The following is a 72,089-nucleotide window of genomic DNA, read 5'->3' on the forward strand; positions in this document are numbered from 1 at the left end:
TAATTATCTCATATGCAAAAGTACAGCTATATTTTGCATGTGCAAAAAAATGAAACACCCCCGTGAATGAATGTTTTTTAAAACATTTGAATTGAAAATTTCTGTATTATTAATTTTTTTTTCATCTTTTTCATCTTCAGCGAGCCAGATAGAACCTATAGGTTGGCCACATCTGGCTCGTGGGCCGTAGTTTGCCCATCAGTGATATAGTATATGGTACCCACGTATAATTTAATGGTCATACATTGTATACGATATATTTTTCTTTCGTGTATATGTATATATTTACAATATTCTTCAGCAAGTTGACGCAATTCTCTGTCTTCAGTGTCTAGGGCCGTATTTTGCGCAAGAAAATAGATTACCCTCACTCAGCCAACAAACGATCTTAAAAGGCACCACATATTAAAGAAAACGGCTGAGAGTTTTCCTTGACCATCAAAACCTTACTTCAGTACAAGATATTTGGCCTCATCTCCACTCGGCAACATTTTCTTACTCTTTTCTTTTTTCCAGTGAAGTTCCTTAGGCTTTCGAATACTTGCCTCGTATTTTTATAGCGGGAATGACGTGGCATTAAGGTATAGTACATTTCTATAGAAGTGAAAATACGGAGGAAACATCCCTTGAAAATAGGGTCATCTAGAAAGAAAATATGAGAAGAAACTTACGAGAATTCCACTATGTTACATCTCGAAAAAAAAGTCAGAGAGGCAGAGAGAGAGAGAGAGAGAGAGAGTGTTTGTGTATACACAGTACGTATGAAGGAGATAGAGGTAGAGAGCTATTCGCACACTGCCTAAGGGGGTCTCACACATCTGGAAAACCCACTTATACGAATGCTGGTTTTTTTTTTTATTCTTTTCGTTCTTATGCTGTGGAGAGGTTGAGGAAGGAAGAGTTGTTCGTTGTAGGTGCATTAACAACATTCTTCCTACGAAATGGTCTGTTTAGAGATGCTTAGCGCGATATAAGGCTCAGGAGATACGTGAGAGAGAAAATACTTTTATTTTATATGTGCCAGTGGGTAAAAGTCTTCAGGTGCGAATGGAGTTTATTGTACGTTTCTCTTTTTATTTTCCCTAAATTTCCACGATTCTTCTGAGTTCTTTTTCTCAGCCTCAATTTTCATAATATTGTTAAGTTTCCTTGTGTGATCTCTACCAACCAAAAATTCCATCTTAGTAGCTTAAAAGGGGAAAAAAATTTTTTTTTGGAAATTTACATGCGTCGCTGTAAAATAGTACTGTATCTACATTACAATAAACATTCTCATTTCACATTCATGTCATGATTGTGGAGTATATTTTCATTCTACTATAGCGTGTCCGTTGAAAAGCGTTGTGTAAAACTTTGGGATGTTTCACTGGGTGTTCTTGGAATCAAAACTGTTATTTTCATATTTTATTTTAATACGGAAGGCTGCGCTATCGACGCGGTCTAAGTTTGAATGTGACTAGTCTTTTGAATCTTGCCACAGTGCAATGTACCCTGATCTGGTGACCAAAACAAGATATGTACTTAAATAAATGAGGTATACAGGATTCATCAGAACAAGATCTGTCAGGAGGTAGACTTACGTTACCACACACTAACTCCGGCGATATCGCTGTACCTAATTTACTGCCTTTAACGAGTTGCACTTGAAATGAAGGTGTCATCTATCGGTGGTCGCCTCAAGTTCATTAGGGGAAAATATCTTGTTATCTATATTATTCCCTCTGTTCCAAGGTGAGACCTGACGGGAACCTTCACGGTGGTAGACGAACATCTTACCACCATCCCATTCGCGCGCAGGAGGTGCCACTACTATATATACCGCACGCCAAGTCCGGTCATATATCGTCATACAGCAATTTCCAACCAGTGGAGTTGGGTGGGAAATGAAGAACCATCTATCGGCGGTCGCCCCAGGCTCGATAGGAAAACAACTTGTTTCTGATTTTCTATGCCCCGGATTCGAACCCGTGTACCTTGAGGGTAACCTTCACAGTGGAAGATGAGCACTGCACCACTCTGGCGCGAGGAAGCGCCCCTGGCTTCTTAAACGAGTGTTGGCCGTTGTCATTTTCAGATGACACCGGACGAAAAAAGCCTACGAAAAATGACAAAAACTCAATTCTGCGGCAAACATAAAAACATAATGGCCTGTAACGCATAAAATTTATACTTATGTGCAGCATGGAAATTTAAAATATACATGTTATCATACACAAAATGTTGTTCATTTTGGTACTGTACGCCGATTTTAAAACAGCGACCAATTTTACTTCAATAATTATAACACATATAGTTCAGTTTTAATTCCATGGATAGCAGTAGGCGTCCCAGTGCAACGCGTTTTTTCTCTCGTGTATAATAACTCAGCATATCATTGTTACACTGTAACCACTGCTCTCAAGAAAGTGTCTCGCAAAATATCCTATACCCCGTTAGTTTTAACTAGACATATTCACATTTAGTACAATAAAAAATAGTTGCTGAAATTCTGCAGTGCACATAAAAATATATTAACCGGTACTTTTACCTCATGCAATGTACACCATTGTGCATCAAGGAAACAAACAATATATGACATTATACAAGATATTGTTCATTTTGATGCCGCACACCGGTTTTATACCAGCATACTTTCTTTTTGTTCAAAATCAGAACGCAACAGACAGTTTTCTTCTTATCCGACAGATAGCAGCAGGTCCCACATGTATAATAATAGAAAATAAAGTTCTAAATAAATATGTGAAATATGCTAAATGTCTGAAGGTTAATCTCGCCCCATTTATGCCGGTCCACGAAATTGTTCAGTTCATTTCAACGGTCTGCAAATATTAAAGACCACGGTTTTTTCTGATCATTTTGACTTCTCTTCTCACTCTTCATCTTTCTGAAATGAAGTGTAAAAATAATTAGGTTACAACCGTTTCCTATCCACAGCTAATCATATCTGTAAGGTATCATTGGTTTTTGCCTAAATGAGATCTGTTTGAAGACACCAAAAGCTTTCGTATATTCCGGATATTTCTCGAGTTCATGAGAATTTCAATTATCCTCGTTACGCTAACATTTTAGAAAAATTCGAACTGTTGTGACAGGTAGCCTAAAATACCTATTCACATCAAAAAAAGTACCAAGAAAGTAAATATTTATTTCGAGAAGATATGCATAAACGTATTGGTTTGAAGATGATTCTTGAACTTCAACTCACATTAATGCAGATTGTAATGAACGGTCTTTTAAAAATATCTTCGTTTAGGAAATACACATTTTTTTTTCTTTTACCGTCAACCGTGCTCTCATAATGATCCGTGTAAAAATGAACTGCTTTGCTTCCCGACCATGCAGAAAATGCATTTAAAATCTTCTTAATCATTTCCTAATGATTATGCAAATATGCGATTTCATTATTTTATACTTTCTCGAATGTAATTTGAAGAACTCATTCATTATGATTAAAGCTCCTCATTTATAACAAGAAAACAACTAATGCATTTAATGATAGGGGGAAAATAGAAGAAAAATTATCGTTAACAATGTTCCATTCTTCGATATTAGTGTTTATTTTATATAATGACTAATTCCAAAAATATACTTTCTTACTGAAAACCACCGCGAGCGAAAAAAATGTAAACTTAATGTATGTAAATTTTAATCAGATTTAATACTTTGTGAAGAGCCTCGTTGCTTTTCTTTCGGTTTTGAAGTGTTTTATTATTTCTTATACGCAAAGCACTTACTACTTATTGCGAAATACCGCTTTTAAGACTCTTAGCAATTATATACGCAGTTTTACAGTAATGATTCGATTTATACTGTATTTTTTCAATCACCAAAAATGCGTATAACTAATCAGAAACTCATTAATTCATACTCTATAAAATGTGCATGTACTAATAATAAGTATAAAATTTAATCAAATAAAAAATATTTGGATATACACTAATTAATTCGGCATATAAGTAAGTTATCGTAATAAATGGATGTATTTCTACATAAAAATTAAAAAAATATCCCTCTATTGATATGGTTAGATCTGAAAATATCATTGTGAAACTTTTTAATAAATTATAGCTATTGTGTTCAGAATTTTATTTCATTAGCCCACGTGTGTATGTCTCATCAAGCACAATCCCGATCTATCGCCGCAGGGAAATTAACAACCTTATGAAATTCAAAAGCTCGAGTCTTAATATAAGTAGTTGTAGTTTCGAAATATGTCTACAAATAGACGTTTAATGTTTATATATAAACGAAGATACCTGTAATGCATTTCACGAATGAGCAATTACTATTACATATAATAAAGATAATAATCGATTCAATAGGATCTCGATTAAAAGAGTTTCAAACACTTTTTATTACATTTCACCACTAAAATTTTATAATGACTTTAAAATCTACTAAGTTCTGTATCATCCGATTTTCTGGTTATCCGAGGTAGGTATGGTTCCCATTAGTTCGAATAATAACTACATTTTTCGGTTCTATATATCTCAATGATATATTTTTTTTAACTTTTATGCTTCATTCGTCTGAAAAAATACTGTAGGTCGACACTCAAAAATCTCATACTCCTAAGCACAGGGTTTCAATGATTATGCTGTACATATTTAACAGAAAATTACTACTCTTAAAGAAAGAAAAAATCACACACTACGGGGTAAAGAAAAGCAAGTGGAGTGTAATAAAATAGTTCCTCTGAATTTCAATCACTACCCCCTGTACTATAACCTCGAAAAGAATTCGTTCAGGACTTGGATGTCCATCATTAACTAACTTTGCAAATTAATTGACCAATTGCACTATATCTACTGAAGATATTTTCCCATATGCCGCACGAAACTGTAATAAATCATGTCGTGACTCGGAACAATGCCGCCAAACTTCTGAATTGTCACACTTGCGCAGCAATCCCAGCTATTCATTAACCACTTTGACTTGCCCCTTTAACAAATTACCAGAAATTCTCGCACTTTAACTTCACTTTTTTAACAGTTGCGAATTCGCCAATGTCTATAGTGATTTTGCATTATATAATTTTTAGAAATAAATTTTTCTATGCAAATAAATTGATTCACTTAATTGATTATCGTGAAGTATCGAAAAGAAGATTACGATGCGATTGCTCTGTAAATACATATATAATCATTTTAACCTTTCATCTTAACACATTTTATATTTAATAAACTTGTCAGACATGGAGAATTACGTCATCTATTTTGATGATGTGGTAAGAGTATTCAAATCGTAAATGCATTCAAATGTTCAATTGAATATTGTCAAGTACTGTTTTTGCTTATATGAGGAAAGAACTCAGTGTAAATACATAGGAGGGGTAGAGAATCAAAGTGGTCTAGGTCACTGGAGTGTTATTTTTCACACAAAACGTTTTCTCCTGAATGCTCCCAAAACAGTTTTCTTTGATTTTTTTTAAAATATATAAGACATTTTAGGTTCTTAAAGTTTCTTACAAGGAAAAAAAGCATTTCAAGAAAAACTTTTTGGTATGAAAAGTTGCACTCCAGTGCCAGACCACTTCGATTCTGAGCCCTCCATGTTTTCATAATTTTAGCACAACTGCGAATACTGTTGGAGGTTAGTAATTAAAATTGAATCGATTTTCAGATGGAAGTAGAAAAGTGGAAAAACACCCAACTTCACTTTAATGTGACCTAAAGTAGATTTTTTTTCTTCTTAAATAGTAAGAAACCGTCAGTGGCTGTTCTTAAGCATTGACTGATCAATATCTAAAGAAGAGAAATCAAGGTGAATACGAGGTAATGTGCTCGGTAATTCGCATCAACTAGCAACGGCAACCTTCACCAGGGATTCTTAACATTTTATGCTAATTTCTAAACTTATTCTACGCTGAAAATGAATTTAACAATAAAAATATATATATATATTAATTCGTTTAGTTTTTTACATTGTTAAAAATATTGATTGCGAAACTATTATGACAATGTGCATTTTAATTAGTAGGACTAGGGTTTTTATGACCTAAAAACCGGCAGAATATGTTACATAAAAAATGCATTTATGCACGAAAAAAAACTGAAATAAGACCGTAAAAGCATAAAATATGCTTTTGTCAATAGGCTGACCATATTTCCTCAAGAAAAAACGGGAAATGAAATTAAATCACCAATCATTATCATAAACGATGACATGGTGAGATCGCCAATTGCAGAAAATGAAGCTAGGGAAGAGAGAGAGCTAGAGGGAAATCCCTCTTCATCATTATGCTGACTGCAAATACAAGGCAGGCAAAATGCCCAATGAGGTGGCTGAGAAAAAGATGGCCATAACAAATATGGATGTCATATAGTTCATCTCAAATATGCAAAATAATGCTCCAAAACAAAAGAATATGCTTTAAATTCTTAAGATCATGAAAAAATGCCTTAAACTTTGAAGCTCTGAAATAATACAGGGTGTTTCAAAAAGAATCACCCGATTTGAAATGCGTATATTACAAAAAATATTGAAAACACATAGACACTTAAGATTAATTTTATATTACATGGCTAATCATAAAGTATTTTACAAACCAAATTAAAGGTGCTCTCAATATGTCCACCTTGGGATGCACGGCATATGTCTATACGGTGGTCAAATTCGCCCCAAACATTTGACGGCCAGGGGATTTCCCTTTACACAGGCAACCCATGTCTCGGAATTGTTTATACCATCGTCGATTGCTCTGAGCAGTAGGAAGTTCAACACCAGGGTATTGTCGACGAAAAGCATGATGAACAGTTGTTACGGACTCACACTTCGCGAAACTTAGAACACAAAATGATTTCTGTTATGCAATCGCCATCTTGACAAACACCGAATTGGCGGCCGAAGGAAGAGTGTTAGTGCTACCTGTCGGCAACTGCGTGAAAATCGATATTTTTTTTCTTTCTGCCTATACATTATTCGCGCAAAATAGAGTAAAAGCTGAATAGTTATAATATTTTTTTTAAATTGGATGATTCTTTTCGAAACATCATGTATTACAGTCAAGTCCTGTGTCCAGTTTTGGACATGGAGCTATGAATCACAAGGGGATTTCACACTCCTTGAGTTTTGGAAGATTTCCAAGAACGGGGGGGGGGGGGAGGATTTTCTTCGGGAAATAACAATGTCAAAACCAGAGTTATCAGATGTGCTGCACCAACTGCCCAACCATTACACCTACAGATAAAATTTCCTGTTTACCCCTCTTGTATAGATAACAAGAAGATAAAGTACAGCATGTGGTTCTTTCAGCTATTGGGCTATACGACATACCCTATTTATGAACACCTATGAATAGGATGAAGAGATAAAATTATTTGTAAAGAATCACTTGCGAATTACTCGTAATAGCGAGATTCTCGTTATAAGCCGTACTCGTTATAATGGACTTTACTGTATGTGTGTTTGAAGATATATGGTATGTGTAATGTTTATAAGTACTAGCTATAATACCCGGCTCTGCCCGGGTTTTCTTTAATGAGGCTTTTTGGATCACGTGATATCTCCTGTCTTTGAGGGACATGAAAAGGGTGTCTAACTTAACCAATATGGCGACTTCCAGCGCGACTCATGAAGGAACAAATCTAGATTTAAAGAAACGTAAAAAAAAAAAATTTTTATCCATCTCTGCCTGTTTATGCTTCAAAAAATGCTTAATTAAAGCTGTGGATTTTTTTCGATGCACTTTTTACGGGCCCATAATTAATTTTAAAGCAACCTAAACTATATGTGAATTTATGCAGTGTAATATTAAAAGATAATACGGAGACATTAATTTTTCATGCTTGAGAAGATATAAATAAAAAGTTGAAATCAATGTGTGTTATTGCATGGATATCCAACCCGAAAGTAGGGGTCCGGCTAATTACTTCATACTTCATAGTTAATTTTCTGGGCTTCGTATATCTCTAAGCGAACTCAATATTTCAAAAATTGAGTATTTAATACAATTCTTAAAATCATTGATGTGACAGAAAACCCCACCAAATTCCCGCATTTCTACATTAAAACCGGCAATTTTAACACTGATTTCTATGAGGATCACCCTTTTCCTGACCCTCAAAGCGATGCTGATGATTATTATGACGTCTATTCAAAAAAACCTCATTACTGGGAGTATTGAAAATGTGGCAAACCATTATAAAGGCATAAATATTATACATATACTGACAGAGCGTTGAAGAAATGACAAACTATTATAAAGGCATATACACGCATTGCTAGGGAACCACGGTAACCAAAGTAAACGTTCGGAAAGTGGTTGTTGACGCCGAGAAACCATTGTTGCCCGACAGTTTTTTTTGCCCATTTGGGGCATTTGCCCTGCTCTGTCAAACTTTTAAAGTACCCTATCGTTTAAGTCGGGTCCCATTTGGTATATATGCGAAATTTGGCGACGATCGATCTAAAATTGCAGATTTGTATAGAGAACGTATACACACACACAGACAGACAGACAGACACACAGACGCAGACACACACACAGACAGAAAATCAATTTTATGTATATAGATATAGAAGATTGCACTGATATCTCACAATAGTTAATTTAATTATATAACTCCATGATTTTCACACACACAATGAGTAATTCAACTATATAAATTACTTGGTAATCGTAAATACGTGAACAAATATATAATATGACATATATCTAGTCTTTATATAAGCTGTTTGAAACATATTAGAAATCCTAACTCTATAGATCTGTTGAAAGGTATTTCAAGTCCCTTGAGGTCACAAAATGCATGTTTTATGTGTGTGTTTGTGTCTATGTTTATTTTTGTGTCTGTACATGTGTTTGTGCTTTGTTATGTTTACAAAAATATATAAATAAGACGAAAGCCAGGAACCCCATGCGCCCATATGATGAAGCCCATTTGAGACTCCTTTGCAGAATAATATTCAGTACATGATAATGTAAAATTGTTAATCGTTTTCTCCTCCAAGATCACGGAACCTCTCCGAGGACCCGCAAGGGATCCGTGGACCGCTAGATGAGAGAAACTGAAGCGCACGAAGATTAAATCAGATTATGAGAACTTTGTTCAGTTTCGAACATTAGAAAAATGCGCTCCGAAATCCATCCATACCGTAAATATGAAGAATCCGGACTATCGGTAGCCGAATTTTCAAATGTCAACATCTACTACTAAACCGCATATGCCCCTCATAAAAATTATTCTGAGGGTAGGGCGGATTTTTAATGGGTTGGTGCATGCTGGAAGATCTTTTGTATGTATATAGTTGTGCCTAACGTGTCTATGGTACCAAAGTTAGTGTAGAAATCATGGATCGTGCTCGAGAAGTTCGCCATCTATCTGTCTTCCATTTTTGTTGTGGAAGTGGCAGATGCCTGAATTATATAAAAAAATTTACTGTTTGCTATTTTTCATTCATGTAAATACATAGTAAAAATTTTCAATTGAAACAATATTTATTACTGTTTCACAAGTCAATATGTACAATTTCTTGATAGACATATTAAATTATTATATAGACATATTAAATTATTATATAGATATAAATAATTTTATTATGTACACAGATAATCTGACGTAACCTTTATAAAGAAGTAATAATTCTGTTTAAGTATCGATATTAATAATATCGATATATATTATAATATAATCTAATTATTATGTCATTAAGTAACTCGAAACTTCGTATTTTTTGTTTGTCTAGTGATGTTTCGAAAAAAAAATGATTCTCCAAGTTAAGCAAATGTGTGATTTGTCTCAAATTTATTTTTCAACTTCTTTTGTTTCAGAAATACTAGATTCTAAGTAACATTAATAACGAGAAATTGTCGGTATTGACTAGATATTGTGGCATAATTACCAATTTTTTTAAAGTCATTTATCGTGAATATTCTTCGGTAATCAGCTGTAAGTCAGTTTACCAAATAGTTTATTTTACACAGCTATTTTAAGAAGTCTTGCCTGCATCCATTAGTATTAATGAAATGGAGAGATGATCATAAAATTATTTTCCAAATATTTAAAGGAAAATGAAAACCCTTTTAGATTCCGATGTTAATTTTTAAGTGAAGAATCCAATCGGACGCACAATGATGAATCATCAAATCATTGCACAAAAGTGGCTTTATTGTTGGTATTATTATTACTAATTATAATCTCATGGATTTCAATCCAAACGCCTACTTAACATTTATTCTGCAGGAAAAGTCGAAGAAATGTTTCTCTCAAAACGGGAGCGCAAAAAAAAAATTTTAAATTTACTTTTTTTCAGTTGTCTTTTGTGAAAGATAAATGACATTCAAACTCATACGCTGCAAATACAACGAAATTTATCAACGACGGACATTGTGTGACAACGAAAACCTGTCTTTTCGATGGAATCAAAAAATAATCCCTTCATTGATTAATGCTTTTATTTGCATCTTTATAAAACTGAAACCGATATAAGATGGAATATTATTTCATTCTCTCGAGACGTTCCGTTTCGTACAGATTTTACTGTATGTACAATCGGAAAAAAAAGAATGACACAAACAAAGAATCTGGGTTCGAACCCACAATCACCGTCAAAATAACGAGCGGTGACAAGCAGACACTCTACCATTATCCGAGGATGATATCTCTCGCTGCTATCCATACAAAGGTTTTTAACAGCTGGCTAATGCGAAGATATATTTTGGAAAGAAAATTCAACTGCCCCTGCGGGGAATCGAACCCACGTCCTTTCACTTACCGGGTAAATGTCCTAGACTACTAGACTACATAGGCACCGAATATCTCAACATTTCTTTGGAGCTCGTGTGCACTGAACGGGACAGTACGGTTGGACCTAAGGTAGGCAAAAGCTCACAAATGCTGACGTTCAGTGCACACGAGCTCTAAGGAAAGATTGAGGTATTCGTTGCCTTTGTAGTCTAGTGGGTCTAAGACGTTCACCCGGAAAGTGAAAGGACGTGGGTTCGATTCTCCCCGCAGGGGGGCAGTTGAATTTCTCTCTCTTTCCAAAATATATCTTCGCATCAGCGAGCTGTTAAAAACCTTTGTACTTTATACCTACCACTAATCAACGATGTACATCCATCCTACATAGTACAAGAAAATCTGTTAGAAAATAGAGAAATGTACTAAAAAATAATAATAATAACTAGAATATATAATGCATACACCATCTGTACGTCATTTAAAAAATTCCACGTAAAAAATGAAAAAAAAATTCAGATCGTCATAGGATGTTCGAGCAGGCTACTACGCTCATCATCTGTGGAAATAGGAGCATTCTGAGTGTTAATACATTATGAGCAAGCACGACGATCATCTTTCTTACAGCTTTTTCATGAACAGCAATTTTTGATGCAAAATATTTTACGTACCAGCACGTTATTTTGAAATATCCATAGCCTCAGCAGTCTCATATTTTCATCACACGGCTATCCCCTTACTCGTTTTATGATGTTTAATTTCATTGATACCGTGTTCCTCCGAAAATAAGATCCAGTCTTATATTAAGTTTTGCTTCAAAAATTGTATTAGGGCTTAAATTGGAAGCTACCTGAAAAGTCACGCTAAGGCTTTTTTTGGTAGAATAACTCTGTCTTTCAAAAGACATTTCTGTATGATGGTTACACAAAAATAATTTGATCATTTTTGTCGCACCACGAGGTGATGAATGTCGCACCATTTTCTGCACACGAGGGATAATTTTTGACCAGGACCTACAATTTATTGCCGATTCCGAACGGCAGGCTTGTTTTTTATACTCATCGAGAGGTTGGTGTGCTAACCCCTCGATGGGGGACTCCCTGCGGTAGCAATTTTTTTTTTTGCGGTCATGTCGCCGTTTCTGTTATACCCCTGTGTCAGAAAAGTTTCTGACAAGGACGAACCGGGTTTCTGAACTTCATTTCTTTTTTTCATCTTAATTTTATCTGCCATATTTCTTTCCCATGTGAGACTCGAAGAACCAGGACCATTCCCACTTATCTTATGCCAAGAAAACCGAGAAAAGAAAGCTCATCGTTGTGTGCGTGTGTGTGTGTGTGGTGTCTTATTTAGAAGAGGGAATCTTATCAGGGCCAATTCGCTTGTCACAATTACATATTTATTTATTTTTCAAAGAGTAATATAGGTTATATATTTTTAATTTTCATTATCACACATAAATTGTTAACATTTTTATTTACGTATCTGAAGTTTGCAGTTTCACTCAAATCAAATTTTTGAATATTCAAAGTTTCCGTAAAGAAAATCTTGAGTTTCTCCACTACATATGGATACCTTTACTACTTGTGGACGAATATTTCCTTGCCCGCCAGAAACACTCATTGCTTCATTCGGTCTCCAGTGTCGAATTTTACCAGCTGTTTACTAATAGCCGAGATTACACTATAAAAGTTTGATAAAAGATATTTAAACTTGGGAAACTTGGAGAAAAATTAAAACTTGGAAAAAACAACCAATAAACCTATTGTTTACATTCGTTCGAATGTAACCGAAACGCTTATTGGTTGTGTTTATAAAGTTTTATGAAAGAACTTTTCTAAAAGTTTTATAATGTAATACCAGCTATATGTTGCTTTTTTATTCATCATTAGAAACTCTGAGTAGTAAGTTTCTTCGTTTTCTTTGATGAAAGTCAAATTTATCTGTTTGCGTAGGTGTTCACCTCTCGTCCAAGGAGGTCTACTTGGGTGTTATAACGAAAGTTTAATTTGTTTATGTATTATAATTTATTTCAAGTATAAATTTCAATTATATCATTTATTTATTTATATCTTTATTTGCTAATAAAAAATAATAAAACCATTATCGCGTTTTATATAGTTCAATATCCGTAATGTGGTGCAACGACATACTAAATGCGTCAGATTTACGATTTTAGCTAGGGCTTATATTAGAAGCATCCTGAAAAATTATGCTAGGGCTTATTTTCGGGGAAACTCGGTATTTCCTAATGTACTGATGTGGAAAATACATCGCGCTTAGCGGTTCTATAGAGCCCACCGCAAAATTGGCTGCGCTTCACTTTTCTGAGCGAGAAAATTCCAATTATGAACCGATGTGCCAAAAAGTCTGACCCACCAAAATATTTTATTTTTGTTTTAGGCCCGCTCCTAAAAAAAAATTTCTGATCACTGTTCTAAGGTATGGACGTGAATCAGGTTTAAGGTTACTACTAATACTACTTAATCGTATATAAGCCTAATAAAAAATTGTTGTGGAAAATTTCGAACGTGGTTTGGTGTAAAAAGGCACCTGGCATATACCCAGCATCCTTCATCTGGCAAAACCAGTTTTCAGGAAAAGTGACTTCCAATTATTAAAAAAAGTGGCATAGGGAGCAGCGATTGCCTTTAGTGATAATTCTGACGCCACACGTCTCGCAAATACGGAGTATGTGTGAGCAAAGCCTCCTAGATACTACTAGTCTCTCTAGGAGGCTTTGGTATGAGCCAGACAAGAGTTTCCAGGAGCTCTCATATGTCTCGCCCTGACATTTATAGAATGTGTCACATTTGTGTTTCTCTTTTTAAAGGAAGTGCTGCCATCTGCCGCATCAAAAGTGAAAGTAACATCTTTAAGTCTTGTGATTATTTGAATTCTGTAACTCATTTATTGATACGTAATTGAAAACAAAAAAGCATATTTTTCCTTCTATAAAATTGACTAAATTTCATTTAACTTTATATTCTTTTTAAATAATTTTATATATTATAAACTTTTTTTAATTATCTTCCCCTGTTTTATAAACACCTAAAGTAGCATTCCTATAGAGAAGTCCTCTTCCACGTCCTCCTTACTTATGGGGGGTAGGGGGGGGGTGTAAACAAAAATCAGTGGCGACGAAAAAGGAGGTGCTCGGACACCCACGGAAATTTGTAGAACGAGTCCGAGCATCTCCAGAATTGATTCAGAAATCAAAATTTCCTTAACATGAAACTTAACACAAGCACCCACGAGTGGAAACACTTCCTACGCCCCTGGCTGAAAAAAATAGTGGTACTCAAACTTTTGTCCACTTGCGACGCCCCTTGCCGTAACCAATGCTTATCCGTAGCTCCCCAGAGCTGTGTAACAAAGAATGTATTCGAAAAACCTTTCTCAATGCCAGTGCTCCTGACAAAGGTTGGCGGCGCACATTTGTGTGCTAAACTGTTTTGTTTCCACTCCGTGCATCTCATGCGTTGTCCTTGAGTGATTTGCCAGACTTTCGTACAAAAGTGTATACATGCTCTTCCAACGGGGAAAGGATGGTTCATCGAGGGATCTGGGGTGGGGGATTGGGTATATTCGCTCTGTCCCTAATATCAATGGTACAATTTTTCGTGAATGGCGGATCGCCAACCCTTTCCCCCATCTTTGTACCGTCTATGCTCCTGTATGATGTGGACGAGAAAACAAGCTGCGATGATTTACGAGACAAGAAATGAAACTACTAGTCATGAAAACAATTTTCTTGTATGATGGAAAGCTGTGGTCGCAACTGACTTGTGCGTGGGTGGGATATTATAAGCGTTGTATAAAAGCAAAACGTCGGTGCATTATTTGCTATTCCTCTGAAATCCTTGACCACGCCGATTGTGGGCCCACCTTGCACTCGGGAAAAAATTGTTAATTATTGGCTTGTCAAGACCAGACACATCCGCAAATATTTCAACAGTCCCATCGATAGCTGAATAAAAAAAAAAAATTACTGTATCCCAAATTACTCAAATGGTTGTTTTAAGCAAACCATTTTGCCATTGATTGATTATAACATCTCTGGAATTCAGAAAAATCATGATGAGGAAGACGAGAGCTCAATGCTCGGTAGTTCGCACCAACTAGCAACAGCAGTGTATACCGCTCCATTAATTAATGCACTTAAAACACAAGTTAAAAATATAGTGTGTTCAGTCCACAATCATGTGAAAAATGATCCCCGTGAATACATAGCAAAGTTCATCACTGCAGTGTCAGACGGTGGTGGTCAGACTCACTATCGAAGGGCAATCCCAATCAGGGCGCACGTAGGATAGGCCTTAGAAGCACACAAAGCTTATGTGGGGAAGGGGCCACAATGAATTTCTTAAAAGAGAAATTTTGATTTATTACCCTTCAAATGGCATTGAAATCAACACAGATTGATTAGAATAACACAAAGTTTGATCAGAAAACGCCTTTATAATTTTTTGCATCAAAATAAATTTTTGATCATCTGGATGGGGCTACAGGATATTCGCTCCCCCTCCCTCCAACCCGGCGTACATCTCTGCTCTCAATGTGCGTTAAGAGGTTTGGGGAAAAGCTAATGACGAAATTTTACTGACAAGAAGGGGGTCAATGTGTTTCTGGTTTTTACGTGCGGGGAAAGGGGGGGTTAAAAATGGCTAAAGATCTGCTGGCGTAATGCTTGAATGGCCCCTATTTGATAGAATAGCTTACACATGTTAGCCACGTGTATTCTAACGATAGATGTCATCGACTGAAGAAATAAATCTTACGAATACGATTGACATATTCCCGTGTGCACAACCTATCTACCCGTGGTACGAATGCGGTCCGCCAATACGGTCCGTGGAAGGTTTTCCGTTAGGAAAAGTATCAAGACAAACATTAAGACACCTGCACACGCTCGGTTACACCTGCACAATTACGCCTGTACAGGTACAACCAAACCCGCTTGAAAGTTCTCTTAAAAACTCTTACTGCAGCTTTGGGAACAACTGAACAGCTCGGTGCATCCACACCATTCGGTTATATCTGTGAAAGGTGAAGTTTCTGGAACGGGTTCCAAGTCGTCTGGGGGGTTCAGTGGCCTTTCGATCATTTCGAATTTTTTCATACGAACGCTCAAAAGTTTAAAAATTTTCTAACATGACTTCTAGAGATGGTACTTTGGGTGTGGTTGGATTAGTTACAGTACTAAAAGTTAAATAATTAAAAAAAAATCTGAACTAAACTCTGATGGAATGTGCTCCTCTACACGTTTATGTATATTGTTGAAGTACATTTAGAGATTCCAAGAGAGAGAGAATAATCCGACATGTAAATTCTCTTAATTTGCTATCAAATTGGGAAAAAAACAATATCGTGAAAATTTACTCCATTAGAAATTTTTTTCAAAACAGTTTGCTCAGTTACGATTGTTCAACTTCGTTATCAGAACGAAAGAATAAAAAAACTGCGCTGTTATACCTGAAGGCTCCTACACACGCTCAGTTATGCCGAATGAAGGAACCATTCCCTTCACAGGTAACCTGTGAAGGTCAATTGATGGCCCCTGCACACGCCCAACTGTACCTGTGCAGATATAACTGAGCATCGTGTTCAGGGGCCTTTAGACATAGTGCGCGAGTGACACAGTGGTAAGATGTTCGTCTACCACCACAAAGGCTGCCATCCACTTGTTCGGTCCTGGAGAAAAATATGTATAACTAGTTCGATCCCTACCGAATCATGAGCAGACCACCGGTAGATGGTACCTTTACTTCGGTGATGTCCCGATTCGTGATTCATCCATTCATCAAAATAGTGTCGTTTCATTCTCAGGGGATAACACCTTAATGGAGGAAGGGTGTTTTCCATCGAGCTATGAATCACTGGTTGTAATCCCCTTGGATTACAACCTCCTTGGATGTCTCCACTTGGGATAACATGGGCAAGTACCAAAGCCTCCTAAATAGACTTACTATAGTATGTAGGAGGCTCTGCAAAAGTACCAATTGTGTATTGTACTCTTGATGCTCATTAACTACTTAACCAGAGTGAAAAAATGACCCAAGTCACTTCAAAAGCGAAAAAACCCCGAATCTTGTATAACATAGTAACATAAGTGTTTTTTTTTTAAAGTATGAATGACGCAGAGTTTGTCAAAAGGAATTTATATAATTCTAATTATAATTCGGATAAAATTCAGAAATGAAATTATTCCGAATTCTTCGGAATAGACGATTATGCATAATGTCAGGTAAGTCTGATTCATTCGATTATGACACCACATTTACTGAGACTACGAACAGGTGATTATGCATAAACACCGGAAAATGTGATGAATTCATATTGAAATCACCATACAGCCTGTATGGTTAAAAGTCCGAAATTCGTACCATACAGCCTGTATGGTGAAAGAGGCGCTATTAGGTTTAAATGATAGTTTCTTTTAGCTAGAAAAATTCAAGTACAGTGGAACTTCGGTTAACGAGCTTAATTCGTTCCACCAGCGTACTCGTTATCCGAATTGCTCGTTGTGTGAATCAAACTTCTTCATAGTAAATAATGTAAACTTGGATAATTCGTTCCACAATTATTCATTCACATGAAAATGACTAATAAATTCATTCATTCAATTGATTCATTCGTTATTCATTCAATTATGCAGCATAACAATAATATAATAAATAATACAATAACATATTTAAATAATAATACCATAAATAAATACACAATACGATAATGTCTACGAATTAAATTATTCTAAACGACCAGACAGAGGACAGCTGCTCTTTAGGACGACTTACGCACTGCACTCACCGTCTGTAAACTTATTTGTATGACTTAAAAATGGAACCCGATCTATGACATTTGCTTTTGCCCTCTGTTTTCTTTTTCTTTGGAAGTTTGAGAGATCGCACTATCTTTTATTGTCGCACTGCTGCTTATTTGGGTTGCTGTAGCGGTGCGAACAATAAGGTAAGAACAATAAACTTTTACAAAGTTTTGCACAGATTCCCACGTTCTACACATCTCTTAATCTCGTTTGAAGTCAGGCACTTTTCATTTCTCTCTTCGTCTTCCTCAGACGAGATCATAATAATTTCTTGCGTTAATCATAATAAGCGAGATCTTAATAAGTTCTACGTGCATAAGCTCTTGCTGTTGCGCAATGGCGATCCATCAGTTCATCTGTAGATATGATCATGTTCCTCCAATTGTTCTTGAATGTCGGGTTCATCCACCTCCAATCTCATGGTCTTCTCCAAAGACACAATCTCCTAAGAAATGGTGGCTAAGAAATTCTTTGACTACCTTTGAGTGATAGATACTGCTTCACCAAGCACCACATCTGGTCATATCGCTATATTGCAATTTACTGCCATTAATGAGATGGGTTGGAAATGAAGACGCTGTTTATTGGTGGTCGCCTCAAGCTCGTTAGGGAACATATCTATATTCTCCCTTGGGTTTGAACCTTGGACCGTGACTTCACGGTGATAGACGAGCATCTTACCACCACGCCACTCGGGTAGAGCGGTAGGTACTAGCGTAATAAAATTTGTATCGTTGGATTTGTCCATGGAATGGCTAACAGACCATACCATTGTCTTTTATTTGCGTTGTGAATCTCCAGATTTGCATCATAAAACAATTTCATTGCGCATACGAGCCGCGAATTAGGTGAAAAGACTTTAAGAGGCATTAAAACCAGAGTACCATCATTGGGTTTGCCGCAAAAATGTCTATCAGACGACTTTGGCTTCTGTTTTTGTTGCAAACTTCTCTAGATCTAACGTAGATCAATTTCGTTAGAAAGCAGGCCGCGAGTCTGGTGCCCAGACCGGAAGAGGTATAAAATCCAGTGAGATATATCGTTGGATTTGTCTTAACGAGATCTACGTTCTGGCATATAAAACACTGATACATTCTGGATATGATTGTTTAAATTATTTCGTTTTACAACTTTTCTCGAATACACCCAGTATCGTCAGGTGGTTTAACACTAGAAAGACGGACGGGGGTCTTTATGACCCTGTACGCTGTTTAAGCTTTCATATCTCTGCTAAGAATAAATCGAAACACCTGAAATTTCTCGACTTTTCCTGAATTAGCATGTTCTAATTGTATACCAAAGTGTTTTTCGTTACCTTTAGTAACAACGAAAATACGAGCGAATATACCTAGAAAGACGGAAGGGGGTCATTGTGACCTTTCCTTATATCCTAGCACATTATGCGGTAAATACTGCTGAAATTGTCACAATTGATTTCTAAGTAGGTTATAATCCTTCTGAAAGTCTTTCTTAGCATTTGACCTACCGTGTGACATTTCTTTTCCTCCCATTCTTATCTGCAAGTGTCCGTCAGCAGGTGTGTAATTTTTGGTTTTTTGTCAAGCATTCTTTCCATATTATCCGATAAATTGTTTGCCCTGGGACGTAGAAAATTTGTGTGCACGTGATCATTTCAAACAGTTTAGAAATGGCGAGAAAACGTATATTTAATGAAGAAGAAATACTTCAGGAGTTGCAAAGATTAGATGAGAGAAACTCTGGAAGCAATGATGATGAAATTGTACAAACAAGTGACAGGAAAAAGAAAGATCACTTGGAGAACTTACATATTGCAGTTACGTGAAAAACTCCGTGCTGAGTATTTCAACTTGAAAATTACAATTCAAAATGCGATAATATGCAAAACACCTATTGATGGAAACAAAAAACGACAGAAAAGCCAATTGAGAACGAACTGCACACTCAATAAAACACTTCAATCTTGTACGCAATGCAAAAAAACAGTGTGCGGCAAATGTGCATCGAGAGAGGTGATTTGTACAGAATGCTTTGAGTGCTAGATAAAAACAAAATATATTTACAGGCCAGTGGTTTCACCCTTTGTTTTTTGTGTTATAACTCTATTTATGTTTTAAAAATGATATACCGGGATTTGAAACATTAAGGTATCTAGAAATTGCGAAAAAAAACTATGGGGGGGGGGGTCATTTTGACCCCATCCTGTCTTTCTAGGTATACTCTCGCGATCCGTCTTTCTAGTGTTCAAAGACGTATTCATGGACTGCCAAATTTACGGAAATATCCCGTGAAATTCTGGTCATATAATCACTTCACCTGCATCAGTTCCTGTCCCGCGGATTGGAAAATCTGTGCACCCGCTTCCATATTCATTGAGACCGTGAACTTTCCAGATCAAACCCTCAAGCAAAAATACGCACAGTAGTAATGTTGATCACGTTGAGAGCATCTGTAATATCAACTTTTCTTTTGTCATCCTTTCATTATTCTGAACACAGAATAAGAGGAAAAGTTTATTCGAAGATGGAGAATGAGCTATAAATATTCAGGTACTGAAATTGAATTTTTCACTCAAGAAAAAAGTCAAAGGGACACGAAGAAGAGAATCAAAACAATAGCGGAAAATATGGAACTTCTCATATTTTTTTGGTAAAAATATTGTAGGTTTCCTCGTATTTCGTATTTTTCTTTATCTTTCTGATGTTTTCTTTAATATTTGAACGTCGGCATAACTTACCAACGTGGAAAAGCGAAATATTTTGAAGGGTTTTTTTTTCTTGCCAATAGAAATCCAAGTTTAGGGTTTCCACATTTTTTTAATATATTTTTCTGTAACTTTTTCCAGTTTCCATATTGGTCTATCTGGAGATATATTTCTACCGGAAAATGAGAAATAACTGAGGTATGATTTCCGAAAATGTGTACGCGATGGCCAATCTCGTTCCAATTTACTACCAAAAATTGTCCAAAATGTTCTATTTCTTTTTTTTTTTTATAAAGCATGATAGATTTCCTTCAAAATCATAAATCTATTTTCAAGTATCAAGTTTTTTGATCATGGGCGAGAATTTTTATCATATTCACTACTTTCAAATGGTCCACATCGACATCATTCAGAAAAATGCATTAATAGTTATTATGACGATTTTTTTTTAAAATATATATTTATTTATTTATTTATTTATTTATACAATATTGTTTGGCCGAGGTCTACACAAGGGGATGCGGAATTATATATGGCAAAAGTGTCGATTGATGGTACGAGAAAATTCAGAAATCGTAGGGCAATCTACAATATTTGATGGTAGGTTGTTCCAGTCGATAATAGTTCTTGGGAAAAAGCTAAGTTTGTGACAATCTAAAGAGGCAAAGATGGGCTGTAATTTTTTGGAATGATTGAGTCTAACAGAGAAATGTGAAGGTTGGATTATAATATTCGATGTGTCAATATTAAAAACCCCATGGAGGAGTTTGTAAAGAAAAGTTAAACGAGAGATAAGTCGAAGAGAGGAGAGCGGTTGGATATTGAGTTGTCGCTTGAGTTCCGTTATAGAGACATGTGAAGACCAACAGTTGAAAATGAAACGAGTGGGCTTATTTTGGATAGATTCTAATTTGTCCATGTTGGTTTGGGTGTGGGGGTCCCAGGCTTCACAGGCATAGGAGAGGGCAGGGAGAATATATGTTTGGTAGCACAAGTGACGAACATGACGAGTGGAGTATTTTAGGTTACGGCGAAGGAAAAACAGTTTTTGGAGACATTTATTAAAGATATAATTAACGTGAAGGTTCCAGCGGAGATTGGAAGAGATTATAATGCCCAGGTATTTATATTGGAAAACCTCAGAGATCAAAGAGTCGTTTATAGAATAGGGGAATTCGTGAGGGATTCTTTTACGGGTCACTTTCATAAAAACAGTTTTTGAGAAATTGAGGGGTAATTCCCAGGTTGAGCACCATTTGGAAATAATATTAAGGTTGTGTTGGAGAGATTCTTGGTCAGAAAGATTGGACACTGTTTTGTAGATGACACAGTCATCGGCGAAGAGTCTAATGCGGCAGTTTATGGAGTCGGGTAGATCATTTATGTAAATTAAAAATAATAAAGGCGAGAGGACCGAGCCCTGGGGTGTGCCAGATTTGACATGAAGAAAAGGAGAGTTCTGGCTCTTGTACGAGACAAACTGGCTACGATTAATAAGGAGGGCCTCCACCCATTTCAGCAGTTGAACATTTAGTCCAAGGTATGAGAGTTTTAGTAGAAGTTTATTATGGGGCACCCTGTCAAATGCTTTGGAAAAATCTAGTTAAATTATGTCGGATTGGAGGTTTTTATCAATGGAGTCTGTTAAGTCATGTATGAAAAGTGTTAATTGGGTAGATACTGATAACGATGATCGAAAACTATGTTGGTTAGGGAAAAAAAAGTTAATCGAATCGAGGTGGGTACGGATATTCTTGGCAATTATGTGTTCAAAGAGCTTGCAGCAAAAGGAGGTGATTACAATAGGTCTAAAGTTGAAATATAATATTTCAACTTTAGACTGAATTTTGTTATATATAATATATATAACAAAATTTATTTTGACTGCAACTTTGCACTTTTCTTTTACTTGACAAAAACATTTGTTTGGCTTTATATTTTAATTTTTGAATTCAATGGTCTTGCAGCAAAACATCGGGGATCGAGCGTGTACTTAGACTATGAGGGACTATAAATGCTCTTAGAAACGTTCTGTGTTAAGCCAATGTCAGGGTATTCTTCCCCTCCCCCCCCCCGATGAGAGCGAATAGCTAACCCTAGACATTGACTATGACTTTTTTCATTTTTGAATTTTTCCATTTTTTCACTGTGAATAAAAAATGATACTTTAACAATATATATATATAGCAGGATAAAAATGCAAGAGAAATAAAGATAAAAATGGAAGAGGTAGCGAAGAGAAGTACCTTTTTTGAATGACAAAAGCGCTAGCGCTGCGCTTTATATATATATATATATGTATATATACATACAAAAAAGAATTATTTTAAGAAAAAGGAAAACAAAATTGAATTTTATGAGAGTAAAATATAACCTATGCAGTGGGCATCAGGGGGCACCCCATGCATGGCTCGAAAAGTGCAGGCGTTTCTGAAGGGTGGTTATGCCTAATTGCATTCAAAATGCCAACCCTTGTTCCCCGACGTCTGCCTTCTCAAAAACATGTTGGAAGAAAAGGGGAAACTGAAAAAATGATATATTGACATAGCTGAATAAGTTTTTCCAAGCAAATAACAGAAAGAAGCACCCTGCAAAAATGTAACTCACTTATCATTAGAGCGTATGACAAAATTTTATGATAAGATAATATTATTTACTCAGTTAAAACACAGGCTCAAAGCATTTTTGGGCTAAGCTAGCTCGAGAGCCCTTAAAAATAATGATTTTTATATGTTTGTCAGCACAACACTTACGAGAGGGGAAAAAAGAAAAGAGAAAAAAAAGAATCTACATATATATATATATATATACAGGTATAATATGGGGATGGACAAGCGCCGGGTCGCAATGGCGATTAAAAAATTGTCATTGGCGCCTAAAATTTTCTGCGTATAGCTACTAAATTGCAGGCTGAGAGCAGCACAAAATGTTTAGAATTTATAGCAGCATGTCTGCGACATGAAAGAGGGTCACTATGACCTTAAAAAGCCGAAAGAAACATTATTAATTTAGACCTTTTTCTTCGGATCCTGGTGCCTAGATTTTTTTTTTGCGGTTCGTCTAGCCTTGATCTAATATAAAGAAATAAGTGGCAACAGGAATGAAGTTGATAGATTAAGAAATACAATCGGCATTTAGTGGCGCACAGTGGTTCATATGGCGGATTTGGCCGGAAAAAAATATTTTGTCAAAAACTAATGCATATTTTTTAAAAATTATTTTTGCTTCCCGTCAAAAATGCAGAAACACACATACTGAGAATTATACATATAATAACATTCGGTAATTTCAAAATTATTTTCACAATATTACCACGGTTTTTTTTTATTTTCCTGCAATTCTCTGCATTTTAAAGCCAAATTACTTTTTTAATTGATTTTTTTCTAGTTTTTCTGTTACTTGTTATTTCTTTGATATTGGTTGTACTCAAAATAATAATATATCTTTCATATTCGAAAAATATTGTAATAAATAATGATACCAAAGCATTTTGAACAAAATGCAACAGGTAAAATATTTCTTTTCGAAGCACTTTGACTCACTGTTTGTATGCAAAAATCAAGCTTTTCATTATAAAAAAAAATTATTTTCTGAGCAAACCCCTTCTTCAAAAGTAAAATATGTAAAATTGCACAACCTAGTTTGTATTTTTGATTGCAGATCAGATGTTTTGCGTTCAGATGTTCTACAAGTGAAAAAAATTAAAAAAAATTGATTGACCGCCGACAATGAGGCTTCACTTTTAAACATTTTCCAAGTGATGCGTGGCGAAATTCGTCATCGTGCGTTGGACAGGTATTAGCTTGTATTGCATAGCAAAGCAAGCTGTACTTCACCAAAAGACTTTCTAGTTTAGGGTTCATATTTTTCAATTTTTCAAGTCAATGTCATAAACATTTTTCCGAGTTCTGCTTTGGTATTTATGAAGTATTTTCCGTGGTTTTTCGGCATTTCCTTGTAATCATGACGAAGTCCTTTAAAGAAACACGATAGGGTCTTGTTGCATGATTTTTAATTTTCTAAAAGGTGATTGCTATTAAACGTTTCTATATTGAGACAAAATTTAATAATTCTAAGCTCTCGAGGGAATGTTTATATTTTGAATGTGTAGCCTTTTTGCATAAATTTATTTGATAAACAGATCTCTTTGTTCTTTCTAAAAGGCAAGCCCATTTCACCATTAACACGAGTCATGCGTAAGATAATTTCAAAAACTAATTTCAAGAAAAGGAGTGGCAATGAATCATATAACACATTCACCCACAACATGCAAAACATCTAAAAAAAAGTTTCACAGTTGAACAAAGATGAACCAAGAAGTCACTTTTTGGGCTTAGAACTACTGAAAAATAAGCAAAACTTCAAGTACCATTTTCTGAAACAATTTACTCAAACAATACTGGAAAAAAAGAATCGAAAAGGAAAGAAACCTGAAAATGAATGATAAAAAGAATTTCTCGCGCTTTTTCTCTCAAACCCAACAGAGTAATAATTTAAGAAAGTTAAGTTTCTCATCACATTTCAGCGAAAATCCGATTTGAGTAAGTAAAAGTATACGAAAATCTCATTTGAGTATAACCCTAATTTGACCCTCCCTGCATCCTGCCCGATACAAACAAATATCACGAAATAAACGCCTCAAGATACGCCAGACATTTCTCTACACACTCATGGGTTTTTTCCCCCAATACAAAAGTTTCATTTCCGATTTCCCCCGCCTGCTAATTTCGCGATTTGGACCACTGTGTGACGTATGCAAGATGAAAGATTACCTTAAAAAATATCAAATTGATAATTTAAATTTCCTTGGATTAACAACTATGAATTATTTTTTTTTCAAATTGATAAAAAAAAGATGTACATGTCAAGTATTGATTGTGGAAGTAAATTGAATATTTTAGGAGCTAAATGAAGGAATATTTTTCAGAAATGTGTTTAATTTTGTTTGCGTTGTACAGATATGACGTCTAAATTGATCATTTTAATTACATAGTGTTTGACAAAATGTTTTCGTGAAACAGTGGTTGAAGAACATCGGGAAAATCCATGTGTGTCGGCCAGTGTTTCGGGTTTCCTGGTTTCGTAAACCCTTTAAGAAGCATTCACGATATATCTCACCTCCGCTGATTTTTCAATGGAGCACTTCTCCCTTTGCAGCAAAAATCAGAAGAAAGTGTACTTTATTAAAAGAGATGGTATTTTATAGACAGTATAGTGATTTCTGCTGTAAAAAAAGAAAAAGTGTTTTGAGCTACAATCGAAATGCAAACGGCAGCTGATAAGGTTACTTTGAAGTAGGGGTGTTCAACTTTTTCTAGTCGCGAGCACCGCCTGTACCCATCATCAAAATAAGAGCACCCTTACGGCAAGATTGGCACACGTATGCATGAAATCAGAATAATTTTAATCCTGGGGAATTCAATTTCTACAAGGTATTTAACTGGAAACGTTCATCAAGCGCTCCCGAACACAAAATCGGGCACAAGCATCGAGCACTCTTGATGTTTCAGGGAGCACCGTGGTGCTCACGAGTTGGTGATGCCTGCATTAAAATTACCCTTCCCAGTCAAAAAGTAAGAAGCCGAGCTCTTTTTCCTTCGTTTCGGCTGCTGGAAACACAGAAATCTAGCCAAAACAATACTAGATTATATATGCACCCCACTTAATGTGAGCATATCAGGACCAGGGTTTCTGATAACAATAACCGATAGATACTTATATCTGAAAATAATCCTGGTAGTTATGAAAATCATATGCCCCTTTTGGTCTAACGGGACTTATGGAAACGGGACAACTCCGTTTTTTTCCCACACGTAAATGATTTCAAAATCTTAAATCGTGCCGTAATGTTGTTGTTGTTTTAATATTGTTTTAAAGAAGGATTTTTTTTTCTTTCAAACTGAAACTTTTTTTTAATACAAAAATGGTGAGGAGTTAGAATTTTAAACTGTCAATATGTATCACGAATTACAATACATTTTTACAATGCACGGTGCGTTCCTTAATGAATGTCTTCAACCCAAGGAACTGTGAATGTGGTCAGTTGAAAGAAACTGACCGCAAACTGAAGAAAGGGATTTTTTTTCACTTTTACACACGGATTCTTTTTTGGGAAATGTATTGAAAAAGAAGCGCTACATGTACATGGATCATAGCGATTAGTACGGCCCGATTAGGAGATTTTGAACCTGAGTACTGAAAATTTTTGTCAATAAGGAAGCCTGCTGACCTTTTACATAGTCTTACAGATTGATAACGATAACTTGTAGGAGAAAAAAGAGTCTGGGGTTCATTCTTAACTTCAAAATATAGAAAAAGAAAAAAAACCTTCGACGAAAAAATATTGATAACACAAACCGGAATCCTGATAACTATAAATGAATACAAGGTATTCTGGTACACAAATATACCCAAATGATGACATTATCCATGATTCTAATAAACAGAGTCGACTGCACAACAGAAAAATATTAATTTTAGTTTGAAATAGGTTATTGGGCCACACACACACACATTGCAGCTTTTCTGGTTTCTGGTACACAAATATACCGACATATATAACTGGTATAAATCCATCAGCATATATTTTTACTTTCCTCTTTGCTTTCTTCTGCCAGGATGAATGTTTATAAAGCTATATGTTTCAGTAGGTATGAGAAAGTTGAATTTATCCTAAATTGTAATAATGAAAATCCCATGCAATCCGACGTTGTTTTGCGTAACAATACGTCCTTCCATTCATGTATTAATTTCTCACTGTTAATTCTGCAGTTCTAAATCGGTACTAGAATAAACCTTTCACAGACATTCACAATTGTGTCTCTCTTGGTGAATAGACGTAGACACTATGACTTCCGATGCACAATGAAGACGCTCGGTCAATTGGCTCCTGTTTGCTTTTGTCACAAGTGCACTAACGAGACGGACACCAACAGTCCATTGTATTTCATACCTCAAACCAATCTCTCGTTATGTAGCAGGACCAATATATCTGTTCGCTAGCGATGCTTTGCGTATACGTCATTATATTTGACTGCTTTCGTTTGAACAAATGCAAATTAAATGAGGAGCTTCACCACCGGGATCTACATGAATCGGGGTGAAATTTGAAGTAGATTTTGCATTGGAATTCAAACGGTGATATCACTAATGATTCAGTTTCATTATCCAACTGGTTAAGCGAATTACTTTATGGTTAAAGCTCGGAATATCGAGAGAATAATCAATAACATGTTAAGCTCGGTTATAATGACCTCGGTTATAATATTAAAAATTGCTGGTCGCATCTGATTCCCGTAGACAACAATATTAATGATCCTTGCTTACAACAACGATGAAAACGCAACCATCTCGGATGTAACGGCGCATTTTTTTGTCATTTTTTCATAGCGTTTTCTCAAGAAATTATTAGAATAGGAGCTGATATTCAGAGTTCGAAAACAAAGAATGTTCGTCTTCTAGTCTACTGTTACTTAACGATGGATATAAGACTCGTAAATAGGAGATTACCGTATTTTCCCCCTTTTCTGACTTTTCATATTAAAAAGTCCCTTTTTTCTGTTTGTTCAAAGAAGTTAATTTCTATTCATAATTAAATATAATAACTTTCATCAAAATTGGAGACGAAGATAATGTGCGTGATTCAGAAATTATTTTATAATACGAGGGAATATAAATATTCATCACACGTATGTGCCAGGTGTTCAACTTTATTTTTCGGAAAAACATTTTAATTCACTGTATTTTTTATTATTATATTATTTTTCTTATTAATTATATTTCTTTATTCACTTACTGTAGCACTTTATGTACTGCCGAGCGATGGTTTATAACCAATAATTGGCAATCTTGCTGACAAAGTTTTTGGCGAGAATTAGCAATTTCCCGTGTTTATGATCCCGATTTCCCGTATTTTTTCTCAATGAAATATCGTCATTCCAATTGTAATGAAATTTCAACTTCATGTATAGTATTTGATTGCATCGAATTATATTTGTCATATTTTAAAGGTCTCGCAAATGTCAACCTTGATTGTAAAGACACATCAGTTATAAGGACGAAGTTTCACGGAATCTTCGATGTCGTTATAACCGAGTTTGTAGTATCGAGTATATCCGATTTTTGGAAAGACGAGTTCGCGAGAATTTTTGTTGTCTTTTCTCCCATATTGTGTGTGTGTATGTATGTGTGTGTGTAAATACCATGTGCTATCTACTTTTACGACTCGCTGGTTCTCTGATTACGTAAGTAACTAAAGCCATTCAGGTAATGACTTTTTTTTTTTGTCCCATACTTCAGGTGCGTTTGATGGGCCATTAAATGGCCTTCTGCAGCAAGTAAAGGATTCTCATGGAAAAAATAAAAACAAAACGACAAACACTTATCCATCCATTAAATTCGTCCGAGGATTTCACACTCCAGAGAAACAGTAAAAAAAACACCGGAAGAGGAAAGAACAAGAGAGGTAAAAGTTCGAAACTTTCACCTACTAAACTGCAATTTTACAATGTCTTTTCTTTCCTGGCGTTGTTATAAACTTCGAATAGTGACTCAATATATATATATATACGACTTTCATTTCCGAACTTTATATCTGAAATCAATATCATACTATTCCCTCGGTGTTTTATACTTTTTGGTCTATAATTTTGTGAAATTCTAAATTCAAAGGGTATATATTCATTGTATTACATGGTCTATCTTCACCAGGAGCGGCTCGCTGCAATGTTGAACACGTTGAACATCGTCAGAATGCGCATGCGCATGATTCAAATATTAAAAATTCGTTGCTTTGAATGTTGGTTGGCGTTAAATTGCTAGTTGGCGTCCGTTACCTGTCATTCTGTCGTTCTTTTCCTACGTGGTTGTCGATACTCTTTTGTTATACCCTGTTAATTGATTCAATTTGTTTATTTAAAGGATCTTTTTAGGACCAAATATTAATTTTTCCTTCCTATCATTTGTTTTGTTTGTACCTTTTAGAGATGGAAGGTGCACAAAATGAATCAGATGTTAAGGAACAAGACCTCCTTTTCACATCTTGTTCTTAAAAATAAATTTTTCTGTGAGAAATTGATCTAAACTCAAAGGTAAGTTTAAGAATTCTTAAAAGAGAGGCCCATCATTTCAACTTTTTTTCCGGTGGGGCGGCAAAGAACATATACTCAATATTATGTGTATATATTTCACCTTGTTTGTCTATTTCTATATTGCATTTTTTAAAGCCGCCCCATCCCCAAATGACGGGCCTGTTAAAAGACTAAATTAATGAATTCTTTAACATTCAATTCAGCTTTGGATAAAAGTGGACTTGTTTGAAACCTCAGCTGGTCATCGGATTGTCATTGCGATGCTATATCCCAGTATTCACAGAACTGCTAATGGAAATGAAGTGAGGCAGGGGCGTACGCATGCAAGGCCGCTACTAGATGCTTGGTCAGCCGGGGCAAGCACGACTTTTGGCGCCCTCTTTTAATGTTGAAAAAGAGGTTACAGTGTTTAAATTGCTCACCTTCTGCTCCGGCGCCTGCTCTCTCCCCACCCCCTATTCATGGCGCTGTACGCAGGATTGACCTTTCGAGGGGGCACAAAAATTTTCTTTCCGAGAAATTTTATATATATCAACCTTCAAAAAGTATTTAAATTCATTTAAGTAGCGTATAAAGAAAAAATAATTTTTTTCGATACTTTTATTACCGAAATATTGAGAATTTTTCGTCAGCTTGGGTGAAAACCCACTCCTTCCCCGTATACGCCTCTGAAATGGAGCACCGTGAGCCATGTCTGGTAAGACCCATGGAAGGAGATATGGGAGCGTCACGACACACACAGTGACGGAGCCGACTGATCTAACATATGCATACATTGTATATGAATTCACACCATCACCGTGCCGCCCCCCTTCCCCCCGCAGTCTATCATGCCTATCTGTATCTATGATAACATCCACATTTGGAGGGGGACACAAAATTTCTTCCAAAGAAATTTTGAATTAACATTCAAAACTAGCAGAAATTCATCAAAATTGCAAACGAAGATATTTTATTTATATATTTTTATTTGTAATTTCTCTGACATGTGATAGAGGGATGTCAAAAGAAAAGCCAGCGCAGTCCAAACCCGTTCTGTGGAGTAAAAATCATATTTAAAGTACATTGAGGTAAAAAATTCTTCGCTTCAAATTGAAAAACGCAGCCAATTGAGCATTTGTCGATAAGTGGTCATTTCATTTGGAGAAATTTCCTCCCTCAACTTCACGCATGAGCGTTCTGATAATGATATCAACCACGTCACAATACACGATTTGTATCTTCACCAACTTCATTTCAAAAAGATCTTAAGAAAAATACTGGAACTTCAAGCAGAATCTTCAGGGGGAAATCGGTGAACTACGTAAAAAAAAAACGTAGCTTTCCTTTAATGCATAATCTCCATCTTTTTCCATGCCTTTTATATTTCCTTTAAAATGTCAGATAAAATCTAATTTCAAAAAAATTAAGTAATTAAAAAATATATCAATTTCAAACTAAAAAATAATTTCAAAAAATATAAAAGCATTTTTCGCTTTTTGGAAATGGTGATGATGTGATAGAATTTACTAATGGAATAGCTCAAATCCATGCACATTGGCTATTACATAACGTAGAAATTTTTCTGAATCCGCTCATATCAAGCATTGGATTCAACCTGGTTGGTATGCGAGAGTGAGATCTCTGATATATTTTAAGCCTTGGATAAAAAAGATATATTCAAATGTTCATAGGGTGGATGAATTCCCTTTAATAATTCTCAGTTCGTTAAATTTGTAGAGGGGTGAATTTAATTGGAAATTGAACAGATGTATATGTTTTGTGGAGACCAATTTTGTGTTTTAAATAGTATTCCAATCAGGTTTTCAAAACTTCAGTATCTGGAAAGATTACGGCATTGCATTGCCATGACAGAGCTCTTTCCAAAATAGGCGAAGTCTATAATGAATGTCTATAGTAATGAATTCTATCGAATTCAGTGTACACAATGTAAGAGGAGACTGCATATAGGCAGTTAATGAAGCGGAACTAAATTGAAACTTATTCATCATGCTCTGCGAGTTCCCATATTTCTAACATATAGTACATGTGATTGGACATATGTTTTTTGAAAGAGTTTCAATTTGTTCGTAAATTTCGAGATGCAGTCAGACCGCGGTGTAACGTCTTCACGTTTAACGTCAACCCGCTTGCAGCGTTCGTTTTTAAAGTCGCTATCAGAAAATTTAGGGAATTAGCCTTATTTGTTATTGTGCCACCTCCTCAGAAAGCTATTTTAATCCATCCCTCAAGGTTGACAGCACGCCAAAATTTAAGGATAAATTTCGTCTTTGGATTGAAGCAACCTATCGACACGTAAAAGAGCATAATTTTTAACTTCATTTTCACGAATTACACCTTGTATATGACATAACTCGTACCATTAATCAAACATAATGGGTGCCTCGCAACTCTACGCTCTGATTCCTTGAAACCGCACATGGATTAGAATCGAGTACAGATAACACTACAGTATTGAACATAAAGGAAATTAATACTGGGTTATGGGTTCCTGTGTCAAAGTCAACCTCTCAGGTTTTCTCAAGTGTGTTCAGGCAGCCATGAATGATTCTCCCTCTGTAATTTTCAATGATCACTTTTTGCAACTACTCATAGCAATCTCGACCTTTTTGCGGTCCAGAGCACTTTTCGGCACTTCGTTGGTACAGTTCGTATTTTATAGCCTCCCGGCATTGAGGAAGACTCTTGGATGTTTGAACTTTTGCGTTTTTTTTGTGTAGCTTATGAGTTCGGCTAAGAAGCCGAATTCATAGGGACCTTCCTTGATCGTAAGGGGTTGCTATAACAATGAAGTAGCGTTGTTTCCTGATGCTGTCCTATGTCGAGTCCACTTCAACATAGGACCGCAAATGGTTTATCGCTATTAAGTAGCCACCAACGAATAAGGCAAATACATGAAAAATACACGAACTCCTGATGCATTTCGACAAACAATGGGTGTCGTCTGCAGAAGAAAAAAATATTTAACCACTTCTCACACTGACCGAGGATCCCGCTTGGATTGGATACAAAATCTTAACTCTCTGTTGCTCAGCGGGAAAAAAATACGTCCGTTCACTTCAAACGTCGTGGTCGGAATGAAGCTGAGAGCCTGCGTGTAAGACTAATGCAGTGTCCTGATTGGATGCTTGGGAAACGGAGCTGCCCGATTGGTCTATTCTATTTCTTTTTCCTTGAGATTCCTGCTCGTAATGAATGTAAGCCATGGCATTGCGATTGGTAGTTAATCGCTAGTTAATCGAGAAATATTTTCCAATCATTTTTCCCGTTGAATCCAAGTTCACGGCACGTAAAACTTTTTGCATATCGTATTTTGAAAATTCGGAAATTTTTCCCATGCTCTTTTTCCTGATGCTCCAGGCAATTTTCCACTACACTATGATATCTGTTCGTGTCTTACTGCGATACCATCTTTGAAATCCAGTTGGTGCTTTCTGTGTGTACTGAATCTCTCTCGCTCTTTATTTTTTCTCCTACTAAGTTACTTTTCTTTTTTCCTTTTATATTTATGTACTGAAAATCTCCTAAGGGAAATTTCCCACAAAACCGTTGCCAACCGGATATACCGAAATTTTATCATGAAACGTCTTCAAAAGGAGGGTTCTCTGAAGAAAGAAAAACCTCAAGAAGCGATAAGAAGGCATTTCTTTTTTCCTGTTGAAGTGTCGACATTTCTAGAAATTTCGATTTCCGCGTTGTAGAATAGAAGGAGTTGTTAGAATGTTATTGGTTGGAAAACTGACATAACGATGATACTGATACGTTATCGTCGTCTCTTGAATATGAAAGTCGGTCGGTCCCGCACTCGAGCAATTCCAGAAGAAAAAAAAAAAGTTCCGAAACTCGCGTAAACCATTGTGGCTTCACCCCTGTGGTCGGAATGTTTTCCATGGGACTTCCTGTTCAAGCGAATGTACGAATATTTCATGTTGGAAACTAAATTTCACTTGAACGTTTACATAACAACATTTTCCGAATCCTGTTATGTATGCAAGCACATGTTATAAGATTGGGTTTTTATTGTGTGGCACTCACTCTATATTTCTCGTAAGCTTCATAGGTACCCGATGTACCGAATGTAAGCAAATTTACTCATCCGATAACGGAAAAAAATTCGACATTTCTTTGAAAGACATGTAGTTGAACCATTTAAGTTTAGAAATTGGATCTTATCGGTTGCTTTCAAATGGCAAACTTTTTTTTTAACTGTTCCAAAACTCTTGTCACATTGGCCATGATTTGCAATGCGTGAAATATCCAATATGTAAAAAGTTAAAAGAATATATATATATCTTACGGTAACTGTGTTGATAAATCGGTTATTATACAAAATAACCAATTATTATGCATATCTACCAATCGTCTTGATAAGTTTGATAAATTTATCACTTTTTTTGCCGGCGAATATGCGTAATGCCCAAACGTAGTTGGGGAATTTGATAAATACTTGAAATTTATCGCCTTATTTGTCATTAAGCATAATACTCTAGTGTAATTAGTCAATTTGATAATTGTGAAAAAAAATTCAAAATGCGTCAAGAATGCGTGAACATAGTCGAATGCGGATATGATGATAGCAAATTCTATTATCGTACCACGATATAATGATATAGTTCATGTATGAATCATGTATAGTTTATCGTATAGTACGACTTATCATGCTTACTAACAACGCCACGCTTGGCAACTATGCATAATCACCGGTAAAAGCGATTATTTTTTTAGTACTTATTAATTTTCCAACGACGCTTGTGTAGGTACTATGCATAATCGCCTGTGAAAATTATAAATTTAAGAAAATTTATCAAATTTATCAGAATCCTCGACGATTATTCACAATAACCGGTTATTATGTATACTTACCGGAGTTATCGCATTTACTCTGTAACATATTCACACACAAGATTGATTTTTTTTAACTAAAGTGTACAGGGCAAGAGGTAAAATCCCCACTCATTATTTTCCTTGAAGACTGGTGGTTATAGGAACACGCTTCCTATTAGAGAAAATGTTCAAATATCCCGTCTGAGATTTTAAATTTATTTCACTATGGGCAGTATGTATATATATATATATACTAAAATAGAATTCTATTTTTCTTATACGGTCCGTTAACCTATACTTTTTTCCAGATATTTTTTCCTCATTTAATGAGCCAAACACACTATAAGTTCCATGTTTTTAAATGAAATATTCACTTAGATATCGCACATTGAAACATTTAACATATTGTGAGGGGGAAATCTCGGAATCGAGGAAAGTTTGGTGCCGTATTTTTAGTATCTGACTTTATTTTGAATCCGGAACTGCATTTATTTCAAAATCTGAAACGTGAGAGGAAAGATTTGGATCCCAAACAAACAGAATCGGATCTTTAACTGTTTCTCATAACCAAAGAGGGAGTGGGTTTTTTGCCAAATAATTCGTGTCCCAAGTGGTGAAAACCATGAATTTTAAATTGATATCTCGATGAATATTTAATTTACAAACAGTATCTACTGGTATCACTGGTATCAAACTAGTATCACTTAGATCACCAAAAAAAAAAAAGATTAGAACAGACATAACACAGTAGTAATTTCGACTCTCTATTGTGCGGTGTACATTTTGCTATAAATGGTAAAAAAAAAATTATTACAGCAATTTGTTTTCTCTCTTTTTTTGGTATTTTAGAAAGCAAATGTTTTAGTGTCACTTCAGTACGAATTACGGCCATATAAGTACAATACTTTTTTTTTTCTAGAAAGAAATATTTTTCTTTTTTTATCAGTACAAATACAAAGGTTACAACAGACAAAATTCTCAACGAGGTGGCTGCAAAAAGATGCCCATAAAAAATGTGGAAAGAGTCGATTCTTTATTGGCGTCAATTTTTGAGAGCTGTTGAAATTTTGTTTTCAGAAATTCATAAAATTGCACCAAGTTGAAGGAATTGAATTGAATTGAATTGAATATTTATTATTTGAGCCGTAGCTCATTACAATATTACAAATCATCAATCAGAAACGGTAACATTAATTCGTATTAGTGACAAATCACAGCTATCTAATACAAAAACATTTTTCTAATGCATGAAGAGAGAGATAACAAAATTGGGGAAAAATAAATAAATAATAATAAATTCACATACCCCGATCAAGGTATTTGAGGGGTTAACATGCACATATTTGCATATATACGCACATATATTTTTCACATTTATATCGTTTTACAAGATCAACGATTTATTGATCAAAAGATCCCTTATTCATAGATAAAAGGATGAGATCAGATCGAATTTCCTCATGCAGCTCTTCCAGTCAGTTTCAGATCGTGAAAAACTTAAAATTGGGAAGTTACAAAATGAATATATAAAGAAGGTTGAGGAAGTTGAAGGAATTGGAAATAAAGTTCAAGATAACAACTATTAAACTTTTGCTAAGCAAAATTTTCTCAGTTTATAGGTAACAATTAAAATGAAGACTAACTTTATACTTTTCCCTCAATTGGCTATTGTAAATAAATAATAAGAAAAAAACACTGCAAAAAAAATAATTAAATTCCTATGTTGACGTATTGTATGAATCAAAAATATGAAAAATTTTAAATAATAAAATAAATAAAGAAAAATAAAATAAAATCCAGTGCATTTTAATGGGGGTGAACCATAGAGGGTAGCCCTTAGTATTATAAATGACACATCTAAGACCTACACGTTATTTGAATACCTTCCTCTACTTTCGAATGTTTCCATAATATGGCGTACGACGTATAAGGGTATTTTTGCCCATTGTATGCTTGTGACTACAGAAAATATTATCGAAATACTTTTCATTTGTACTGGAAGAAGAAAGAGTTCAAATATCATAAAGTTGTGGTATTATACAAGTAACGTGTTTTCCTAGACATAATACGCATAAAAGCATCGTTAAGATAATTTCGATGTAGTATAATGATCATTTCACTCTCTCTCTCTCTCTCTCTTACACACACACACACACACATTTCTTAAAATATAAACTTGAATGTCTTTATATGCCACGTTCCGACCACATGTTGCTCCGATCACGACTTGCTCCTCATACGAAAATACCAACGTTCGAAACTACAACTAATTGATCCTAATTAACTGAAACACTTATTAAATGTATTCACGGAGAAATTCAACATAGTAAGGGCTATCGAGTCATAGCACTCGTAAATGATAAGAAGTCATTCGAATCGAATAGTGTGACTGCAATTTGGTCTACTTAAACTCGATTACATACCTTCGGGGTACTTGAAAGAGATATAATGCAGTGTCCATAAATAGTCACAATTATCATAGATTCCTTGTTTCATTACAACGTGGCATTTACTGTTATTCATCTATATCAAGGTATTTTAAAACTTGAAAATTTATAGTGTGTACTTTTTTCACAAAAACAATTTTCCTCAATTCTTTCAGTGAATTTCAGAAAAGCTGCACCTGCTCTTGGTGCTGAAAGATTCGACAGTAATTTTAACAAAATTGGACTTAATTAAGTAAATTAATTTTTAAAAATATATTGTTAACCTCGATGGGTTTGATCGGTTCAACGGTGAGTTGCTCGTCTACCATAAAGGCTACTGTCAGATCCACAGATTCGATCCCAAGGACTAACAAAGTCCTTTCCCCCATCGGACACAAGGCATTCAACGACAGATGGCACTTTCCCAATACGCCCTTACTGAGAGTTCCCTCCGTTTTCCAATCGATGGGAGTACGCATAATAAATCTTTCTCTAAAGAAAAAGAAAGTTTACCAAGATCGACCCAACTCGATCGGTAGTAAATTGTTGTCTGTCGATATGATCCTGTTTGGTGTACAGTGAAAAGAAAGTATAATTATTGCATATATCGACGGCCTAGTGTGTGTTCAAAACGGCATCTCAAAAAATTTCATTTTTGAGCTATGCACACCGAGAACGGTGGAAAACTCCTCTACATATCCCCCGACACCGAACGCTCAACACTGCTAATGCAATTAAATCTCGGCCGCCTCTCATTGAGATCCATATACGAAGTGAATCTTTAAAATGCAAATACGTATCTCAAAACACACAGGGAAAATTCACTTGCTGTTTTGGAACTAGGCCATCGATATCTTCAATGTCAAAACTATGTGGAAAATGAAATTCATAAAATTTTCTTTTTAAAGAATTTCAAAGAGTCACAGGTCTTACGTTTTAAGAATAACTAATCTTTCAGCAAAACCCCTGTATACGGGTAGATGCTTTTTCAGGAAACCAAACAAGGTAAAGTTACAGGGAGAATGGGACAGTTAAGTTCGACAAGAGCTCCACTACCTTCAAGAAAAGATGTGTAAGAAAGTTGGTTGTTTCATAGGATACGTTTGGGATTTTATTATCCTGCAAAAAGATGGCAACTTCCTCAACATCGCAGAACGTTTAATCTTTATGGTACGGCACAGACGGTAAGTGTAGTAAATAAGTAGTAAGTAAAACCTCACAATATGCCTGAACGTTCGAAGTAGCTCATTGTGCAAGAAGCTTAACGAGCAGAGGTCCTTTGTTGCCATTAAATAGGATAGTCACATACCACCATCTATTAGGTTCCTTTGTCGAAGATAGACAAGCTAAAGCTACGAGAGAGAATTTGACGGCTATCCAACTTGTGCTGCTTTTTTTTTTCAAGAAACCCAGTCACCAAACTTGTAACTTCATGCTGATAAGCATCAGCCCCATTGCACAGTGAAAAGCACCACATTCAGCTCCTATAAAGTGTATAGTACATAATTTCATCAGCCCTCTCATAACTTACCCCCCCCCCCCCCAGTCAGCTTACTGAAACTTTTCCCAAATTGAAGCTCTACGAATTTCTCGTCATAATAAAAAAAACCAAGATTTCTTCTAAGAAAATAACTAACTGCATTCTCTACAGAATAAAAAAAAACTTAATTATGAAATTCTTTTGATAGAACAACAAATACAAAAAAACGTAGTCAATTTGTGGATAAAGTTGAGAAACTAGGATGAAATGAAGATACAGATAGAGAGATATTATATTTTTGGAGATTTAAAAAAAAAATTGACATTTTCCCGATTTGGGCTTTCGATTTCGAAGAATGTAAGTCCGAAAGAAAAGTATTTCTTAACAAGTTCCCGGTCGAAGAAAATGCTCGTTATTACTTTCGATCACATATACACACGCATATCTCGTAGCATCATCCAAATTCCATCGACAACTCTTCCAGAAATCGACCCAGAGCACGGCCTCTCTTCTTGTTCCAACCACCCTTTCCTCTCCTATAATTAACGTCGACGTGCTTCGATATAATGAATGCTTTCCAGATATCTCTCTCTGCAAGCTACGAATGTGTGACGTTAGCGTTGGTCGTGATTATTAACGATTTCTATATCATTGTCTTTTGCCTCTGAAAATCGCATTTCATCCTTCCACTATCTATTCACGGGCCATTAATCCAGTCCCTTAGAAAATGTGTGTAATGGAGGAAATAAATAAAATACTCGCCAGAGAAATTCTTGGTGAGGGGTGGGGCTCTCCACTCCCTCCTTCCTTCCATGATGTGATTAAAAGGCTAAATGTGTCGAACACTTTGGATATGCCGGTTGGTATTCGCAATATCTATAGCATCGCTTTTCTCTGTAAGATTGAAATATTCAACATTCAGTTGATGTCTTTGGATGGGTTGATCTCGTGCTTATAATTAATACGCAGATATGATGATTGATTTCATTCATTTTTGAACGGTATGCTACAAATGGAAGAACACCTCTATTTGCAGGTTTCTACTGCAAAAAATCGCCATTTTCGTCAGTACAAAGGTGAAAAATATTATCCTATGATAACGAACGAGAGTGGATATTTTACGTAATATACTAACATTTTGAACTAATGAAATAATTTTCAATGAGAATTATTTCCCTCTTCATGAATCTCGTGGATTCTGTAAGGATGGATGAAATGAATCGGAGTAGTTGTAATTGGGTTTGTTTTTTGTATGAGTGCGGTCAAACTTTGCGTAGAGGTAGAGCGGGAGCGGAATGGCTTTGCACTATGTAGTTGCGTGGAATCACGTGATATGGTTTGGCGGTCGACCGATTGTATCGTCCAACATGCAATCGGTTTTTTTTAATCTGCGGAATGTTTGCGTGTGAAGAAGAGCAATGTAGTGTTATTCGTTTCTTATTGGCAGAAGGAGTGTGAATTCGCGAAATGCTTCTACGAACGAAGACAGTGTACAGTGAACGTGTATTTTCATTGACTCGTGTGCAGGACTGGCACAAGCGTTTCCACCGCGCACTCACTTTCCTGTACAAGGAGTTCTTCTGCAATGATGGCGTGAACGGAACCGAAACACGCTTCCAACTTCTTGTTGATGTTCCTTATTGTTCGTCATATGTTTAGATTATATCCGGTCGACTTCTTTCACTACAACGTCAGTAATCACGAGGCAACCTTGACCAGGTCGCGTATCATCATTCACAGATTCCCGTCCCCCTGCGGAAACGCTTGCGCCAATCCTGTACGCGAGTCAATGACAATGCATGTTCTCCGTACACATTTCTTTCGTCCGCCGATGCTTTTCACGAACTGAAACTCTTTTTGCCACTAAAAAACAAATAACACTACGTTGCTCTTTTTTACTCGCAAACATTCCGCAAAGGCAGATGAAAAAACGACTGATTACCCGCTACACGATGCTGTCGGTTGACAGCTACTACATATCACATTATATCGCGCGCGACTACCTGGTGTTATATCGGACCACTGGAAGAATACATATATGTATGCAATTGTCTAGAGATTTAACCCAGATTCCTAGTGATCCAATACACATTCAAATACGAAATGCTGACTCATGAAAGAACGAATCATATTACTGTTAAATTCCACTAATAATTCATCGTAACAAAAAATCATGAAAGAACAGTCTCCATTTCATACAAAACGAATATCGAATCATTTAAATAATTATCGATGCAAAAATTCAAATAACATAGGAAGAAACAATGAAAATTCAGGTGTAATAAATCCAAAATTCGATAATTATTTAAGCAATTTGATATTTGTTTGTTTGAAATTGAGACTGTTTTCATGATTTTTTGTTTGATTAAATATTATTGGAATTTAACACTAACATGATTCTTTCTGTCATGAGTCATCATTTCGTATTTGAATGTGTATTGGACCACTAGGAACCTGGGTTAAATCTAGACAATTGTATACATATATGTATTCTTCCAGTGGTCCGATATAACACTACTAGGGTGAGTCCATTCCGCAGTAATGGTTGCCCCTTCCTTTTTTCCCACTGTACCTCTTAACAAATTTTCGCCACTCGTACAAAAATAAACCAAAATATAACATCTGTTCCGTTTTCGTTTGATAATATCTTTACATAATAAAGACAAATAAATGTGTAATGGGTCCGATGCTTAATACAGTTGACGTTCGTCATAATTACCATGCGTTATTGCAGCCATTACATTTTAAAGTCAATTGTACGATAAGTCCGAATTGTTTTCTTATTCGTCATATATCTTTTTGAATTCAATATAACGACTCACAAAAAAAAATTCTATCCAATGGAACTTCCTATATCAGCTCTGCCTGCCCCCCCCCCTCCTTTTGCAAAACATTATCCTTGTTTTTCATTTGCTAACATCGTGTTTGACCTTCACAGCGACAAATATTATTTATATATCTGCATGTATGCATTTATTAAAAGTTTGGATTCATGTTAAGGATTTGGTTTTAAGTTATTAAAGTTATTTAAAAGCATTTATTATTTTCTAAACTGATAACTTTTTCATTGCAACAGAGCTTACATCATAACAAAATCAATAATATATTTTAATAAATTTTTTGTTCCGTTCAATTGAATTTTCTTAAGTTAATTTTTTTCCTATATATCGACCTCTCAATATAACGTCCGTTTAACAAGTTGATTCGTTATAACAAACACCATCATGTAATGATGATATATAAAGTGATACAAAGGGTGATTTCTTAATTCACCTTGCCCCATTTTACTGGAAAACCGTTGATCCTAAGGCATACTTTCAAATAGAAAAAGTATCCGAATAACGTGTAAAAATGTACTACTCAGATGCGTCATTCATATTCCGAAGAATCATATAGTTATTGAAATAAAAAAATTTACTTTTTATACTAACACCCTATCCCCAAAAACATAATTACAGATTTGTTGCCCTGACTCTCTTGAAGCCAAGAAAAAAGTTCCACGTCACGTCACCAAAGCACTGTTCGCTGAGATATTTTAGTTCAAAATCGTGGAAAGAAGTTCGGAAATAACGGCATAAAAACGAGGGAGAGAAGTGTTGTGCGTTAGTTTATGCTGTTTTTTCCCAACTATTCTCAGATTTTTACATTCTAATATCTCAGTGAGTACTGCATTTAAAAAAGGGAATTACTTTTTTCGTCAAGAGAGATAGAGCAAAAACTTTTTAATTGTGTTTTTTTAGAACAGGGTGAGCAAATAAAAGATGATTTTTTTTCATTTAACAATACGACCCCATTTCAATATGAAAGACGTAACTGAGTTCTGCACGTTATTTGGATGTTTTTCTAATTGGAAGTATGGCTCTCGGATCCACGGTTCACCAGTAAAATGTGGCAAGGGAAATTATGGAATCACCTCTGTATATATGACTGATATAGTGTATTAATAATGTCTCATATGGTCAAAAGAAAATATTACTAAAAAGTTCGAATGTCATAGATGTAATAACTTATGAAAATGGTTTGTGATTACTATAACTAAGCTGAAGTTTTTCTCATGGAATTATCGATAGTTTTCTCTCGTTTCACCCGCTTGGGTGTCGGAAATCTTCCAGATTGGTGAATCGTTTAGAATTTTCCATCGAGCAACCCGAATAACTTTGTCAATATGACAGAAAAGGGTTGCTGCAGCGCTTATATGTGTGTGCTTATTGATACTCATTACAAAGGTACTTTCATTCATAATAGATTTTTAAGTATGACTTATATGAGCAATTAACATTTAATTAGCACTTTTTAACAATCACTTTGTTCAAGCTAGAAAAATATGTAATTACAATTTTTGTTTTTTAAAAGAGAAATGTTTTATTGTTTTAAATATTATAAATTCACCATTTGCATCATGTTCGCGTAATGTTATTTTCGCCAGTTAATATGAGCACATTCGTTTTCTCATTATTTATTATCATATTTTACAATGTTATAAAGCGTCCCGATTTTATCATCAAATGTTTAAAGTTCACATAACGTATCAAAAAGAAGGCTTTTTTCAAACTAACAAAATTTAATTATCGAAACCTGATCAATTTTAAATTTTCTGATCGAAATTTTTAAACATTAACTTAATTAGAAAGATCTCTCTATATGTTAAACGTAGATAAAAATTTCACTCTTGCAAGATAAGTATTTGTTTTAAATTCCGTAAGAAATAAGAAATTCTACTAATTTAATTTCATTAATTTCTTTATGGAAATATTCCTTCAAACATAATTTCCATTTGGATAAAAAAAACTTACTGAAATATTTATTCAAGTTATAGACGCATCTAAAAATTTCATCTCAAATTCTAATTGTTCTGAGAATTTTTCCCCCTTCAGAAATAATCCATTACACAACTTGATATTTAAAATTTTATTCAGTCACTCAACTCTAATTGAATTTTATACTTTCGACATTAATATATATCTTAAATATTCTTCATTATGTCTTATCATAAAGTTTACCGAGAAGATCTAGATAAATATAGTTAATGCACTAAATATCTGTAATTATTTTTAAAAAAAATTGCGTTATGGTTTTTTTTTTCATATCCAGTCACCATTTACACAAATGCAAATATATATTCATGTCTGAATTTTTTGTCTATTATTTACAGCTAAATCTTATATTGTAGAATTAATCGGAAGCTCAATTTCGATTATAAATATATCTAATATTTTGCTATGTTATTTGCAAAACTAAGTACAAATAAATACCACTTTCAAAAATTCCACTTTAAATATTATTCATTAACATCAAGCATATAGTATTTATAATATTACTCTAACCCACTTCCATCAGAAAGCTGCACTAGTTAATTTGTTTTACAATTTTTCTGATCTTTATCAATCAAAATATTTGCATTAGTTTCCTCGAAGAAAAAACTATATTTGCATATATTCATATTTTAAGTAATTCAATAGAAATACAGATACGGTCTGCACAGACTTTTCTCTAAGATTTTACTCTATATATCTGTAATATTATAAATATAAATATTTATAATATTACAAATAAGAAAACATGAGTGAAAAATGTTTGGTGAACGATTTCGGTGATACGTTTTAGAAAACACGTTTTCTGCCAAGTCTATCTTTCTTAAACATGGCACGTTCTGATCCAAGTAAATGTATATGTATAGCTGATTTTTTTATAGGGATCAGGATTTTTACTGTATACGTATTTGTGTTTGTGTATAAAGCGTAAAACAATAAAACAATTTCGTAACAGATGCAGCTTACGAAACACTGATCAAAAGAGAAGAAAATTCCTTTATATTTGAAATAACAAAAATATATATATATCCACCGAATATATGCTATGCTATTCAAACTTACCTTTATGGAATTCTTTTTATGTGTATAAGAATGTATACATGTATTAAAGCGATCATTTTATGAGGTTCACGTTTTCAAAGGTAAAAGGAGCACATCATTTTACTCACGTGAACCACATACACCATGATAAGCGAAACTTATTCATATTCCGGTTGTTTCTCTTCAGATTTCATGTCATGTTCCAGAAAAAACAACAACTGAAATAAAAGAGAAGTAAATAATAATCGTTGAAATATAAGGAGACGATACGTATTTGTCATGAAAGAAAATTTAGAGTATATGGTTGAATATACGGCCGAAGTCCGAAATTGCCTGATTCGTGAACTGGCCAGCCAGTTCAAACGGACATTAGCCAAAATAAATTGGCCGATAGTAGCTGGAGATCCTTTTTTTTTAATCGATATCAATTCCCTCTAAATTATCGATATTCCGATTCCTTTTATTGTTAGGATTGCCATAACCAACTATAATTACATCATAAATGGACATAATCATCACAAAAAGTACGTCGATTTGGTGATGCCCCCAAATCATGATTTTCTTCGACCAGAGATTTCCATTCACTTCACGAACAAGTTGTTCAATGCCGCCCGAAATTCGATATTAGGGGCTAACAGCCAGCTAGTTCGCGAACTGACCGATTTCGGGCTTTTGCCGTAACATATGGAGTGTGCATACCCGTAATTCACCCAAGAAATTTCCTGAATTATTTTCATGCGGTGTGGCTAAAGTCATTCTTCCTGTGTGTGTGTGTGTTGTTTTTTTTTTTTTTTTTTTGATTAATGAATGTTGTTCTTGTCAAGCATTCGAAAGGAAATCAAAACGAATAATTTTGTTTTTAATGCATAGGAATTTCATTTTGAATTTCTATTAGTTACATTTTCTACTGCATTTTGATTATAAGTGGACACAGAATACTTTATACCAGATGGGATACAGACCTTTAATTTATAAAATATAGTCAAGAAAGTTTAATTCCTTTCGTAAAATCACTTAATAATTTTTCATGTTTAACCACTTTACGATCAAGCACGTAATATTGAGTCCAAACGCTTTTGGAATAAAGTCAAACAAGCTCTCTCTGTTTTCTTTCCTCTCTTATCACCGCCAGGCTTTGTTGTAACAGTGCGAAGTCGTTTTTTTTTTTAGTTTCTTTTCATTTCTACACAATTATTAGTGACTTTTTAACCAGATATGATGTATCCTTCTATTATATACGTATCAGAGCAAACGAGAACTGGTTGGGTGAGGTGAAAAGAAAAATCTATTTCGTATAACTACGCTTGCTTATTTCTATCTCTTATCTGCACCTATGTATTATGCTGTTTTTCTCTTTCATATGTTTTTTCCCCTTATACTTCTTTATTTTTCTCTAACGTGCGGTTAGGTTAGGACGATGTTACCATATTTTTCACCCATTCGTCAAATAAAGATCATCCGAATTTCTCGCCGAAACCTTGTAAGTGAAGCGGTTAAATAAAAATCAAAAGCAATTTCTCGTTGTTCTATATTAATGGTTGCAATGCTTATTGATGCGGCTTGTAATTTGTGCAAAAATCATATAGTATATCGAACATATGTTTAAAAAACACCGGCTAATAAGATAATCTAAACGGGAAAGAACAATTTAGAAAATTTATACAAAAATTGCCACGTTTTTAAGACAAATAAATTCAACTGGTCGAATGGTCGACGCGTTTCGGCTCTTCAATGGAGAGCCGTCATCAGGACCTCGTGGTCAGAACTCACACGGATGAAGAGTGATGTTTACGTCTGGTCGTCCGAAGAGTTCGCCTTTGTATTTGCTGCGTCCGAGTGGTCTTTGGATGCGAATTGGGGAGCCATCTGTTGTAAAGTGTTGAAAGTTTTTTCACGACTGAGGTTAATAAAGCCTGTCCAAGCTGACGAAATAGGTGGTGTGTTTCTTCCATCATTAACGAGGAAATTCTGGCATGTTCTGATGAAGTATCCCTCGAGAAAATTCAATTCCGAATTGTGTGTTGCTTTTTTAAAAACAAATGCTTTGTCAAAATCAAAATGATGTGAATGTTGCCAACAGTGTTGGGCAATAGCCGAATTATCCGTCCGTCCCCCCTCAACATGCCTTCGGTGTTCGAGAACTCGAATATTTAGATTTCTTCTAGTTTGGCCAATATATCCATTTTCACAATTCTTGCATGGGATGAAGTAGATACCAGATTCTTTGGAGGGTGAGATAGGATCTTTCAGATGGGAAAAGGTGAGTATATTTGTTGGCTGGAATATTGTATGGAAGTCAAATTTCTTGAAGATAGAAGAGATCATGAAACTTGAAGAAACGAATGGAAGAACAACGGTATTAGAAAACTGTTTTGAGTCAGCTGGGAGCAAGTTCGTGGTGCATGTCTGGGTCATTTTTCTGAGGACCTTGTCGATGATAAAAGGTGAAAAACCCCGATTAGAAGCGATGTCACGAAGGATATTGAGTTCATCCTCAGGCAAAGTTACTCATTTTTTGTGATAATTTAGAAAATATTATTTCGTTAAAAGCATCCCTCGCTTCTTTTTAGCGATTAATTGGTTACACAAAAGAGTAGCGTAGAGTAAATTGAATTTAACATGAGAAAGATAAGGATAGGGGTTAGTTTTCTTCAGAAGGATTAAAAAAATTGAACCCAACTTCAAAGAGTTTTTTTTTAATGTGTTAATTGTTGAAACTTATGCATATAAATCTCATGATTTTATGCAATGGGAATCTTTTTCTGTCCTCACTACTTCTGACTGATTCTAGTGTGAGTGTGGATGTTTTCTTTCCTTAAGATTCTAGTTGATAAGCTTATAACTCTTTTTAATGAAACAGTAGAGACTCGGTTGACGAACAGAATTTTTTTCTCATAAACACTTTAGTAGTAAAGCTAGCGAATTCCGCATATTTAAGTTCTAATTTTACTAAAATCGATTTTTTTTTTTTTTTCTGATTGAATTTCTCATAATATTTCTGTGTTACCAAACGTTGTTCATCAGTGAGATCTGGTGAGTTGTATGCTATAGATTATATTAATTAGCTTTTTTTATTGTGTGAATCTTTGAAATAATATTTAATACTATGCAAATATATATGTATATATACCAGGTGTTCTGTTAATAGACCGAAATACTCAGGATTGTTGGTAGGCATCAAGAGCAACAAAAATTGCAATGGAAAATGGTGTTGCAAACCACGTTGAGAATATGAAAACCAAGAAAAACGCATGCAGGCTCTGAGTCCAGAGGAGACGAAATGTGGATGTCAATTGATCGCTGAATTTCGGTTCGCTCACCGTATCTGACGTAAGCAGCGTCGCGAAACGCATGCGCTGCGATAGGATCACGCTTTGTAGACGACGTAAATTAGCGCTATTGTGGTAGTAAGCACGTGTAGCAGTTAGTTTTCTGTTTCAAATGAGTATCGTGATAGCTTCGAGTACGTCCGGGAATCGTTTTTACGTCGTTGTAGACTGTGCAATAACGTCAGCGGTGCCGCTTTTCCAACAACTCTTGCAGGAATTAATCAAATAAATCTTTTATCGTAGTTATTATTGTACAATTCTCATTCCAGCGTGACGTCGAAACCTGCATGCGTTTTTCTCGATCTTCACCTTCTCAACGTGGTTTGCGACACCAAGTTCCATCGCAATTTTTGTTCCTCTTGATTTCTACTAACACCCCTCTTAGTTCGTCGGTCCATTGACAGAACGACCTGTATGCATTATTATTATTATACTTTGCACTTTGAATTTCGTTCTAGGTACTCTGTCTATTATACTTTGAATTTTGTTCTAGTTATAATATAGATCTGAAGTACAGGATGTCCCAAAAATTCGTAATAAGTTTAAAAATTCATTAAAATTGTTGGAATTTTTTCAATTCGATTTTCGAAAAGTATTTTTTTATAGAAAAAAACTTTAGTTAAAAGTTTTTCTCCATAGTGTGTGCTGAGTGGAAGCAAATCACTGGAAATATACAAATCAGAGTCCTATAAAACGCAGGGTGCATGATTAGCAGCTCATGTCTGAATTTTCCCTGTTACTGACACTTTTTTATGCAAGCTTTTCATTGTGATGTTGACATTGGTGGATATATCACTATTGGTGAAGCTGTTTATCTCAGCAATGAATCGCCGGGTGAAGTTTTACGAACGTTTCAAACACAGAGATTTGCTTTCGGGAGGCACCCTCTATGGACAACAATTTGCACTTCAATACCCAAGTCGAGTTTTTTTGAACAAAACAAAAATTCCTCCTTCGTGAGAATACCTTTTTTACAAACAGGATTCGAATATACAGAACATGTACAGTATTTGCAGAACTGAACAATATTCAGGTAATCAAATTTCATTTCGGAACCATCTCAAAATTTATTCCAGGAGTGTTTTATTTAGTGATTAATTGACCAGTTTCATGTTAAATAATATTATGCTCTCTGACCATGCGTCATAAAATTTATTAGTCTTTGGAGAATAAATACTATAACCCAATATGTTAGGTGATGTATGAAAAGGCAGATTTGAGATTGGTCAACGATGTTTCAGAGAACGGAAAGAGGTCGTTGTAAGAAGAAGACGAAGTAGTTCGCTCACCGGCGTCAGGAAATCATCTGGATGCCATTTGTCAGGAGAAGCACGAGAAGGAATCGGGATCAATCTGCACGTCAAAGGCACTTGTCTACAGGCTATAATAGACGCGTCTCTATTTGTCTTGATTCATTACCGGAGGTGAATGATGTCGTTTATCGTATTCCGCGAGGCCAGTCCGACCAAAAAATAAAAGGAAAACTGTCTTTCGGATGATCGAGAAGCAGAAAAAGAAATACGCGATATATCCCGCTCGTAAGGAAGGAAGGAAGGTATAGTAGCAAAGACGAAAAAACGTGAGATGCCATTTGCCAAAGCAGTTGGCGCTTAAGACTTCTGTTGCCGAAAATGAAAGAATAAAAAAATACGAGGACTCGTGGGAGACTGTGGGGTTTGTTTGATTCGCCCCTTACACTCACTCTCTCCAACATCCGTCCGTCCTGTCAAGTTACTCGTGGGATCACCTAATGGCATTCTTGTCGTTAATCCAGTGGATAAACTGCTCCCCATGAATGGCCATTAATGCTCCTAAAGAATGAGAGCAAAGTGAAGGAATGTTGCACCGATGCGCCCGAGAATAACGTTTCTATTAAGCCCCGGATATTCTCATGTTCCATAGTCCGTAAATAGAAACGTGTTTCTTTTCAAGATTGATATTATTTATATACAACTCTCATTGATTTCATTCATAAACGTTTGAATTATTCTATGTATAGCTTGAAAAAATAAAGTTCATGTAAATTAATCGCCATAAAATATTTTTCACTCTAACCAAGCAGAAAAATGCTTAATATTTCTCATGTTAAATTCAAATAGTGTAGACATTGAATATATTGCATGGGTATGAAAAGAAAAATATTTTCCTTTTTATATTTCAAATGTGAGAGGAAATGGATTTCTACTTCACTTTGAATTGGCCTACAAAGATTTCAAATACATATATGCCCAGCAGCGGACAAGCTGAAAATGTAGTACCGTACTTTTAATAATCATATTTAGGCTTCATAATTAGCTCTAAACATTTGCGTAACCATGTTGGGTTACATTTGGATGATGAGAGAAATGTGTGTGTACAGTCTATTATTACATAAGTCAATAAGTTATTGATGCCTTTGGAAAATATCTTCATTGCTGCAGATTTGATTCATGAATGGCCATCATATCATACGCAAGTCTCAATTAGAAGATTGTTTGAAATATCTTTGTATCGTAACACACACGCACACAGTTTAATATAGGATTACCACTCGCATTATTAGTATTGTTTCTTTGCAGGTCTCAGACAAAATAACCGACTTATAAAAATAAAATAATAAATGGATTCAGCCCACAGTCAACAATACTGACATGAATGAAGTGAATTTGGTCAATTATCGTCAATTGATGTCCAGTTTTAAAATTGAAATTGAAAATTTTCATTCAACCCATTGTATAAAAGTCACAGATAAAATTTTTATGTTTGCTTCATGGTTCGTAGATATGATTAATGTAGTTTTTATTTTGGTGGGTCAACCCTCTTTTTTATGAAAAAATAAAAGCCGGGTGGCCAAAGTCACCCAGCATAATGGAGTGACTTTGCCCGTCACCTTATTTGTCTGTATCACAAGAATGTGAATGAATTTAGTGCAATTTGACCGATGCGGGATGTCAAGAGAACCGCAATGACAACAAAAATAATGCAAAGCAATTCAAAGATATTTTATTTTTAAAACATATGCCTTAATTATTCTCTTCCTTTAAGCGGGTCCACAAAACATCACGTTAAATTAGAAAATTACACGTAAAAGTTTAAATTAGGTAAATTTTATGCATTGAAAATTCATTTGTTATTATAAGGATGTACGCTTTGTAAAAAAAAATGAATTTCGAAGAGAATGAAGGAAAAATGATTAAAAACAAATCGACCGAATTATCGGCTTCACTGCAATATAAGTTAATATACAGACAAAACAACTTAACATAGTGTAAAGCTAGAAGCACGAATTTATCTTCAGAAAATACGTTAAACCTAATATTGAAAGACGAAAAAAAATCCGGAATTGAAAGGAAAACATGAGTAAAGGCGGTAAAAGTTACTGGTTGAATGGTTCACACAGAAATTTCATGCCCTAGAACAAATCATGAATAAAGTCAAAATGTTTTCTGTGTATGATGGGTCTTATAAGAGTGAATCTCGCGTTTAAAACCTCTGGTTTTTTTTTCAAGCTGTTGAATAGTTTCAATTCATGTTTACGTTATAAAATTTCATCCATTTATACCTTTTAAGTTGGTACTATGAGAAACGATTCGAATTTTGAAGAGAACGAAAGGGAAATAAGAAAAAAATCAACCGAACCGATGTCTTCACTGCAATATAATGTTAACATAAATAGAAAACCACTCAACGTAGTTCAAAGCCAAGAGCACGTATTATCTTTAGAAAATACGTTAAATCTAATATTGAAAGTGTTGGAAAAAATCCGGAATCAAATGGAAAACAGACGAGTTGAGGCAGTAGAAGTTACAGGTTTAATGATTCCCCCACGGGAATTTCATGAATAAAGTTGAGCTATTTTCTGCATAAATTGGTTGTTATAAGGGTGGATTCACATCCACAGACATTGATCGTGTCGTGTCAGACACGGCAAACATTCTTTAACGTAAAAGCAATGAACGCATTTATATCTACAGGGAGATTCGAAACAGATGGGAAAACTTTAAGAGGTGATATAGTACACATCAATACAAACAATTGTCATCAAAAAATGCATGGTCTAACATGAAACGCAAACGTATAAAAGGCACGGATGCCATCTTTGTGAAATTATTCTAGCGTGCAACCGTTCCAAGATTTGTAACGTACGGGATGGTGTCCACGGCTTTTATTCACTGTGACGCAGATTTGCATACGGTTTCTTCTTTCCCAGGTTACATTTTCATGCATGGTGTTCTTTTTCTTCCGATAAATTTCAACAGGAATGTCGTTTTAACGTTTGCGGAGCGGCCGTTTCGAAACGCGCTAGCGCATTTGCATTTCATGTTAGACTATGCATTCTTTGATGACAATTGTTTATATTGGTGTGTAATATCACCTCTTAAAGTTTTCCCATCTTTTCTGAACCACCCCGTATATTATCGTGGCTGCGCAAGCACAGACAGACATTTTGATATAAAAGAATGTTTGCTGTGTTTGATACAACATGTTGAGTGTCTGTAGATGTAAGTCCATCCCTAAAAGTGAATCTCGTGTTTAAAATAAACTTGTGGGGGTTTTTTTCAAGCCCATTTTCCCATTTTCTGTCATTGATATAGAGATATGCTTGAAAGTGGTGTCTAATTTTATCAAAGACTTCCAAGAGCTGTTCAATATCAAGGTTGGATTGGTCTATCGTTCAACATGCCCAATTGGCAAGAATCTGGGAGGGGGATAGTGTGACGTGATGTTATCGAACTCGGTTCCAACAATATTTTCGAGAAGTTATCTATGTCATGGACCAACAGGAAAAACAAGCTCTTAAAGAACAGGTTTATTTTTAAATTGAACTAATAACTGGCACAAAAGAAATCAATTAAGCACGTCTGCATCTGCATGATAACAGTAGTTCCTTTCATCACTTCATTTGATGTCATGTCATCCCATAGGCATAAATATTGTCAAACGACGCAGAGTCAAATGTGAAGAATTCAGGTGAAACACAGTAATGTGAAATCAACGATATTAATGATAATTACACTATTAACAACGGTGAAATCCCGGAAAAAATGTGCTTTCAGTGCTTCAGATCCGAAAATTGTGAGATTGAAAGCTGTCGGATGTCGGCCGAGTGCTTCCACCAACTAAGCTAGAGTGACGGATAGAATATCAATTCCTTTGGAGCGCATATACAGGGTGTCGACTCTCATCGTTGTACAATGGCTATTTCGTAAGCCGTTGATGCTAGAGACAACTTTCAATCAGAAAAAATGTTTCAAATGATGTTCCCATCATCTTGAGTACCGTTTATTTTTTATGAACGGTATTCAAGGAACGGAATTTAAAACTTTATACGTTCCCAGTGTGCTAAAAACCCCAGTTAGAGAGTTTTTGCCTGATCTTTTAAGAAGCCAACGAAAAAAAGTATTCGTTTCTAAGTTCAATATTCGCTGAGATATTTTTGAATTCTAAAGATTAAGAAAAGTTGGGAAAAAAGAGCATGAATGGGTTGGGGAAGCATTTTTAGTTAAGTTATGCTATTTTTTGCCACCTTTTCTCCATTTTTCGAATTCAAATATCTCAGTGAATATCGCACTTAGAAAAGTGGGAATTTTAGCACATGGAGACCGTATAAAAATTTAATTTTTCCATGTTCATGTTAATATTTTTTTTCTTTGAGTTAATTACAATGATGCGCATTTAAAATGATGGGGACGTCAGTTGAAACATTTTTTTTTAATTGAAAGTTGTCTCTAAAACCAACGGTTTAGGAAATAGCCATTGGACAACGATAAGTGTAGACATCCTGCATATGCTGAATGGTACCGTGCGGTAGACGGTGGCAACAATCAGTTAATGGCTCGTAAATGACGTCAAGGACATCACATGGAGTGGTGATATATAGATAGCAAAAAATATCTACATATATATCGCCATTTGGGGGCCTTGATGTCATTTGCTGATTTGTGATGCTGTTAGCTGAATGTTCTCACAATACACCGCACGGTTCCATTCAGCAATATGTGTGTGTGTTCCAAGAGTCTGGTTTTCGACCTCTCAGTATAGCTTAGTTGATACATCACTCAGGCGGCATCCAAGGGACCCGGGTTCGAGTCCCAATAGTGGCCGAGCTCAATTTTTTCAAAGAATCAGTATCTCTACGTATAAAAACGGCCAGTTCTTAGTATATATCTTGTTTTAACACGTAGAGAGTACATCTCTTTCTACATATTGGAAGGTGTGTCCGAAACATCTACAAACTACTTCTATATGACATGATGTCACTCTACACTTGTTTATGGGTCATTCCAGTATTACGTCATCATCAATGTGGGGGGAGGGGGTTTCCGATTTGCTGACTTTTGATGACAAGGTGGGAGGAGGGGTTTGGATATTGCTTACGTCATCGACCACCCTTTATGAAAATATCAGTTAGGATTCAGAGGGGCAGAGCTGATGACGAAATTTTGCTGACAAGAGGGGGGGGGGGGTCAGCGTTTTGCTGACTTTTGCTGACAAGGGGGGGGGGGGTCAACAATGGCTAAAAATTTGCTTACGTAATACTCGAACGGCCCCTTATGCAAGATATACGAAAAACTGGATGTTGTGTGAAGATAGATGCGGTTGTTCTTTAGAATGAAAAATTCATCTCTACCCCCCTCCCTCCCACCGGAAAAAATTGGCATCTTTCCATAAAAAATCAGCAGCTTCACACAACATTCAGTTTTCTGTACATCTTTCGTACTCTAATTACAGTTTTGGTGTGTTTTTTAATCTTGAACTTAACAGTCCCCCAGTGTATTGGAAACAGTAGTGAATGGAATGTAAAAAACAATCAATAACATTAAAATCTATTCGCCGTTTGTGACAGACTCATTTCGGAATAAAAACCAGAAATTTTCTTTTACTATCTTCTCTTCTTTTTTTTTTTTAACAGTATATTGTTTGCGGGCCAGGGAGTCGGGTGCCACACATCGAATGTCCCATTATTTTTTCGCCGTTAATTCGATAGGTAAGTGACTGGAATGACACTGCGTCCATCTTCATTTCCTTTGAATTCCCACCCACTTACGTCAGATCTGCTGAAGAAAAATTGTGTCTCGGCCGCATACAACTGAAGGAAAAAAACACCATCGGAAGACAGTAGTTCGCTATATATATAATTCGTTTTCAGCTGTTTATTTGGATTTATTTTACTCGGGTAACAGATGAACGGTCTCGTTTCTTTCTCCTTCACGAATATATAACGGAAAACTATTTCTCTTTGACGTCCTTGTGGGAGTTTTATCACGTTAAACGACTTTCACTTTCTGATAACGTGTGAGAATGAGTATTGCCTTTCAACTTTTTTATTATACATTTTTTTTCCTCCATCTTCGAATGATGATAATGACAGCAATCGATCACTGATATCGATTTGACGAATCCAGTATTTGAAAGCGTCAGGGTATAGGAATGAAGCATTGGTCTTTTATTTTTTTCCTTAATCATGAACTAGAGTTTGAGCTCAATTATTCAATTTTTTTTTTACTCCGAAAACTTGTTGCGTAGCTGTACTGCGCATTTCTTCAATACATTAAATCCTTCCTATAAGGATCGCCCTCAATTCTTTCGAAAAACTGGCCTTTCAGAGAGAGAGATGGCCCTCAATAGAGGTGCAACGGAAAAATTGGGGTAGGCTATGTAATAGACACGGCCGCAAGTTATGGCGTGAATACGTTCTTTGTGCCTTGAATCACGTGGTACTGACATAATGAAATCGGTATCATCGAATTTTTGTCTTTGGAATAGCTAACATGCATACACAATGTTGTCAATTTGCATTGCGAACTTCTCGAGGTATATCGTGCAACGATTCCGTTAAGAAAGGGGTCTTATAATATACGCACATAATAGGAGTATTTTAAAGTTAATGAATGGGTTTTGATGCTAAGACCAAAAGAGGTGTTGAAATCAGAGTGGTATCGTTGGATTTTTTTTTAACAAGATCGACCCGCTGACATCAAAAACACTGATATATTCTGAATACTTCCTGAGATATGAGCGTTTTAAGCATTTCGTCAGGCAAATTTTTGGGAATGTACCAAGAATGTACCGCCAAATTATTTAAAAGACTTGCTCATGTGAGGAAAAAATCCTACTTATAGATACCTGTGTACAGAAATGAATGATTACCAAATCAATAGTGAGTGTTATATCTATACAGCAATGAAAACAAACGAGTCAAATTTCCATTAAGTTAATTTATAAATTCCTGATTCTTAACACAGCTGTGTTAAGAATCAGGAATGTGAAAAATCGACCATCGCCGCTCACTGTTGGCAAGAAGGCCATAACTTCAAATTTCAAGAAGCGAGAGTTTTTCACAAAGTCAAGTCCACAGTTGATCTAGATTTCTACGAAGGCACATATATTCGGGCCTTCAAAAATATACTAGTGAACGATAATAAATCTACACCCCCGATCGCAACACCATGGCTTAAATTCATTTCGCGCGGGAATTACAAGAAAATTCGAAGGGACCAATCGGATAGCACTATTCCACAAATGTCCAATCAGGACGCTGCATTAGTATCTCACGCAGGCTCACAGCTTCATTCTGACCACGACGTTTGAAGTGAACAGACGTACTTCTTCCGCTGAGCAAGATTTGGTATTCAACCCAAATGGGAAACTCGGTCAGCGAAACTAGTGGTTAAATTTTTTCTCTGAAGACGGCACCCATTGGTGTTGAAATTCATTAGGACTTTTATTATTTTTTGTGTATTTGCCTTATTCATTGGTGTCTTCTCAAAATACAGATATATATTAGATAAAAGAGTATTAGTACAATGACTTAGTAAAACATGGGATGCTTTCCATTTGCTTTTTCACCCTCACCTACAAACTTGTTCTGTATTTTTTTTACTTGTTCTCTTTCTCACTTTTATGTATAGTATATGTATAATAGGAGGATTATATAGTTCTGAGAAAAATACATTATCTGTGTGGAGAGGTAATGCCATGGAGAACGAGGAAGGAAAAAAAACTGAGGAGAGAGAGAGAACTATATGGTGTCACTATCCCGGATGCAACTAGAGTCACCGATTTGGGAATTCTCATTGACGAGCGACTTAAGTTTTCTGAACATTGTTCAGCGGTTGTCAAAAAAGCGAATAGAATGCTTGGTCTCATTTTCAAAAAGGTCTCTTCGCGTTCTCCTAAAGTCATTCTTCCGCTTTTTCGAGGCTTAGTTCGTCCTGGACTGGAGTATGCGGTAAGGTTTTGGAGACCATACCTACAGAGGGACATAGACTTGATTGAAGGGGTGCAGAGAAGAGCTACGCGTGTCCTAATTGGCACACAGGGCTTGAGTTATGAAGAGAGACTTCATTTTTTGAATATGTTTACATTGGATGAACGCAGGTGTCGAGGAGATATGATCGAAGTGTTCAAAATTTTCAATAGGATGGATAGGATGGACCATGAACTTTTAATACACCGCCAATCGACTGCTTTTACAAGGGGACACCAGTATCGATTGGTGAGGGACAATGCAAGGTTATGGTGTCGCAGGGAATTTTTCTCTAATAGGGTTGTTAATAAATGGAATAGCTTACCCCCGGAGGTAGTAAATTGTAACACAATTGACACGTTTAAAAAGAAATACGATAAACATGTTGGGGTAAATCGAGAAGCTATCCATTCTTAGAATAAGACAACCATAAGTATTCTTTATGGGCATTGTATAATATTTTATCATGTGTATATATTGTTTATAATTTGTGTTAATTGCATTTTTAATTGGGTTGCTGTATTTTTGAAACATATGACATCCATATTTTTATGGGCATCTTTTTATCAGCCACCTCGTTGGGCATTTTGCCTGTTGTGGCGTTGTATTTGTATTTGTATTTGTATTTGTATATCATCGTTATCTCAGTTTGTTGTTTTCGGAAGCCTGTGTATAGTAGAATGGTGTGTGAAGAATATGAAAGTCGCTTGTAAATAAATTCCTTGATGATCCGTACGATTGAACACATCTCGTTCATTCCTTTGATTAAGAGACTCCTTAATTATATATGGAAATCCTACTAAAATAATGTTGATTGCTGATATCGATTTTCGTGATCAAGGAGCCTCAATTGAACAAATGAATGGGGGTAATCAATTTTGTTTATCAAGTCTTCGAGAAATATCTGTATACAAACAATTATGGTTAATGAAGGTAATGCTAAAACGAATTGCAATCAACTTGAAAATCATCGAGAGTGAAGGATTTTATTTAAAAACAACTGAAGAATGAATGAAAAAAAATACTAGTTCATGTTTTCAATAAATACCTTATAGAATCACATTTTTACGATTTTATGCCGTTTATATTTTGTTTTTGTTTCTATAGTAAGTAATTGTACTTGGGGTTGATTGTGGACCTGAATTACTTTCAAATATATATATATATAATGGTTCAATTTACTGAAAGGAAAGACCCAATTATCAATTACATGATTGAAAATAACTTTTTTCCCCTTCTATTACAATAATGATAATGGCATCAATGCATTCAAATATGCAGAACACATACATGCAAGTTTGGCCGAAATTCATTTGAAAAATTACACATTTCTCAAATGAATTTTGGCACACACACATTTCACATTCAAATGTGAAAATTACTGATCAGCTTATGAGATCGGCTCATTACAATGGGGTTGTCATATGCAAGAACTCGTGTTTGTTTTCTTCCCTATAACTTTCAATTAGAAAGTATAAAGCTTTATAATTGAAATTTTTAAAGTATACTTTCAATTAGAAAGTCATTCGCTAAATTATTTATTTCTACGTGCATATGATATTAGCAGAGATATTTGAACTTAGAAGTCGCTGGAAATGAGAAAAATAACAGCACATATTGAGGGGGAAAACTTGAAGGAAAAATTCTAAACTTTCTTTTGCAGTTGCAGTTGATAAAAATGTTTCTAAATTTTGAGATACCCCCCCACCCTTGATTCTCTATTTCTAACTACATTATTGTCCAATATATTGCTCATTGAAAGTTAAGGGGTATCACAACCCTAAAGTAAATTTTTCAAAAACGACTGAAATATACTCCATTTTGACGCAAGCCAAATGCAAAAATTTCGTATAAATAGGTCAAAATGTTCTCTTGGAATCGAAGAGAAAAGAAATGGAATATAGTGTGAATGTATACAAGGAAAAACACTCTAACCCTCAGAATGTTCCCATCATCCACAGATGATGAGCGTAGTAGCGCCTGCTCAGACATCCTGTGATGATCTGAATTTTTTTCTTTTTAACATGAAGATGTTGAAATTACTTATAGATGACGGATGCATATATACTATAGTTGTTCAGTGTTTCCTCAACCTTTCTGATCCCAAGCACCAGTGAAATGTCTGAAACAATTTTACGGACCACTTGTTCCCCCCATATTACGGAATTCAGATTTTTTATACATTCGTCCAGGTTTTCCAACAATGCTTATTTGAATTCGCAATATTTACTAAAATCGTCAATACACACGGTATTTTCATAAACTATATAATTATATAATGATATATAAGTATATATAAGTATTATATAATTATATAAGTATATAAATTATATAATGATATAATGGCAAAAAAAAAATATATATTCATCAAACATATTTGTCAGGGGGGATGGTTCAAGGTTTTTTTTCCCAAATTTTTCAGCAATTCTAACAAAAATTGGTGACTGTACCAACGGGAACGCTTTTAATGGAAATTGGGAATGTCCTGTATTTTACCGTATTTAAGATCCCAGTTCATGCACTGTATTTTTCTCAATGAATGTCGTCATTTGTATATTTTTTCGAGAAATACGTTTTTCTTTACTTCGATTTGTAACAACGCTTTACTTCCCCCTCCTCTTCAGCAATTTCCGGATTAATTAGCAAATCGCATTTTAAGGCAACAAATTGCATTTTTTTTGGCAAAATTTTGTGATATCCGTATTTATGATCGAAATTTCCCGCATTTTCCTCGATTATGTATGGTAAACCACTGCAATAAGTTGGTGGCACTATTCCCACCCTATGCGTGGATGAAAATTTCATTTGTATCAAATACAAATACAACGCCACAACAGGCAAATTGCCCAACGAGGTGGCTGACTTAAGAACATCATGGATCCCCGAGCCATTTTTTGGAGGCCCTACCTACTACTGCTACACCACAAATGCACCCCCCCCCGCGGAACCCCCCAACGAATCAGTACATGCGGGAATGAGCGTGTGTGCGTGTAGTGCAAACTTACGTAAAGTTTGTTTCTGTGTAATGATTGTTATGTGTAGTGCTGCCATCTGCCACCAGTTTTTCTAACTATGAGTGAAGTGTTATGATTGAATGATTTATCGTTGTAGGACTGTTGCTCTCTGTGGCGAGACTTTTTAACGGGGAGATCGGCTCGCATTTGCGCCTTGAAGTTGGGAACCACAGAAAACCAACTTCAGCCGACCACCACTGTGGGGTTCGAACCCGGATCCTCACATCGCGAGTCCGTCACTATAACCACTCGACCACCACAGCGTATCGTACCAGTAAATCTAATTTTTATTTGAAAACAATGCTTTTCTGATCGAAATTACCCTGTTGATTTGAATTGCAAATTCTAGTTAGGGTGCGCAATAAAGGCCTATCGCACTACACCCACTCACAAAAAAACTGACAATGTCTGAGTGTCAATATTATGCATGAATTCGTCAAATCAGGTGCTGTCATCTATAGTCCAAATTTGAATGAATGAAAAAAAATCCGACAAACTATCGAATTTCCAAGTGCATATTTTTTATATTTCAGGATTGACTGGTTCAAGCGTTTTTCCTGTTTATCAGACGTGAAAATGCCTTTCACGTAAATATCTCACCTCATTTTGGAAATTTATTTCGCAATTTTTTTTTCACAGCTACCCAATAAACAAATGGTGCACGTATTTTGGCCTATTCGAGAGTTTTATCCAGTCTTCAGAGGGATTTTGACAACTTTATCATTATTTCAAAATGCACTTTAGGACGTGCGGAAAAATGTAATACTGTGTTTATTATATACGAAATAAAATTGTGCACTCACTATTGATTTTGTTAAAATAATAACTATGTATATGCAGAACTCAGTAAAAAAAAGACCCAAATAACAAGCGCTACACAAAAACAAACCTCACGTTAGTTTCCCAGGATGTACACGTGCATTCCAACATCTACAAATTGGTTAGAAGTTCCGCAGAGGAATATGAACGAGAGGCATGTTGAAATTTATATTCTACGTATTTTTCGCGGATATTTGCCGGTGAAGAAGATATTTTGCTGTAGTACTATCCGCAAAAGTAATCTTAGGGGGAAAATCTATCCCAAGGGCCGAAAAGTTCACGCCCGAAAGCAATAAAAAAAGAGACACAGCTGACAATCGTCTTGAAAAGATTGATACAAAAACCACCATTTCTCATATTCCTTGATTCAAGAAAAACCAGATGCCTAAGCTCTATACAGTTGAACAGGTTTGAAGTTTAAATTAATTAAAAATATATTTCTTATCAATGCATTAATTCCATGGAAGTTCTGACCATCCTGAAAATTTCGCCATTATTACTTTCACGATTATTTTAGTTAACTGAGGCAAATTTATTTTTTATTATTTTTTTGGGCACAGTATTAGAGTCGACAAAATTATCTCTTTGAACATAAATATTACACCACTTCACAAGACATTTTCAGGAAAATTTCTGAAATAAAACGTTATACCAATAATAATAATAATAATGGTAATAATAAAATATGCATCTCGAAGAATTCCGCGAAGTGTCTCCCGAATTCCCAGAGACAATGGCTCTCAAAAGCTGCTTCCACTTAATGTTGTCTTTTTTTTTCGCTGAAACTCGGAAATATGCATTCGCAAAATTTCCGCACTTTTAAAATAGCAAACGATAAGAAGTATTTGTTGTTGCTGCTGTTGGTTAGGCGCAAACACCTTCAGGTAAACAGGGCTCTAGCAATTCACTCGATGCATATATATATATGCATACAAGAGTTTTCCCGTCATTAGCCCCGTTTGAAAATGTTCATCAAATAATATATATACATACATATAAACCTCAATGCTTTTAATTCTTATCACCATAACTGTAAAGTAAGAGGAAAGTGAAGAGGGTGGGGACGAAACAACACCACTCAGAATAGCTTCCAATTATCGGGAGACTATTTAAGCTTGCATTAATGATGATGATTTTTACAAGTTCCCAAAACTCGTTCGGAGTTTATTACATTCACCGCCTTGAGAAAACTGCTGTTCTTTATGTGATTCTCGTTGAATTTCGGGCAATAAACGGCAATGATAGCGACAGAAAGAAAAGGTGACGCTTCTCCCGAGGAGGAAAACGATTCTCTCTCAGAAGCGAATGTTCGGTTAAGAGTCACGATTAGGTTTTATTTTTTTTGGGTTTTTTTCCCCAAATACTGAAACTGTAATTACGCGCAAAATCATAAATACAATAAATATGTTCAAACACCCGTCTTTTGAAAGTAAGTTCAACATGAATGAGGAAAACATAAAACGGAATAATTTTTAATCTACGGAACTCAATTTCTATCTTCTAGGTCATAAACTCAGTTTTTGTCAAGTGAACTGCCTCATGCTAGTTATCTGAATGATTATCATTTTTCTTAGTTTTGTATGTTATCGAATATTCCTTTCAGAAAGTTCATATTTATAACTTAATGTTTTTTTTTCATTATAGTAACTCCTTAAAATGTTATCATCTAATCATAATCCGGAAAATTCAAGCATTTTAAGCATTAACTAACAACGAAAAATGCTTATGAATTCGAAAAATATAAGGAAATTTATTTGTTCATTCGATTATTTGGAAATTAAAAGAATATTTATTGGGTTGATATTCGGCAGTCTAGACGCTTATAGTAAAAATATGATTATTGTACTTGTACTTGTAATATGCCTCTGTAAGAGAGTAATTACTCGAAAATCATAAATATACAATAAATTATGTTCAAAAACACTCCTTATTTAAAACAAACTTCAACACGAATTAGAAAAACATACAACGAAATAATTTTCAATCTGCGGAACTCAATTTCTGTCGACGCCACAACAGTTTCTGTCAAGTGAACTATTCTATGTTAGTTACTTGAATAATTATTAGTTTCCATGGTATATTATTGAACATCCCTTCATTTTGAATTCTAAATTATCGAATTTCAAAGGTCATTTTTTTGTCAAACAGAATTTTTTTGTCATAAAAATTCATGTTTATACAATTTTTTTCATGCTTGTGTGTTCTGAGGTATGCCATAACGTGGCGTATCCCAACCTTTCTGAACCCATGGACCAATATCTGAAACAATTTGTAGGACCACTATCTTACAGTATCAATAGACGAGACCGTATGTTGTCCTGTAATATAGGACATTCAAATGCATCAATAAAATACATATTATGCAGAATATGTCCCATTTTCAGTGATTTTCTTGTATTTTTGTTCATTCTCACTGTTTCATATATTTTACCCCATTTGTTTCAAAGAAGCATGTTTAGATTTGCATTCTTTACCGAAATTTCCAATGGAAATGATTTTCATCACTTATAAATTATATTACGATAAATATGCCTATTCCTCTGAACATATTTCTTCATATATGTTCTAAATTTTTATCTATGAACTACATTTCAATTCAATGTGATTTCCAGTAATTCTTCATTACCCACTAATTGAAAATTTTTTAGCAATATCTGGTAATTTCGCTGATTTGTGGCAATGTTTTTGATAAAAATTGCCGATGTTTCATTTTTTTTTACCGTATTTGAGATCCCATTTCTCGTGTTATCGTGAATGAAATATATCACTCAATTCATGATAAATAAATTCTTTTCTACATAAATGTGCAGCAGCTCTTTTTTTACTTCTTCCAGCAATTTCTGAAATAATTAGCAAATTCTTCGTAAATATTGCATTTTTTTACCTACAATTATATCGTGTATTTAGAATCACAATATTCTCGTGTTTTTCTAGCTGAGATGGTTATCTTAAGAAGAGGCCCGTGTCATTTCAACTTTTTCCGGGGGACGTGGGCCAAAGAACATATACTAAATATATGTATACATTTATTTCACCTTGTTTGCCCATTTCTATGGTGTTTTTTAAAGACGGACCCGGCTAAGAACGAAGGTATAATTTTCTTTAACCATGAGGTATTACTGTACTTATATCCATTACAAGAATTCGGTCAGTTAGAATTGAATTACCAAGTCTGCCAGCGGATCACCCGTGCCATCGTCGCAAACTAAAGGTTGAGAAACGCTGCTTATTAAACGTATTTATGTTGTCACAATTGTGTGCCTGTTTCGTGTTCTTGCCGGTGCTGCCCTCTTTTTTGTCTTCCAGAATCCTTCCAGAATCCATCCTTTACTTTGAAATAAAGATGATAAATGCTTGAACCTTGAGAAAATAACTGCTGGTGTTCTTTATGTGATTCTCATTAAATTTCAGGCAATTTTTTTCGTTTTTATTTTTTCAAATAATGAAACTGTATTTACAAAACAAATCATAAATACAATGTGTTCAAACACCCGTGTTTTGAAACTAAGTTTCAACACGAATGAGGAAAACATAACGAAATAGTTTTCAATCTACGGAACTCAATTTCTATCTCTACGTCATGAACTCGAATTTTTGTCGAGTGAACTACTTTATGCTAGCTATGTGAATGATTTTCATTTTTCTTAGTGTTCATTTTATGTTATCGAATATTCCTTCATTTTGAATTATAAATATTATTGAATTCCAATAGTCACCTTTTGTTCTTAAAAATGAATATCAATTGAAAAATTTTCCTGGTTGCTGATTCTTAAAATTTTCCTATTTAATCATAATCCGGTAATTGAAACATTAGCACGGAAATCGCATATGATTTTGTCATTCGATTATTTCGAAGTTAAAAGAATGTTTATTGGGTGAGTATCCGTCAGTCTAGACGTTACCATCGAAATATAATTATCTAACAGTAGTTACGTGAAAAATCATATATACAATAAATATATTCAAACACCCGTGTTTTACAACCGAATTGAATACGAATGAGGAAAACATGAAATGAAATAGTTTTTAATCGACGGAACTCAATTCCTATCTACGTTATAAACTCAATATTTATCAAGTAAACTACTTCATGCCAGTTATGTGAATAATTATTATTTTTCTTTTATTTCATTGTATGTTACAGAATATTCCCCCATTTTAAATTTTAAACCATTGAATTTCGATGGTCCTGAAAATCCGTATTAGCAATTTTTTAATGCTTATATTCTAAATGCCCTTATCTGATCTCATAATTCTGAAATTCAAACATTAGCTACCGGAATCGCATGTGATTTAGAAAGTATAAGCAAATGGATATATATATATATATATATATATATATATATATATATATTCATTCGACTATTTGGAAATTTAAAAAAATGTTTACGTACCCCTTGGGGAGGGGCATGAACGTAAGTGATTCAACTGAAATGGATCCGAAAAAATATTCTCAGTGTGGAAGTTATCTTTTAAGCAAATGCAAAATTTGTTACTTTAAATGTTTAAATGGTTGGAGGAAGCAAGCCAATGAGTTTGCAAATACTAATGACGATAATCGAGGCAATAATTTTGGAAAGAATTCAGTAAAAAGGCAGTAAACACACAGCGATTGTGCACACTACAGTAATTAACAAGGTAGCCAAGCGGGAGTACTCGATTCTGCAGGGGAATGACGTTACGTATGACGTCAGCTTTTACCAATTCCGGCACGTCACGAAACAGCTCTTATTATAGTAGCCCTGCTACTATATAGGCTGCTTCAAATTATTTACACAACAAATATTGCGGTGTTCGCAACCATTCACTACAGAAAAATACTTTCAATTGCAAGAACTTTCAATACATATAAAACAAACTTTGAGCCGAGTTTTCCTAGGAGCAGGTTTCTTTCAGCACTGCGTGAATTGAGTAGGGCCATTTCGAGTCGACGGAAACGTGTAACTTTATGACGCTACGCGTTTGTATCGTCCTACCGTGGCGCATCATCTGTTCTGTCGTCTGCATATTCACGTATTTCTGACATTTCGCGCAATAAAATAGGGAGACAGAAAGGAAGGGAAAGAAAACACACAATAAAAGTGAAGAGAATATCGTCGAAACGCGTGGCGCAAACGCATTTGACACCTCAAGAAGAAGTCATCCAACCCCGCCTGACGTAAAACGCTGGCGTGTTGCGCTCTGTAGGAAGAAAGTCGTGCCGCTTTTCCTATTGGTGAGTTGTCGGTGTGTCGCCCTGCGTGATTCATGTTGCACGCGGCACAGAAAACCTGTTCCTAGAAAAATTCGGCTTCAAACATGCTTTCAGTCACAAAAAAGCTTTCAAATGACGTGCAGTTATTTAAAATATCAAAATTTGTTTGAGGGGTCGTATACATAAAAAAAAGAAATTACTTAACCGGATGCTAAAATTTCCAATTATTGAAACGTAGGTCCCACTCTGAAAAGGCATTTAAAAAAAATTCACACTTTTAAATACAATGTTGATCGAGATAGCAAATCACTATATTTTGGCAAGTTTTCATTGGCTCAGAAGTTGCAAATTCCAGGGTCTGTACACAAATTGAATCAACGCAGCCATTATATTTTTTCTGACAATAAATAGCAATTACCTTTTTGACAATTACAGAATTCTTAAAACTTAGCATTTAGTTTACGGTTCACAAATTTGTGAACCACACTCACAATCATTGCAGACACAAATGCTAAGAATTGAACGTCAAATTTCTCCGTTGATATTTTCTTTAAAAACATGCAATTTCTTGTAAATGACTTCTCAGATCCGTATTTTCATTTCACTGATTGGAAGCTTCAACACACAGAGTCTACATATAAAAAGTGATTATTTCTATTTTTTCACATATTTTTATAATATTAAAAGTTCTAAAAACAAGATTGCAAAAAAATTTCCAAAATTACTCTGGATTAACATATTAAATCCTTCAAGCTTTGACCGTAAAAATTCCAACGACAGTCACGAAATTTCTATTCTCACGCTAAAAAATATATACATATTTTAACATAGATTGATGATAGATTCGGTGTCATCAATATTTAAGATAAGATTCTTTTTTTATGGATATATAAATGTATTTTGTAAATACTCTCAAAACTTTCTTCCAAAAGTCACTATTTAATACCCGAACAGCATCGATAACAAGATCTCTTGACAAGGCAGATAAGGTATCAGTAACTCATCACGTGTGTGTGAATGCATAAATATAATTTTTTTTTTTTTTTGCTCTTCTCTTTTCCCGTTAGCAGCACTATTTCCATTCATGCGGGAATCGAAATTTCTTGAGACGCCTTTTACCACTTTTTTTTTTAAGGAAAAGAAGAAAAATCCTTATCAGTATCCAAGTATTTCTCCCTGGACGCTCCTTCTTTTCAGGACTCTCTCTCTCTCGATAAAGTCTTGGAATATCCTGTCGGGAATGACTTCGTCATATTTCCCTCAGGACCTGTTCGACGAATGGAGTCTAAGAGAGGAAAAAAATTTCCCAGTGCATTTTTGAAGATGATATCATTATAATGTGAGGAATATCTTACATGCACAGAAAAAAAAAACTTCCCTTGATACTAACATGCAGATCAGTGTAAATACACCATGTTAAACGTGTATGTAAATATATCTTACCAAAAATATATATTTTTATAGATCCAAAATTGCTTTTGATGTTAATCTACATAAACGATATAGCGTTGAACGAACCCAATTTGATATCGTTATCTGGTATGTAGGTAATGAATAACCGTGGCTACTTCAAGATTTGAATTTTATTCAAATTTCAATGGGGATAACTGTAAGTTATATGGCTGATAGATTTGGTTTATAATCAGAAGTTTTGTGTGGTGTTACGTGGTTTGTAAGTATTCAACTTTGCAAGGTAATATTTTATTGCTATCATCACCGTATTGATGGAATAAGCCAACGACGATGCCTGAAGAAGATATTTTACTATTTTTAGAATTAAAACGCATTTCATTTCGTTAAAATCATACGTTGCATCATCAGGATTCCCACTTCACCAAATATTGACGGTATGTTCCATTTGGTACTTAAAAGTATGAATTCACCAAATAGCAACTTCAATATCTCCAAAAACTTTAGATTTCAATACAGCTAATCTTTTCTTCAGTTTAGCTAGTGTTTTGCTTGATTAGATAAATTGCTAGAACTAATGCAAAAATCCATATAAAACTCTGGCTCACATTAGCCATAAATTAAAAACAAAACAGACCTCGTTGCACTGAACCACCAAGGATGCGAGTAATTCATCAATGTCCATGAAATTCTTGATAAAACTTATTGCAAGTGGTTTTTTTTTTCATTGTTATTCGTATATTATTTTTGGCTTTTCAGAATTGTAACTTGATCATCCTGTTCATGGTCTATTTTTTCCACTCCATTGTAACTGGGCGTTGTTTGAGCCTGTTTTTTGAGATTGTCAATAACTAAATAAATAAATATCGCTGGTAGAGAATATTCAGAATTCTTTTTAATGAGAAAAAAGCTATTTTATGTGTATTTTTTCATTCTCGATAAAAATACTCATTCATCAATACAGTATTATAACTGTAGCGTTGGCTTTTCCTCGCGTTGTCATTGTTGCTGTGAAAACTGATTACAACCTAACATTAAAAAGTTGCATATTCAAGTCTCTCGTACTGTTTTTCTTTTTTTTCTAAACTTTATACCAATATAGATGGCTTTTTTCTCAGCCAGAGATATCAAGGAAACAGTTATTTTCCGGATATTATGCTGAGGTGAGCTCGGAAAGAAAAGTCATCACGTCTCCGCCGGGACTCGAACCCAGGCCCTCTTGCATACCGGGCAAGCATGCTACCATCTACACCACTGGAGACACATGAATCTGCCTTCCTAATTTCACGCACTGTGTCGTGAGGCGCTCGTGTGGATATCTCTAAACCGTCCCACCCGGGGGCCATTTCCTGAAGTTAAGAGAGGCTACTAATGCCTCTACTTCAGCGCCTCACGACACAGTGCGTGAAATTAGGAAGGCAGATTCATGTGTCTCCAGTGGTGTAGATGGTAGCATGCTTGCCCGGTATGCAAGAGGGCCTGGGTTCGAGTTCCGGCGGAGACGTGATGACTTTTCTTTCCGAGCTCACCTCAGCATAATATCCGGAAAATAACTGTTTCCTTTATACCAATGTTACCCAAAGTGGGCAATGTCACCCACTTTGGAATGGCGGAATGGTCCCCTCATGAAGGGGTAACAGAAACTATGGGTATAATACAGGGTTCTTTAACTTGGCTTAACTTGGGGGAAGGGGCGATGAGAAAATAACATTTCTGAGGAAACAGTGAATACCATAAACCGATATAGCTTTGGGACTGCGGATTATTTTCGGCTTTCCAGTTTCCAGCCTATGTCAGCGTTTTATCGGTTCGCCACTACCGATAAAACCCATTGTATATGCTATGTATATACATTCAATGAAAAAAAAACAAATGAGAAGAAAACATATAATTTTAAAAAACTAATTGCGGCAGGAACAGAGTCAATAAATCGTAAAACCTAGCATTGACTTTCGCTAAGAATGTATTTTAATAGGAATTAAATAAATGATAAATTTATTCAAAATCTTTGAATTTATATCTCCAGCTACCTTGTAGGGCTTCCGATTTGTTTTTCTTTTTTGTATTTGTATTATCAATACCATTAAGTTTTCTTGTTTTCTAAAACAAATTTGAGTTAGAAGAAAAGATGCACAGGAAGATGGTGTAACTATAAATCGTGGTTGTAAATATAGTATTTTAGGAGGTAAGTAAAATATTTAAGAGCAGAATACAGGAAAGAATTCTGAAAAAGTGTCTCATTCGTTTAGCACCTGTATCATATTGGATCTAAATTGTATCGCTGACTTATTTACCTTTAGATTATAATTAATGTTTTTTTTATAGATTTTAAATATTTATACACATACAACTGTTGCAAGGAAGTACCTTTAATTTTCTAGAAAGTAAATGTATGAAAAGTCAAAATTCTCTTATTTTATCTGAATCTACTTTTATTTAACCATTCAAGCGTCACAACAGAAATCACTAAACCACTTACGAAACGTCATATCTTTTTAATGAAGTAGCCTTTCTTCCGATTTTCAACAAGTGCAATTTAAGGGGGTATAGAGGAAAATATTCCATTGAGAAATCGACTTCACAAAATATCTGAGTTTGTCAATGATAAAATAGGAGGCTTTTAACGAAGCGAGATATCTCGTTAATGCCGCTTAAATGGTTAAAATGATGTAGATAAAAGACTTCTGTTTCTGCTTGAAGAAAAATTGCTGACAAACGCGATCTCTTCCCCCACACTCAATATATAAATAATACCATAATTTAATCAAAACAATTCCGAACACGGAATAAAATTTTCAAATTTGAGAGACTGGGAACATTCATTCCTGATAAAATAAAATTTATTATTGTTTACCTTTTATAATATTAAAACTGTACATTTTCGCCATGGCAGTTTTCAGGTTATGAATCTGAATTATCGGTTCAATTCAAATATCATCAATCTCACATTACTTAGTTCTTTCAACTTTGATTCGTTAATGAGTGAGCGAATCAGCGTCACTCATCAAATATTTGAGCATACTTTCATACTCGAACATTGGCACATCAAAATTTAATTATTTGATATAGTGATTTTCGTGTAAGATAATATTCATGACACACAGAGCATATAATGCACACAACATTTCAAATATTTCTCGAATATTACAGTTACTGTTAACATTTTGAAACCCTGTAACTCACAAGCTGATTGAGTCCTAGTAAATATTAGATTTAATCAAACATAATCTTCTTGAAAATAATCTATTTTTAGTTCCTTAATAAGTAGAAATTCAATCAAGTAACTAGTTCAGAAGCTGCGGTTTTTAATTAGAAAGTAATTACATGTTCCGGATATTGTGTAAATTGCACTTTGCACTGCATCAATATTTATTATAACAGCATTATCGTTGCAATGTTATGATAGAATATTGAATTTTAGTCCCGTTAGTGACATTAACTATTTTTAGGGAAAGAAAAATTCGAATATTCAATAATTACTTGTTAGCCCGTATGAAAAATAAACTATGTCAGCATCTTTATATACTGTATATATATATATATATACACACACACACACACACACACACACATGACGGTAAATGATCATTAAAATGTTATTTGCTTGTTAAGAAATTATTCTATGAAAGTAAATCGAATTTAATAGGTTCAACTTTCTAGACTACTACGTAGAAAATAGAAAATTCATTAGTGACATAATTTTTCTCTGTAATTTATGCATTTTTTCAGGAAAAGACAAAAAAAATAGTCTGGTAAGAAACATTCCCATCAAACTTAATTAAAATTTGGTGGAAATTGTACGTTAATTACGTTATACGTAATGAATATCTTAGTACAGGGTGATTTTAAATTCATGGGACAAACTTCAACAGATAATATAAGACACCTAATCAAGCATTTTTTTTCATAGAATGTGTAGTGGAAGCGCAATAGCAAACACAAAGAGTGTTTTAGGGAGTGCACAACAACATTTCTCCAAAAGAAAATATCATATTTTCCGACGTATTTGCCGCTATCAATCAGTCTAGGATGCCGGGGGTTCTAATATGGTAGGCCTTCTCGTGGTGCAATCTGGGTATCGCAAAATTCACTAGAAGTCATTATACTGCTTGTCATTGTTTCACGCAGCATATAATCTTGCTGGTTCTCACACGAATAAAAACCATACTCCAATTCAATCCTTAGGTAAGCATGTGCACCAATAAAAACCAAACTTTTTTTTAAACCAAAGTTAGGTTTTTATACGTACATCGACCATCAAGGTCATGCTGTGCCAAAGAATAATAAGCTATTCGCTGATCCAGAGAAATGTGCTGGAAGGCATATTATTGTGTAGGTTCGTTCGATTGCGCAGTGAAATACGGGAGAGACAGCAATTTTTTTCCGTATTATTCAGCTCTTGGAAGGAGCGATCGCCCCTTTCTGGATCTTTGCTGCGACGAGCGGTGCAACGACTTGCGGTAGATTTTGCGATACCCAAGTTGCACCATATGGATGCCTACCACATCCCAACCCCCTGCACCTTCGAATTATTAATAGCACATATCGCAGCAAATACATCGGAAAAATATGTTATTTTGTCTCGGTGAAGTGCTGTTGTGCACTCATCAAAAAAACCCTCTAAATCCTTTGCTATTGAGATTCGACCACACATTTTTTAGGACTGAAAATGCTTGTTCAGGTTTATTCCATCACCTCTCAAAGTTTTTCTCATGTATTTAGAATCACTGGGTATAATTCGCAGATTTTTGATTTTTGTCGTTCGAAATTTTTTCATCACATAAAATTACTTAAAGACTGAATACTTATTTTGCATTTTCACTCGCAAAATCACCTTAAAGACGTAAAAAAAAAGAATTAATCCGAATTATATTTCCCGTACGAACTAGAACTTTTCTTTAAGAAACTTCCAAGTACGAAAATATTATAGATTTATTTTCGCTGGCAAAGACAAAACAAGAACCATCGTAATGTTCCATATCAACTTTTAATCACCATCTCAAGAGTCTTAAAAGTCCTAACTAATTTTTGTTTATTGATTATAGCTTCACATACAGTTATGAATGAAGTGTTTCCAAGATACAGTTTGCTCAATATTTTTAATGAGTCTTTTTTTAATAAAAGTCCAATATCTATCTGAAAATTAATAGGCTTTCTACTTAATGCATACGCATTTTCAAAATATCAATACTTTATGCTTGGACATCTAAGAACGGGAAGATAGAAAAAATG

Source organism: Pholcus phalangioides, unplaced genomic scaffold, assembly GCF_987345545.1.
Source record: "Pholcus phalangioides strain wild (caught in Gottingen) unplaced genomic scaffold, Ppha-v1.0 ptg000015l_1, whole genome shotgun sequence".
NCBI classification, from domain to species: Eukaryota; Metazoa; Arthropoda; class Arachnida; order Araneae; family Pholcidae; genus Pholcus; species Pholcus phalangioides.